General features: G+C 37.3%; 1 protein-coding gene across 1 annotated transcript; it reads right to left on the bottom strand.

Annotated features, from left to right (window-relative positions):
- Positions 1–29914: 29914 nt before the first annotated feature.
- Positions 29915–71581, bottom strand: LOC146003963 (cholinesterase 1-like). The gene is made up of 11 exons (XM_083142486.1): positions 71435–71581; positions 67908–68039; positions 65033–65177; positions 63251–63436; positions 60627–60817; positions 55692–55866; positions 55007–55099; positions 52469–52572; positions 51020–51155; positions 47496–47610; positions 29915–30141 (listed from the first exon to the last, which is right to left on the bottom strand). Exons 2-11 carry the CDS (start codon positions 67962–67964, stop codon positions 29973–29975), a joined length of 1371 nt encoding a protein of 456 aa, XP_082998612.1. The 5' UTR covers positions 67965–68039; positions 71435–71581; the 3' UTR covers positions 29915–29972.
- Positions 71582–72089: the final 508 nt, after the last annotated feature.

Here is a 72089-nt window from a genome sequence, read left to right as displayed (position 1 = left end):
AAATATTGCAAAACGAGCACTAACCTGTGTTATAAGAGTTGTTCAACCTGATATCCACCAAGTGCCAAGTGTGTAGACTTTCGGGGAGAATACCTTGAATAGCCTGAAACTTTCGTGCCTGTAGGTAAAGTCGTTCTGGGTCGGGCCGAGAACTTATCAGCCCTCCTCGTAACGTGAACCTTGCAGCTGGCATTGCAATCCTCTCACTGACACAACACACATACACACTGCAATAACACAAACAACTAACGGCAAGTAACCAATAATAACACTCTTGCGCACAGTACGAAATTAACACGCTCGCCACTATATTCACAGCTCTGTCGCGAAGGAACAAAAAACTCGAGCTCGGAGATTTCGGATTGCAAGAAAGCTCACGAACACTATTGACTTTTAACGGTTTCTTCTACAGCGTAATCTTGATACAGTGTTGCACATTCGAAACCTCCAAACGATCCCCATCGGCACAAAACTCTTTCAAGGATATGAACTTAAGCAGGACGTTACTGGTCAAAACTATGATTAAAATGTTTTATTATCTGTGGCTCTTAACATCGTTTCTAAAGCGTATTTTTTGTGTATATAAGGGCAGAACTTGGATGAATTACAGATGATAAATTATAACACAGGTTAGTGCTCGTTTTGCAATATTTATATCATTGTCTGCATATGTCCATAAACATAAGCGGGCATTACAGGCAGCAAATGTCGGCATCCCCGCCAGCGCCGCCCGCCACGCTTCTCCCGATCTCTCGGCTGCAGATCGAAATGGACGCACGGTATTAGGGACATCTGTTTTGCGCTCCGTGTTAGCAGATATTAAAAGTCGGGAATATTTTGCTATTATGGTTGACGGAACTTGTGACATATCCATCCGTGGACAATTACTATTCTGCATTCGAACTGTGAATAAACATTTTGATATTTTTGAAGAATTCATGGGCTTTTATGAAATTCTGAACACTGAGGCCAAAACTTAAAAAAGGGAGAGAGTGAGTCATTCATTAATTTATTTAATTGATCAGAGCCCCTCCAATAATTTTGACAAGTCGGCGCCCCTGCGAAGGTAGTAAACTCTACTTCGCATTTAGAAATAGATTTTAATCTAATACGTATAATTATATTTTAATCATGTACGTACAATGCAATGTACAAAAGTAAGAAGCTTCTCACAAAGACATATGATTTGGAAAACAGCTCACCTGATTTTGAAGTTCCGCTAAATTTAGGTCAACCAATGATGTATCGTTTTCATACTGAAGCATTTTTGCCATGTTGGAGCTGTCGAGAAAAGCCACATCATAGAAGAATTCCTTGTAGTATAGTTGCTTCTCTTTGGACACTTTTCCAAACGTGCTACAAATAAATATTAAATAAATGAATGTGTGTCTATAAATATATTTACATTAATTATGTTTGTTCAGGTACATATACACGAACTCTCCTTCTCTCTCTCTCTCTCTCTCTCTCACACACACACACACACACACACACACATACTATGGGCCGTAGTGCGCGCGGAGCCGTAATTTTGTTATCTCTCTGTTTCATTTGTGCCAGATTGATGGAATCATTATTTATATATATATAATAAGGAAGCCTCGGTACGGCCTCACAGCCCTTAAGGAAGCGCATTTTGGATTCTGACACAAGGAGAGGAAATTGTTTTCCTCATGGTAGACACTTTGTGAAGGTGTCCGAGGAACCACCATATGGAGAAGAAGGATAAGTAGTTTCCGTAATGTTTTAAGTTCCGATCTTGCACGTACTCACTCCATTATATTTTGTTGATGATCCCTCTCTTCTATCTGTATACTACGTGAAGGAGTGACTTGACAGTAAAAAGACAGAGTTAGTTCATTATTAATAACACATATCCATCAAACTGGCCTAAGTGATAAGACAATATTTTTCTTTCACTGAGTTTATCGTCCAACAAACTTTATTTATGTAGTCTAATTGTCCTTGCACATTATGTAAATAAACTCGCATAATCTGGAACAGTGTTGTATCTGCACATTCGAATAGCATAGCTGCCCCATAGCAAATAAGGCGGAAATCTTCCACTGCGCGCTTACTTCAAGGTTCGTATGCATTAAACAAGCCAGTTTAACGTGCATAACACACACACACACACCTACACACACACACACACACACACACACACACACACACACACACACACACACACACAGCAACAAGCCATTAGTAGGTATACTAAGTTCGAGTATTAGATAGGTCAGTGGCGGCCGGCGGCAACTATGATGGGAAGTGCCAACGTGATCAAGTAAATAGAAAAAAAACCTCCGCAATGCCCCCCGCCCCTCCTTGAGGTTGCGCCACTGGCCAAGATGTTTATCCTCGTTTGGTAACGTGGAAAATAACGTGTGTTTAAGTAATAACTTACTAATCCGATTCATCTTTACTCACTAACCTATCTTTATACACTACAGGACACTTCCCTAAAAATATAACAATTACAAGAGGAAAGGAGAAACATATCCTATCACCTTCTCCTCCCCCATGCACACGTATTCTAACTGGATGTCGAAAATATCTTTGTTATGAAAATAAATTGCCGAAATGCCAAAGGAACCTTTTAAAAAAGAAGTCTGGATGGCCCTCTTGGTGCATCTATCTATTATCAAAAGTGTTCATTAAACTTTGGAAAAATATTAGGTTCGTTTCTTCAAAAGTAGGCAGAAAATGCTTCCCAACGGGTCTTACAAACCAGTCGCATTTAGCGACTTTTTTCTAAAGGTGGCAACTGTGTCGTGTCAACACTGCGAAAGTTCCCTCACCGGGCCAGGCGAAGACGGGCACGGTTTCTTATGGGCTAACCCCGCCCCCTGCCACTTTGTTCTCGGCTCATGGTGGAAATGTTCCTCGCTGAGACTTCTTCAACCCTCTCCACGTGTGTCAACTTGGTTAGGTCCATGGGTTAGGCCAGCTGTTCGGCGGCACGGACTGTTGCCTCACGAGGGTACGAACGAAACAGCTGGCGATGCAGTGAGGAGGTTGGGGCGGTCGTCACGTCAGCTTGGCCGATTGCAAGATTCAATGTATTCATTTAACTTTACTTGGCGACGTATGCGTTTCTTCTTAGGGTAGTGCATGGCACGGCGGCTCTACCCCTTGAGCCGCCGCTGAGATAGGTATAGATGTTTCGCTATGACTGATGTACTTACAGTCACCGGCAAAAAAGGGACGCATAGATCCTGAAATACTCATTTTCCTGCAAGACGTTACGAGTATGTGCGTTGCCCAACTCTACGGTAATAAGTGGATGTTAATAGCAAATTTTCAATGACAAATTCTACCACACCGTAAAGTTAGGCAACACACACAACGTCTTGCAGTCAGGATCTACGTGTCCCATTTTTATTGCTGGTGACTGTACATAAGTTGATTAGGAAGGTTACACTTGGATTAAGAAAAATGAATGGTACTTAGTATAACTTTCATGATTTTCCCCTTTGATTATAAACTCTATTAAGGTTGGCAACTAAGAAGAATCGTTAAAACGATGCTAACTACTTCTCACCTTTTCAGAATCCTCTTATACAATGGGTGAGTTTGTCTTGGCGGACAAATAATAATCGCTGGCATAGGTATTCTCCATTCATCGTAATTTCTTTCAATGATCACAACCACTGGATTGTCTTGAAATTTCCTCCACGACCAATAAATAAGGGATGCGCTGATAGCTATATTTGCCAGAAGAATAATCAGCCATAGAAGTCTGGAAAATTTCAAATTGCTACGTTAAGTACTAAAAAAACTCCTTTTAAAGTAGTTCGAATAAATTTAATGAATTTCCAGCATGGAATTTGATTTGAAAATGTATTTTTCTCACACAAAACATTCACATAAACAGTTCCCATCAGTTGATTTACCCATCCGTATTCGTTTACATGCTTCAAATTTAATCACCAGAATTGTGATTCATCTTACATGCATTTTATAAAATAAATCACTGATAGAATTTGCAGTATGTTAGGTAATATTTAAACAAAATTACGCTCCTTGAAACTTTTGTTCTGATTCATTCCTTTACTTAAGAAAAACTATCCTGCTCTAGTCTTATAGTGAAGCATTAATATGTCAAGAGCAGTTAAATATTCATATGGCTACTTTCAACATACATAACTTTATGTATTGTAGATAGATATTAAAAGTTTGTTAGTGATAATACATGACCTTAGTTTCGAGCCTTAGTTCTGTTCAATGACATGCAATGTGTTGTTTCATGCGTCTAATTTCACAAAGATCCAAGGTCTTATATATAGCTCTTGTCTGGCCTTACGGCGGGCGGCCTTCATGCTGCCAAAGGAAGTGGGGAGCTGCGAAGAGACCAATCCAGCGCGATGAGAAACACGGCAGCTTGTAGAAGGAGGTGCGCGCAGCATGAAGGCCGCCTGCCGTAACACCAGACAAGAGCTGGATAGCGGCGAACATTTAAACGAACGTAGTGTAGTTCCACTTACCATACGGACTATGTAATGTCCGTACTTACTACGTGTGTGCTGTCAACTCTTCAACACAAACAAAATGCGTGGCCTTAACTTAAGCTCAACTATCCAGATAGCTTAAAATTAATTTACTCTTTACCTACCGTTCACCAGTCGAGGAATTCTTCTTGACAATATGCTGAACACCATGTATAGAAGTTTCCGACAACATATTCTGCCCACACACACACTAAAGTATACAGATATTGTTTTAGTTTCGTCTTGTCTTTAGTGCTTTGTTGTTTGTTGTACTTAAACTTTAATTTTAACGTTTGTACGAATTAGTAGCCTATTTTTGCGATTGTTTCTTCCTGTAAATTAAAATTATATTGTTATTAATCGCGTTTGAATAATACATATTGTGGTAGAGTTTCATTTTTAAATGTCAACTTCTAAATAAATTATTGCTTTATCTTATACAAGGGCTGCTGGAAAAGTTTCTGCAAACTACCACCAACAGTGGCGCTAGTGTTCCGCTATTATAAAAATCGGAAGAATAGACCTTTTTTATGTTTAAATTATCTTTGATTGTTTGTTTAAGCCTATTCGTTTATTTTTCACATCAGTTTGAAGAAGTAGTTTCGTGTGAGAAATGGAATTTCTCGCGAACACTTTCGGGCAATGCTTTTTTATGATTTCAAATGTAGTTTAACACCGAGACAATGCATCGAGCGACTTTATTTGGCTTTTGGGGATGAAGCACCGTCCAATAGGACTGTATACAATTGGTTTTCCGAATTCCAGCGTGGTCGCACATTTCACAGTGATGAATTTCGTGAAGGTCGTCCATCCAATTTATATACAAGAAAAGGCAGAGTTTTCAGAAAAATATACTGTATTCAATCTGCATACAAAATCTTTGCACACATGCCTCACACACAGAGGAAACATTTTAAAAAATATCATACGTAGGCATATAAACGAAGAAAATTACACTTCCAACAAATAGGTAAAATGTGGCAGAATAGTAAATGCAACTGAGGATAATTGCGCAATAAGCGCCACGAGTTTTCCAATGTTTCTCCACGCATTCTAAATGAAAAGAGATTCTAATTTCATTTAATACGTCATCCGAACTTTGTTGATATTGCGTGGAAAACCCAGAATTGAATTGTAAATGAAAAAAAGGAAGTTCTGCTTTGCATATATTTGGGATTCACTGTTGTTGTTTTTTTCATTTTTCTGATATATTTTTCAATTTTTAAGAGATATTTTTATTTTTTTCTGACATATATACATACATATTTTACACGTTTATAGGATATAAAGTCCCGGGCGGAACACCCAAGCCCAAGCCGGTATTCAATCTCGGGACACCTGGCGTCGTAGCGCCCTGACAACTTCGACACGGGGCGCGGCGGTTGCCATTACGAGGGCTGCTGGAAAAGTTTCTGCAATCAATATGAAAAAAAAAAGACATGTGACATTCTGGGAATGGCTTTATTGTTTTTCAAAGTATTCACCCTTAAGATCGATACACTTTTGCATACGCTCAAACCAACTTTGAAAGATCTTTTTCCACTCTGAAGCTGATACCTCAGAAACCGCTGTTCGGAATGCGTCAACAGCTGCTTCAGGCGACACAAATCGATCACCACGCATCTTATTTTTCATGTGTGGGAACAAAAGAAGTCTTTAGGTGATAAATCAGGTGAGTACGGACAATGAGTTATTAATTCGACATTTTTACTGGACAAAAAATCAACAGTTTGGTGTGCTCAGTGGGAACTGACGTTGTCGTAGTGAAGAATAATGCGACGATTTGGGTTTGTTTTACGCAATTTATTGGGCAAACAAATTTTCAGAAAAATATACTGTATTCAATCTGCATACAAAATCTTTGCACACATGCCTCACACACAGAGGAAACATTTAAAAAAATTATCATACGTAGGCATATAAACGAAGAAAGTTTACACATTTTTAATTTTACTAACCCCAAGCATTGCAGTGAGAAACGAAAATTCTCTTCAGGTTCTCTACCGTGAAACTTCGCCTGTTATCTACCAGCAGCGCTTTGTAGCGTGCGAATGTACGTTCCACGGAGCACGATGTAACTGGAGCAAACCTAAAAAAACAGTAACTACTTCGGAAACAATGTTAAGATTGGTGCAGTAATACTGAACTGCTGAGAGCCATGTTCCCTACCGCATCACCACCGGCTGTGGTGGCGAAGGAATATCTGGTGCAGCTTCCTTTAGCGCTTGGCGTCGTGGTGGGCACTTCAAGATTTTTTTCGTTTGACACAAATTGATCTACGTTGGGATACCTTGATCGAATTTCTTCGCATAGTCTATGAAGTCCGTGTGCCAGGCAGGTATGTGGACAATTTTCGGATTGTAGAACCCGTAAGGCTTTTCCTGCCTTCAACATATACCTAGCTGCATCGGTTACAAGTAACAGAATCCTATCGCGCGGAATACCTTCAGGAAATAATATCTGCATTGAGTTTTCAATGAAACTAGCGATTGTTGAATGGTTTACCTTCTCCAGCTGATCAACATGCACAAGGAATATTCTCCTGCCTGTTCCGTTTCTAAAACACCCACCACAAGATTTGCCATGTAACGCCCGCAACAGTATGTCCTTTCGTCCACTGATAGCTACAAGTTTTTGTTTTTCACTTTGTCCCGGATGACACGTATAGATAGTGCCACTGTATATATTTTCCACGTAGGCCTTCCTTAGAGTGGATTCGTGAGGAATTTCCCTGTCCCAGTACTTCTGAAGAAACTTACGAAGTGTTGGTTCTTCCAACTTCCACAGAGGAATACCAGATGCGATGAATGCTTTGCACAGTTCCTGGGTGAAAGAAGACTGCCGACTGCCCTGTACTGACACCGCATGTGGAAGCAATGCCTGAGCTACGTTCGTTTTCTTCCTTTGCTAGTTTCTTATGTGCTTCGCCGTGTCTAGATGCTGCAACACTGAAGACCTCTTTGAATATCCAACAGAAATATCACATAGCTTGCAAAACAAAATCTTGTCATCTGTCGAGAAAACATAACTACCAAATTCTTTAACGTAACCTCTCAATTTGACCGAATCTGATTCCTTTAGAGGAGGCATCGTTCTGATACTAATGCGCCTCTCAATCGACCACTGAACTGATTCGAGATTGCCTCGTCAAACCATATTCACTTGGCATGAAAGAGAAGCCGCTGCGTTGACCAACACTCGTTCGAAGCATTGTTCTTACTTCTTATCGAAAAAACCCAAACGTCCAGGTTCTTTTCTTGACGTCTGCCTCTTTTTCGCATTATTGGTAAAATCAGTCTGCCGACTTGAGCGCGTAACTGTCAGTTTTTTAATTGTTGTAAAATGGAGAAAAGAAGGTCATACAACAGTTCAAATTCGTTTCGTTTCTCGCTCGTGAATACGTAGAACAATGAAGGGCAAAGTTCGTTCACATCATGCAAGCTCAGACAATAAATAACGCAGATGCATGGACGCCCGGAGGGGGGCAAGAGGTCGCTTTCCCTCTTCCAGGAAAAAATCCTGCGGGCGTGTCTGCACAGAGGTGTCATGGATGTTTTCAGTTTCAAGTCTCAAAATAAGTGGATAATAAACATCGGGATACATGTTAAATAATTATTTGTATGTAGGGCAATTAGGAAATTATAGATAACTAAATATGTCATCTTGCCTGAAAAGGGAATAAATGTGTTGTAAAAAAAATCGTAGAATATGTCAAATTATGTCCTATCAAATTTGCTAATTTCAGTTTATTATCACCAGATACGTCGAGATCTCACTACGGAATTCGATCCCATGATATATAAAAAATATGAAAAATATGTTGTAACATAAAGTTCCGGGCCCTATGTGTTTTGTCATCAATTTCATCATATTATCACTCATCCTTGTTTTCGCGATTAGCCAAAGGTGGCAGAAATGCGAAGTACTAAAATAAACCAAATCAATCAATCAATTATAATGACAATCCTTTCTTTAATAAATATTGTTTATATCTAAAAATAAATTTGGGAATTACATTCTTCTGTAAGTCGCCTGGACATTAGAACCTGTTTCCGCTAGAACATATTTTAAAATGTTCTCCTATTTCAAATAATTACGTTGATATTTCACATTCTTAGTAATTAGATCTTCCTATTTGCTGATTCAAAATCTGCCCAAGTTTAACTAAAATGTTTCCAGCCATTTACGGCCGTGTCCGAAACTTGCAAGACCCTACTTGCAGTCTTGAAGCCTTAAACTGGAAGTGAAAGTCTTTCAAAATGCACTTCAACTGCAGCGCCAAATAAGATCAATAGATAAAACAGAAAATCTTGTTTTCTCCGCGCTATAAACACTTATTTTTCACCATAGACAATACGACAGAATTTTTAATAGTTATTGTGATTACTGATCACATTTCCACATCAGAAGAACTACAACCAACATCTGGCTCACTTTCGACTTGGATGAACTGAATTGGTCGAAGAGGGCCCACTGAGTGGCCACCCCGTTCTCCGGACCTTCCGCCCCTTGACTTTTACCCTTGATGTCATCTTAAAAATATAGTTTATCAAGACAAAATCACTGATCTCCAACATCTCCAGCACCGGATCCAACAAGCATGTGACTCTGTCGACCCTGCAGTGTTATTGCGTGTCCATGAGAACTGGCTGAAACGTCTTACGTTGTGTGTAGCACAGAACGGGCAACACATAGAGCACATCTTGTAGGATGCCAAATGTGAACTTCAACTGTGAAAATATCCTCACCAAATAAAGTTAGGGGGAAAATAACTGTATATTCTTATTTCTGAGAAAACGCACATGTAAAATGATATGCTACATGACCCCCTTCCCATTTGAAAATCTGGATGTAATTCCAAGATGGCGGCTTTCAAGATGGCCGTCATGATACACACTAGCCCCATCTGGTGTGCTCCTACTCCAATTACCCATATCCGAAATTTCATCGCTCTCCGCCAAGTTGTTTTCATTAAAATGGTGGTGCCGGACTTTTGCCTGACCCTGTATAACACAGAAAACAATTTATCACATCGAAACAATTAATTATAATAAACTTTCATGAACAGAAAGCTCTCATAGGCCGTATACGAAGTTATAAATAATTTAGATATTGTATGTGTGTAGTACAAGAAGAAAGCATTGAAAATTTGGGTTAGGTTAGATTATGTAGTGTATAGTGATAGTAATCAGTGGCGCAAGCACAGGGGGGCAGGGGGCATTGCCGTAGCCAGGGGCGGCGGGAGTCGGCCATGGATGCCGAGCGATCTTAATGAAAATAGTTGAAAAAGAGAGAATGCCATGGCGTCCAGCGAAATTATTTGTGCTCTATTAAATCAATATTGTTTTCAATTGCAAGAATTGGATCTAAAAATTTTCTTTCTCGGTTCGTTCGCAATGTGATTGTTTTCTGTAAGGTAATGTATTTAAATAATATGGGTTGTATATATGTACTGAATACGTACACAATTAATGTTAGCATGTTGCATATGCATTTTCTCATTTTACGTCCCTCCATGTTGCATATGTGTAAAACATATGTTGTAAATGAAAGTTATACATGTTATATGTACAAAAATAATTATCTTCGGAATGCATTTACCATTCAGTTTCTGCCATTCAAAAATACAGTTTGTTTGCCTGTTTTCCATTATTAGCTAATGTGAAATGAACTGTGTTGAAAAAATATTTCAAATACTTTGTTCCAAGCAAATGCTTTAGTACCGACTTGTACCCCGTCTTTAATTTTATGAGGATAATAAGCATCTTTGATACTACTAATACTACCACTAGTAATAGTAGTAGTAGTACCATTACTACTGTTATTATTAGTAGTACCGTTATTATTATTGTTACTATTAGTAGTAGTATTATTGTTGTTGTTGTTGTTGGTACTTTTATTCTGGTACTTGCCCCCCCCAGACAAAAATTCGTGGTTGCACCTCTGATAGTAATCATATTCAAAGCGAGCGCCCGCCATGTCGTTTCTGTATCACATGAATTAACGCACCCGCCAGTTAGTATAAATTATGCATGGATTCGTGACGCATGGATACATAATATTTATGGTTGTTTCGGTAATGAGGCACGCAATGAAAAATAAATATTCAATATACAAGTGGTTATCGCATTTCGCCGAAATAGACAACGCATATTGTACACGGGAAACTTTATTATACTACGTACGTACTTTAAGACGAGATAAGACTCCAGACTCAGAAGCATGAGAAACGTGGGGATTATTTGACCTATGATTCTCTCATTACCTTCTAACCAAGAAGTCCTGGATTTGATTTTCGGTGTAAACCTATTTAAGCGTCTATTAAATCTAGTCCCGATTAACGAATTTGTTCTAAACTATGTCTTATTAGTTTACTATATGGAAAAAGGATTGCTCGAACATATTTTGTTGACTGTAATATATATATTAAATATAATGCTATCAATACTTTTTACAATTCCCGTTTGGAAGGGGAACGTTGGCAGGCAAACACAACCAAGCCGGAGGCACTCATGACTTAACGAACTCTCTAGCCTCCTTAAACCCGAAGGCTTATGGCTGCACCAACACAAGTCTTCCATCTGTCCCTATCCTGAGCAAGATCAATCCATTCTTTTCCATCATTACCGAATTCCTTTAGGTCCACCTTCGTCTTGGCTTCCTGCAGGTCTTTTATAATCAGGTTTCCCGACAAGAATCTTGTCTTTCCTCTCCCATTCGTGCCACATGGCCTGCCCACCTAAATCTTCTTGATTTAATTATTCTGATAATATCTGGACGTGAATACAAATTATGTAGTTCCAAATTATGTAATCTTCTCCATTCACCTGTCTCCTTGTCCCTTTGAGGTTCAAATATTTTTCTAAGGATTTTATTTTCAAATACTCTCAATTTATGTTCCTCTTCTAATTATGACTTACTCATTAAATTATTCCAAACATTTTGGCCAGTGAACCAAGATTTCCAACAGAGCTTGTTAGAAATGATGATGCTGATTCTGAAGCCTGTCTTCCTTTCGATGTCAGAAAAACACTTTTCCACACGCCTGCAACAACTCACAGAAAAATTAATACATTCTCAACAATAGGTCACAGGGTACGCAACTACAATAAGGAACATAGTGGCACTTAAGCAACAATGAGTGAGATCAAAAGAGGCTACATTAGCATTGAACGCAAAACAACTTCAACAACGCTTCCGTGCTGGTAGATATCATAAAAAAAGTAACTTTTCCTTATAAACTTTACATCGAAATTGCTTAGTTTCGTCGCTATAACTGCTTAAAATCTATCCTGTATGTATGCAACCCAACACTGTGATCGAACGCTCCGACAGAACTTCGAGGGGCGCGCGACAGGGTTGCCACTAGTGTCACTTTGCAGTCTTACCTTAGCAAAATACAAGAGAATAATGATACTTACGACGTTGTAAGAAGTATTTACAGTATTTACAAACTTACCAAGGCAATGGATTTTCAGTAAGTGAGGACTGAAATTCAAGAATGCTAATAATAAAAATACTCCTTCTTGTTTCGACTCTCATGCAATATGAATACGCAAGAGAGGCTCGCGACAGATGTCGATAAAATGCTAACATAATGTGCTCGCCTTCTCGTTTCGGACACGCACGCTGTAACAATTTATTGTAAATTATATCTTGGCATGTGGCGTAATCTCTAATGGAGTCTGAGCAAGCGCTGTAGAAAATACAAATTAATGATGATGGCTCTTGCAATAAAATGAATAAACGTCTTTTAAAAATAAATTAATTCAGCATAAAACTAACAAAGGGATCCACACCTTATTACAGTCCAGCAGAATTAACTTGAGACAAATGGCTGCCGGCGCCGCTGCAGGAGTACCAACCTTCAGCGAACGCTTGAGTCGCACGCGATTCACGGTCAATCAGCTGACAACGGGAGATTTGAAAAATAATTACATTATTTAACTGAAATATCACTGTATTAAGAGGAATGCTAAGGAAATTATAAGCATTATAAGTATTCTATCTTACACAATAAATGGATAAACAGTTTATTCTTTACGTTTAATCCGTAATTTGGAAACACTGCCACTTCGCTTGCTTCACCAGTCACTGCACGCGAGTCCTTTCAACAGTTGGTAACATTTCGCGTGCCTGAACATTAGAGTTTCCGTTGGCCCGTTACAGCGGGAAGTCCCCGGCTCTAGCCAATTCGAGCGCAGTTGCATTACTCACAGAGCGGCCATTTCTCTCAAGTTAATTCTGTCCGACTGTAGGAACTTGATTTATTGATTGATTGATTGATATGCTTTATTTTACTTCGCTTTTTGTACCACTTTTAGCTAATTTGCGAAGATGGGGATGAGTAGTGATATGATTAAATCCATGCATGGACACTCACAAACATCCATGCCCAGACCGGGATTCGAACCCGAAACACCTGGTGCCGTACCGCGATGTGCTTATTGAGAACTAATTCCATACCTATGTCAAACACTGAGCTGTATAAGATAATACTATTTAAAGAAAACTAAATTAACATAATTCTTTTGAATGAAACATCTTATTCACATGCAAGTAAAGTATTCTGTGTACATTCAGATAAACATATTTCAGCGAAGCCGGAGGAATTCGTACCCTACTAAGAAACCTCGGGATTTGTATCCACAGCACCCGCGTACACTCGGAGAACAAAATGCATCATATCGATTGATGCACCAGAATGCATCGATTGATGCACTAAAGTGTGTGTTATGCTTCTTCAAAGAATCAGATTCACATTTGATGCATTTGGGTGCATTTTTGTATGTCATGAAAGAAACACCAAAGTGCTTAATTTGATTCAAGTGAGGATTTCTTTCAGTCGAGATGCACTTCAATGCACTTGATGCATTTTGATGCACCAGAATGCATCTTTTTCGATGATGTACTTAAACGTTTCGTCTGAGCTATATAAACTCTGTAGCTCAGATCAGACGTTTAAGTGCATCATCCAAAAAAATGCAGGAAGGTGCATCAAGGAACTTCAACTGATGTATTGAAGTGCATCTCGACTGAAAGGAATCCTCACTTGAATCAAATGATGCACTTTGGTGTTTCTTTCACGACATACAAAAAATGCATCCAAATGCATCAAATGTGAATCTGATTCTTTGGAGAAGCCATAAAACACACTTTGGTGAATCAATCGATATGATGCATTTAGCTTTCTGTGTGTAAGAAACACAAAGCAAAGCGTTATGAGCCCAATGTCACATACGAGATATTTTTCTTTATACATTGTAGTGAAAGGCTGACATTTTCCGAAGGCATCTAATTTTCATCCTTTAGATTCGCCCTTTGCAGAAACGAGCTTCTGACACGGGGATCAGATTCTAGGGTAATCCTCGGGCATTTCTAATTTTCTCATTTTACTTAATCTTTCTGCCCTTCCAGGCAAATACGACAAATTAAGCAGTGACACCTTTGTCTAGGCAGGAACTAGAATCCGAAACCTTTGGTAGCGAGTACGTGTTCCGATATCTAATCGCAATCGGTCCCTGAGGCAGCTCGAGAATATTCCTTTGCGTGGTTTTATGTTGTCTTTCGTTTTCTCATTTTGCATTCCAAGCGCCCTGCTCGGCAATTGACATAAGTATGGATAATTTGGCTTTAGTTCCTAATAAGGATTGATTGATTGATTTGATTTATTTTACTACGCATTTCTGCTACTTTTGGCTAATCGCGAAAATAAGGATGAATGATGAAATTGATGAAGGAACACTCACAAAGAACATCCATGCGAGTAGTGGTATTGGTGGTATTATGAGGACAGAAAAAGTACGAACCCCCTCAAGCAGATTTGGCTACACTTAAAACAGGCTCAACATGCCCATATGAGCTTTTTGCTCAAGTGTGGAATCTTGTCTAATCCAAGATTTTTGTAAAAATGCCCTCGGGAATTTCCCGAGAAAGTACGAACCCCCCTCAGATTGATTTGCCTACACTTAAAACAGGCACTTCTGTGAGATTGTTGTCCATAAATTTGTTAAAAATATGCCCCTCTTCATATTTTTTTGCCCACACCTAAAACTACGCAAACGTATTAACACACACCCACACCCACCCACACCCACCCACACATATTTACTTCCGGTCCACTTCCGGTCCACTTCCGGTCCACTTCCGGTCCACTTCCGGTCCACTTCCGGTCCACTTCCGGTTCACTTCCGGTCCACTTCCGGTTCACTTCCGGTTTAAGTTCAACTGGATACCATTCAATTTGTTTATCTATTATTAAAACAATGCAATATGCAGAGACCCTCTAGAATTGCTCCGTGACTCTCTCATTTCTTACATCATAAACATATGATTTTTCACCTATGAGAATGACACTACATATGGTGTCATCTGGTAATGCCTCCTGGAATTCACAGATAATTTTAATGTTTGTCCTGTCATTAACCACAACTTGTTTCCTTTTTGAAGTGTTGATTACAAACATGGGTCTCTGTGTTTTGAATTCATCTGGTGAGTAATACATATCAGTACTGCCAGTAGTGACACGCTTGAAAGCCGAAAAAGCCTCATATAATTTAAGAAAATCATCCTTGGACTTGTCTAAATTATAATTTTCTCTAGGAAATACCTCATTTCTGCCATTTTTAAGATATATATTCTTGATGTTGCAGCTATCAAATTTACTTGAATTTTTTTCCTGATTGTTGTGTCTTCCAGTCTGAAACAATACCACCACAAAATCAGGCATGTCAAATTGAATGCTGGAGAATGAGTTTGTAGCATCAAACTCATAATATGTGCCAGATGCGGGCTTCTGTACAGATTGATATGTGTAAAATTGCAGAGGAATCTGTGGATTTTTTACTATATCTGCTTTGTGTTTAAGAGCGTAACTGGCCTCATATTCAACAACTGGGATTCTTAGCTCCATAGTCTGAATAATGCATTTGCCTTCATCAGGTAGGGTATTGGGCAGAGCTTCTCCTGTAGGGTTTAATGTGCTGTATCTCATCAAAGCATTATTATCATTGGCAGCTCTTCTAAATGTAATTCTTAACCCGCCTTTCCACATAATTTCTTTGTAATCCGAGAAGAATCCTGGCAACAGGCGCATGGGGAACAGCACAGTGTGGCTCTTGGTTAATATTTTATCACCAGCCTCAAATCCACCGATTCTGTAGTAAGAAGCCTCGGTTTTGGATAATTTTAGAGTGGCCATAGCTGTGGAGGTAATGCCGGGATAATCCACTCTGTTTATAACAACGCCATGTTTTCTGATCTCAATTTCAGAGAACAGATGCGGCACAAAATTATCTACCAATCTTATATTTGAATTTGCCGGATAATCTGTTCCATCGAGCTTTACAACATCAAATTTGATGTATAGATCTGCTCTGTGGGGGTGTATAAATCCATCCCCTACATCAAGATCAACCTCAATTTCTGTGTTGGGTTGATTTAAATTTGCAAATGTCCTCCTGTTTGGGGGGAATGATTGTAGCTCATAACTCTCAATATTTTCCATTGTATGTATTTTTATTTAAATGTTAATCTCTATGATAGCAGTTGTTGTGGCTCCAGCAAAATCAACTAATTCTTCTTTTTCATTAGTGACCATCAATTCAATGTAATCTATTCTATTATGACACACAGGAAAATATAATGTTGGGGATGGATTGTAGATGATGGGCTCCATGAATTCAGAATTAGGTTTGAATGTTGCAATGATGCCAGTTTGTTTGTGAGTGCCTATGCCATTTGATTTGGTGATCATACCCTCCGCCACATTACAGTGAATATTCAGAGTCTCTATGGCTAAGAATTTAGGTATATTAATAGCAGTGTGTTTGATGGCTGGTTCAAGTTTTGTGTTGTTCTCAAAGCCTAACAGCTCTCCTATAGTACCCAGATCCACTGTTTCTGTAGCAGATACAATCTCTACTCTGTGAGTGACAGAATTTTGACTTAACACTACACCTCTGGGTAATTGAGCATTTAGAGTGGACAGATTATATTGCCCTGGAGTGATGACAATTTTTTGATCCCCAACTGCAATTTTGTTGTTGTGGTGTGTAATATTAGGGATCAAGTACATGCCGTAAAATGCTCTGAGAGCTATTGTTTTGGGATACACTATGTCATCATGCAATTTGAGTTTCAATATTGAATTTTGGCTGGTGAGATGGAATACCCCCATGATGTTTCAGATACCACAAGGCCTTTTGAAAATTTTCAATTGATGGTTTATTTATTTGAGACATATATCTGAGAACAGATAAACACAAATGTCCACAATTAACATCTTTGAAGTTTTGAACACGGGCATTATTGTAATAAAGATTAGCTGATTTTAGATATTTTATTAAATTTTCAGGTGGAACACCTCCAAATGAATCAAACACAAATGCCTCATTGTTTAAATATTTATAACAGATCCAGTGAGTGCCCTGATTTTTGTACTCATCCAAATTAACAATGCCACACTCTTTGTTGAGTGGTTGTTCTGGTAAAGAATCAGACATGTACACACCCCTAAAATGTTTGATGCCCAGTGGCTTGATTAAAGCTTCAATATCTTGGTTTGTAAGCGGCTCTTGTTTTTTTTAAACTTACTCATGGCTCTCTTAACACCTTTGCCTTTTTTCTCCATGGCCAGGTTATGGCGCCTCTGCTCATCTAATTCTGCCCTATTTTTCTTGGCATCTATTACTGTTTTTGCTATGGCAGCTGATCCCCCAGCCAAGCTCCCCACAGCCCCCAGTGCTGCTAAGATGGCAGGGATAGTAAATATGAAACTCCCTTTATGCAATTTTTTTCTAGATTGTTGTAATTTTTTTAATTGGGGGGTGCTAAGCAACAATTTCATACCATGTCCCTTTGCAAGACAAGAGCTTTTTTTCTTGCGCTGCTTTTTGGTTAAAAGACTATCAATAGTTTTAAGAGATTTGAGACCTGCATAAGGTATTTGATACATAACACCCTTGGCCTTCATTGTAGGTTTATTATATATATATTCACAGCCCCCACCCCAGTTTTTGTTTGGTGCTCATAGCTATGGTGGTCCCCAATGCTGCTATTTTTTCACTCAAAGAAGCATCTTTGCTTACAAATCTACCAAATGCAGCCTCTTCTAATTTCTTGTCTGCAACATGTCTCTTGTCAAGATCAGAATGTGTGTTGTATGCTATGTCATGGTCTCTACAAGCAGCATCTAAAGGATTAACACCAGGATCACCTCTGTTTAATCTATGGTCCAGTTTTGTGCCTGGACCACAATACTGATAGCCTGGAATGTGTAGTTCAAATGGCAGCTTGTTTATAATGTCATTAACTAGGCCCCGACCCTCAGAAATATTCCAAAATTTAGGTGGTAGAGTATTAATAATTTTTATGAGATATCCAATCCCCTTAGGGTCATTCACTATAAAATTAGACAATTTTGTGCTTATCATGTCCATAATTCCAACCTTTTCATTGTAAAAATTGTGGTTCCCAGCATTTTCCTCCCCAGCTATCACCAATAACCTATCTACAAGTTTCCTGACATCATCAACCCACACAAATTCTTTAGGCAGGGTGTTGTATTGTTTGATTCCACTGCCAGTCTTGATCTGTGACCATATGGGCTTGATTAAATTGTTGTATTTTGCCCCACTGCTAGACTTGACTCTTTTTTGTGTGGGATCATTGTTCTGGTATAGAGCATCTGATTTTATTAATATTTCTTTGTAATCCTCATAATCTTGCTCTGTATAGCTGCCAGGCCTTTTCCTAGTCATCAATTCCCACAATCCAGGTGTGCCGGTGTACTTAACAAAAGCACCTTTTTCTCCGAGACGAGATTCTGAATATACAATTATATCATCTCCCATAAATGTTACTCTGAAATTGCCAATTCTATGAATGATGCTGCCGTCAAGCTCTGTGTCGGCATATAAGCCAAAAACCTCATCTTTGTTGTCTTTAGGTGTGCTTAAATATTTTTGAGCAAGAAGACCCAATTCAATTGGATCCTGTGTAGCTTCAATTCTTCGAGGAGCAATAGGACTAGGTGTATGAATACTGGAAAGTGGGGTGAATGGATAATCTAATATGTTCCTTGCAGCTACAGGTACAAGCTCCGTGATCAAATCTTGATTTTGCTCTGTAACAGTTTTGATATTCTTACCTAAATTATTAATAGCATCAATTACAGGCTGTTCTGTTTGTTTGTGTTTTTCATAAATTCCCCGGTTCTCTGATTTCCATCCCTTGAATCTTTTTACAAGATAATCTCTTAACTTAAGATCATCAATGATTGGCCTTTTCATGGTTATTTATATACGTCTCAACGTCTAGAAAATCGTTGATTTTATTTCTGTATTTGCCACTATTGGGTGTTCTTGTCATATCAATTGTGACAAACCCATAACTGTCCTGGTTCCAGCACCTACTGCAAAACTTGGAAAAATCATTGTAGTTCAAGTCCCCACCTACATATTCATCATGTATGTGTTTGAGGTTGGTATGATCTTGATGAAACACACATATAAAATTGCTGTTGTTTCGGATCAGTTGCTTCGGTATTTTAGAAAAAGTCTGTGCCAGGTAGAAGCAATCAATGTTTTTGTGTCGGCCCTGTGTAAAGAAATTTCTAACCTTGTTTTGATTATCCAGTATAATGTCATCAAACACAACAACAGAATTATCGAGACATTCGTGAAGTGGCTTAACATCTGGTTCAAAAGTAGCAATATCCAATCCATCATATAGCTTCATCAGCTGCTGATATTTTAATTGTTCCAAGCTCTTAGAGAAGACATACAAGTGCCTGTTTTTCCAGTCTAACCAGTTGGGTGCCAATAAAAAATTATCAACCATTAGTGTAGTTTTACCACAAGCAGATGGCCCAACAATAAGACACCTAATATTATCAGGCAGCAAGTTGCCATTTCTCTTATTCTGTTGTTCAGGTTCTGGCAGCCTCTTTATAACATCCCAGGTGCTCATATTATCACTTTGTCTGCATCGATCCAGCTGTTTTCCGGATGACCCAGCCATTTGACAAATAACTTGTTGCCTTTTCTGCGGATGATTTTTTCTATGAGATAAGTGTCAGGCTGTTTAGTTTTGCTGAGCTCTTGTTCATAGAATCTGCCTTTGAGAATTTCTCCTCGATGATCTTTTATTATATATGTGTTAAGGGTCCCGGGTTTAACTTGAACCACTGTAAATAATTCGGTGCTCCAGTTTCTTGTAAAGCCTCTTTTGAATAAGTGCTTATATTTGCTGATTCTTACTTGATCACCCACCCTGTATTTGGCCCTTCTTGTTGTTGGCTGGTATCTAGGATAATAAACAGTCCTGATCAAATTTTGCTCATCAGATGAAGTTACTTCAGAGGGTTTCATGTTGATTGTGGAATGGACCGAGTTGTTATATTTATTTAGAAGTTCTGGAAGAATATTAATCCATTTATAATTACCTTGGAGGGTAAATTGTTTATACATAAGATTTTTTAGGGTTCTGTTGAATCTCTCTACAATTGAGGCCTTGAGATCACTGTAACTCGAGTAATGTTTTATTGCTTGGCTTTTAATAAATTGTTGAAACACTGAATTATAAAATTCTTTGCCATTATCTGTTTGCAAATAGCGTGGTGATCTTCCTGAATGATTGATGATTGTCCTGAGGGCTTCTGTAACACATTTTCCAGTCTTGGATTTGAGTGGCACAGCCCAGGCAAATTTTGAAAATGTGTCTATTACAGTGAGTAGATACTTGTAGCCCTTGTTGATTTTGTCTAAGTTTTTCAACTGTCCACTTGACAACTCAATCAAGTCGCTCTGCCATAAATCATCTATGCCCTTTGTGACTACTGGGAGTCTCTTAAAATTATGTCTGGCCTGTCTGTGTAATTCATCAACTATAATTTATCTAGACATAATATGAAAACAAGAATATTGCAACTATGGGGTGTTCAGCAGCTGATACTGCAGGATTTTCTAAATATAATTTGTCCCCTATTTGTATTTTAAATTCCAGAGATCCATCATCTTCAATATAGGCTGTTTCTAATGTATTGGGATCTGTAAAATCCTCTAACTCTACACTGGTGACCTTTGCTTTGTTCTCAGCATTTGTTATTGATAAGGTAGGGTAGTGGTGTGCCTGTGGCTGATGCCAATATTTGATCTTGATTGGTCTCAATGTGCCCCCAACAAAAAACTGGTAATAAAATTGTGCAGGGGACAGCATATATATTTTGCCACCTGGTGTAAATGGTGAATCATATTCTTTGTTGGGGATGCTGTACAATTCAAGAATTACTGTATGTTTTGGATTCTCGATTATGCCAGTTATTTCTTTTTCTGCTGTAAGCAATCTGCTTGTTACAGATTCAAGATGCTCATTGATGGTCCTAACAACATCATCATGGCCTGGCTTGATTTTTATGTCCACAACAAGTTTCTTGTATTGTTGCACAATCTCTTGAAGCTGGGTGGCAAAAACAGACAGAGCATTTGCTTGATTGGATTCCATGGTCCCTAGCTGTTGCTTGATATTAGCTACAATTTGCTGTAAATTTTCAACAACTGCCAATTTTGAATTTTGAGCAGTAAGATCATGGACCTGTCTTCTGATATCCTCAAACAGGGCATGCAGTTCATTAATATGTTGATTGGTTGGAAGAGTGGCCACTGTCTGAGTGAGTTGTTTGATCTCTGCTTGGACATTCTTGATATCTTCTGATTTCAATATCCTATTCACAGCTCTCTTAATATTTTTAAGTTCCTGTGATGTAGGAAGATTTGATACTGTATTTTGCAAAGATTCAAGTGCCAATTTCACATTATTTAATTCAGATGCATCAGCCACATTTTGCATAGCATTTTGGAGCAGGGCTATATCTGCCTGAGTGGGTGTGGATTGTTGTAAAATTTCAAGCTTTGTTTGAATATCATCGATCAAGTGATGAAAATGAGATAGTTCAGATTCAGTGTTGAGGTTTTCAAGCTTTGTGATTTGTTGCTGGACACTGACAAGTGTATCTACAATCCCAGGCAGGCGAGTTTCTTGTACATTTGCCAAATCACTTTGCACTGCTGCTATTGTACCTTCAAGATGGGTTATGGTACTTTGAATTTTTCCAAAATCTTCATATGTTTCAAGTTGCAGCTTAATATTTGCTACACTCCGAGTTATTGCATTCAAAGCATCAGAAGATGGCAAATTGTTCATAAAATTTTCAAGTGTCTCAATTTTATCTTTAACCTCGGCTATGGCATTGTGCAGAGGATCCAGATTAGGTATTTGGAGTGACTGAATCTGTTCTTTTAGAGTGGAAATCACTAGATCAAAATCTTCTTGTGATTTTATGCTTTTGACAATTGTTTGGAGCTGTGCCTGGACATTATTTATCTGCTCTTCCAATTGCTGTTTCAATTGCTCAGAGTTGGTGGCCTGGGTCTTAAATTTGGCTTGAAGAGCTGCTACAGCTTCTTCTAAACTTTGAAAATTATCTAATGTTGCAAGATCAGTATATTTCTGAAGCAACAATTTGAGTTCAGAATCAATTTTAAGAAGAGGGTCCATGCATTGTGATTGTAAATTTGTAATTTCTAATTGAAGACTGGCATTGAGTGTGGTTTGTAAAGCTTGTAAATCACTTCTTAATTTCTTGACTCTGACATCAAGCATAAGAATCTCATCACTGTGATCTTCATGTCTTGTATGGCCAAATATATCATTAGGCATTTTTGTTTTAATGGTTATTTATTATAGAGTATCTGATTCTTAATTCTATAAAAAAGGGTATAAGCTTGTCATATGATCCAGGGACCTCAATATATAAGCAGTCACCAGCAGAAACAGTATATACAGTGCCAGAAATCATGTTTGAGTGCTTAATTCTATAAATATTTCTCCCTACTGAAATCTTGACATCACCCTCGGGGGTTGTAATAAATTGTAATTGCCCACCTACAGGTAATTGGTAATGATTTAAATTATTGTTAAATATGTACAATGTTTTGCCTGTTTCATCATCAACATCTGTAAGTATGCTGTTCAGATGAATAATTAACAAGCCACTCAGTTTAGACAGCATATCAGAAGAGGCTTGTGGTGTTGGAAGCTCCATAATAGCCTGTTTCTTGAACCCAAATAAGTTCATGGGCATGTTTATTTATTTCAAATCATGCTCTGTCATTGGGCATTGTTTGCCACTTCTCAAATCACAATGACCCCATGGTAAAGTATGTATGCCACATGATAAAATGCATCTCTTATCATCATGTGGGTCCAGGGCCACTTTTCTTACAATATTTGAAGTCAATAAGTGATCCACACTCTGGATTCTGGATTCTGATGTTTTGATTGAATTCTGGGATTTGAGGCAATTTTCATAATCTTCAAATTGAAGATCTTTTTCAACAGTTACTTTGCCAATACCCTTGGCCTTTTTGGCAACAGTGCCACTACATGTCTCAAAAGTGTACATCTTGGCACTTAACCCAGCAAATTTCACAATAACATCACCACATGTCTCATCTTTTAACTTGCCAGGCACCTTTTTGTTGTGGGGTTGAATCTTTGTATGTTCACTGGTATCAAAGTATTGAAACAATTCAGGCTGTGACATATCTTGATAAACATCTTCTGTTTGAATATCAAGAATAAAACTATCCGTGTCCATGTACAATAATTTTACACGATCACCATAAAAAGGTTTCAACACATCATAATAGAGCTCCAGCATGTGTAATTTGGCCAATTCCAATATCACAGCCCCTACATAAATAGGTTTATCAAACTTGATCTTTGTTTTCTTCATGTTGAAAAGTGCCATGTGCTCATCATAAATTTTTCTGTAATTGAAATTAGGCTTTGCAACCAATTTTTTGCTCCGGCTGGGGTCAGTAATTATTTTAACATCGGTATGTTTTCTGACATTTTCAATAGTTTTGCCATAGACAGAATTCACCATCAATTTAAACAAGGCCTTATCAAATTGGCTCTTTGCAGATGTTCGAAGCTCTGTGTTTGTATCAATGTATGGTTTCAACCATTCTGAGTGCCTGAACCTCAAAACTTTGCCAACTTTGGTCACTTGAACACCATGTTTCATCAGGAACTGGAGGTTTTTGTAATATATGACATAATCCTGTTTTGGCTCCAGGGTCATCATGAGCTTCTTCTGTTTAGAGCCAGGTGAGCACTGAACCTCGGGAATTGGGGGCAGATCAGAAAATATGTTGTGCAAATTATCTGGAATTGTCAGATCAACCTCTAAGAACAGGCCGTAGTTACTGTCATCAAAGTCCTGAAGATCTTCAATATTGTAATTTTCAACCCACTCAAGCCCTGCATATGGCAGTTTTTTCATCATGGCATAACCATAGAGGCTGTTTGCATCTACATACAGTATAAAATTTGATGGCCGTGCTGGATCATAATCAGGCAGCATAATATGCTTGTTATTTGCTCTGGCATATCTCTGGGAACATTGCACCATCCCTCCTCTTATACATTGCTCCATAAACAGATACATATCTTGATCGTGGATCAGATCCAATTGCTTTTTGGTATTCAAAAACGTTGCGGCCCATGCTAGGCCCGGGGCACTGTAAAAATACACTGGGTCCAGTTTATAATTTTGCATAGAAGATTTTCTGAATGCCTGCAATATATCAGCTAAGAGGGTCACATCAAGTTTCAAATATGCCATGTGGTAATCACCAAATGTCTTGCAATTTAAATTGTTCCACATCAACTGGGCATGGTGATAATCATCATCAGTGATTCCAGATCCTCTGATTTTGCTGTAAAACTCTTCTTGTGGTGGCAAAGAACACTCATCAAATTTAGAAAAATCTGTAACATAGTCATATGGATATACACCCTTCCGCCTAATTAATTTCAGGTCCTGATTTGGAAACAAAGCACGTGTGATTTTGAATTGATCATCAGATAATTGATTTGCCAGTGTAGCCAGGCTAGCAGATAAAAATCTGTAAGAATCAAGAAATCTTATGTGAATAGGAACACCATCAACTTTAATTATCTTGCTAATAGATATATATTTCTCATCATTTTCAGCTAAAATATTTAAATTCTGCTTGTCAAACCCCTTGTACCTGATCAGATGATGGAAATCATAATTGGATGCTCCATGGCAAAATATGGGGACAAATCTTGGTCTCTTGATCTGAATATTGCAGCTATTACACAGGGCCATTAAGAATTTACCATCTGTATGAGAATGGTGTTTCACCTTGATATTTGTATCTGAAAATTCAGAATCACATACCGGGCATTTTTCTGCATTGTTGAAATCTTCAATCTCTTCCTCTGTTAAAGGCAACATGGGCTTTGATTTTAATAAGATGTTAGATGCTATGTCACGGCACTCATTTTCTATTCTAAGTGCAAATTCTTTGATGGCATCTGGTCCCATGTATAAGTGTGGCTCACTAGCTACACCATCATGTACAACCACATAACAAAAACTGGAAGGTTCATGTAGCTGGTATGGTGTACTTGAAGATTCTTCAGGATCTGGATTGCAGAATTCAAGAGGTTTGACGTTCGATTCAAAATCACAGACAATATATACTGGGTGTTCCAACGAGGCTTCATACTTTTTGAATTTGCAATTTTCACTTGGATTGGGCATCACCATATGAACAGGTTTATGGTTCCCACAGTATTTCAGATGCTCAATTAACTTGTTTTTAGCAATTTCTGCATTCACTTCCCGAACCCCATTTATTATTTTTTTACCATCAAATTCAGTTAAACATCTTCTGCACGACTTGAATATTGTATTGGATTTGCCTTGTTGTTTTCTCACTAAAGCTTCAAGACTGTGTATCAGAGTGTAATGATATGTATTATTCCCTTCAATTAAGAGCAGATCAATCGGAACAGCAGAATCATCATCAAGTGTACTGATTCTGAGAGGTGCTATCAAGCAATTGCCAGTGGAACAAATAAATACATTAATAGATAATTGTTTGCCATTGATGTGCCTGGCCTTTTTTTCAAATTTATCAATATTCTGAACAGACATTGGATATTCCAAACCCTCCATTGCATCGTCAAAAAGATGTTCATGTTGTTTGTAATAAGTTATTCTCTCAGGATGCCTTGAAACTGGATACAAAGCAGCTAAAATACACCACAAAAAGCATTTCTGGTCGGTATTTTCAATATTGACCACGGCTCTTTTGTTTTTGATATTGGCAGGTAATGGCAGATATGTAGAACCTTGTAATGGGTTGAATTCAGAAATATTAACATATAACTTGTGTGATGAACCGCATAGGCTCCATCCTGACTCTCTTGCAGCAAATTCAGAGTGTTTAATATTCAATTGCTCTATCAAACTGCTTATTATTTTGTCTGAATTTGTATTTGAATAAACCGGTACAGTTTCTGTTATGTGGGGTTGTGTAAATTTTGTGCCATTTGGTTTCTTATATTGAGTATACAATTTGAGGGACAGCTTATAAGAGCCATTTTGTGCATTTAGAATTGCCTGTATATCAGGTTTTTTACTGTTCAAAAAATTCTCAATGCCACATCTTGGCTCTGATACAAACCGATAATCCCTAAGTTGGGCATTAAAACTGCTATGGATAGGTGCATGGCGTGGCTGCTTTGCAGGTGAAGCATTAACAGGTGTTTCATGCTTCCTTTTCAGACCAGATGTGGATGGTTGTGAGGGCAATGCTGATGACTGTACATAAGAATTACACTTATGCCATTTGTAATATGCCTTGCTTAATATTTTATGGCATCTTGGACACATTTTTGTGGCTTTTCTGCATTTCTTAGAGTTACAAATACGGCAATGCCTAGCCCAATGAGAACTAGATATATTTTTATTACACCGATTGCAATATTTTTGTTTTGGCATTTTTTCTTGTTGTTTATTATATAAGATTTTCTGGGCTTCAATTCAAAACTTTATACTTAATAAAAAATATCAGTTGGGTTCAGCAGTTAGTGGCTGAGCTGGTGCTTTTATACCCAAACAACAGCAGTAACTAGGTTTTGGTGATAGTTTTGCTGATGTACAACACACTTCACCAGGTTTAAAACCTCATCTCTATATCAACTAAATACAATTCAAAATTGGATTTTGAACTGTGCAATAAATATTCTGTAAGTCTCACTTGTGTTTATATTAACAGAACAATACAAAACCAGAATTGTATTCAGGATTGTATGTGTTCATACAAAAAAGCCATATTTTTGACAAGTTTATAAACAACAATCACACAGATATAGCTTTTACACACATGGCCGAATCTGTCTGAGCAGAGGAGGGAGGGGGGGGTGTTTCAGATTTGGGGGCTATCAACTAGCAGTAATTATTCTCAAAATCTCACTTGTGGACATATTATTTTGCCACATGTATTTCAATCTTAAATATTTTATCAGGACTCGAACCCCGAGCCTTTTGTTTACAAGGCAACAATATTATCATTTTGCCATCAGGGGAGGCTTCATATTTTATGAGGACTTAAACCCGAACCTCCACACCTGAAAAATTAGGGTATAAGCCCCTCTTGCCATTGTCTTAAGTATGGGTAAATCTATCTGTTGAGCCCTCGCCTTTTCTACACTAGAAATTCAGAATTTCTTAAAAATCAGAGCATATCACACCTGAAGAATTGGGGTACAGGCCCCATCTTGGCATTGTTTTAAGTGTAAGCAAATCTGATTGTTCAATCAAATAGCCTCGCCTTTTCTACACTTGTAAGTTGGGTTTATCCTATATACTTTTATACTACTCATGCGCAGGTCGGTAAACGAACCCGGGGCCCCTGGTGCTGCGGGGACCATTCCGCCACTGGGGCCGGCTCTTAAAAAGCAGTCGATTCCTTATATTAATTCAAAATAAAATTAATAATGTTTCAACGACCTTTTTCATTTTATTGCAAGAGACATTAACATTATTTTGTTTTCAGTGAGGGACTTGCTCTCGTGTTAAGTGACGGTCTTGATTAGAGATTACGCTACATCCCAAGATATAATTTCCAAATAAATTATTACAGTGTGCGCGTTCGAGACGAGAAGGCGAGCACATTATGTTAGCATTTTATCGACATCTGTCGCGAGCATCTGTTGCGTATTCATATTGCATGACAGACGAAACACGGAGTATTTTTATAATTAGCATTCTTGAATGTCAGTCCTCACTTATTGACAATCCTTTGCCTTGGTAAGTTTGTAAGTACTGTAAATACATCTTACAACGACGCAAGTATCATTATTCTCTTGTATTTTACTCAGGTAAGACTGCAAAGTGACGCTAGTGGCAACCCTGCCGCGCGCCCCTCGAAGTTCTGTCGGAGCGTTCGTTCAGTGTTGGGTTGCATACATACAGGATAGATTTTAACCGGTTATATTCACGTTAAGGAAAATAGGACAAGAGAGAAAAGTATTATTATTCAGTGCCATTATACAAATTGAGTACGCCTCAATGTAAATCGGACGTTTATATGTTTATGCATTTGGTGTAATAATTACACCAATTGGCCCAAGACCAAATAAATCCAGTGGAATTTTATAGAAAGTAGTATCGAACTTTCGCCTAGATGACGCAACTGTCTAGATGACAATGATTTCAAATAATTGCAGACTATATTAGCAGATAGGCAAGAAAGAACAGCGTAAAATTAAACCCACAGAAATTCAAAATCCTGCAGTTAGGTAAATCCCCAACACACTGGTATCAAGATTCGTCTTTTGTTATGGTAAGGGATGTGATAATATCAAGGTTTTTTTTTTATACGATAAGGATATGATCCAATTGATATGAAGCCTAACACATACAGCATTTTACGACAGGCGGAGAAATACGAGTTTACTGGTGCATTCTTGTAGCAGAAAATATTGTCTTTAGAATAGAAACATCAGAAAAATGGCGCAGTGAACGTCGATTTCGTCCCATTGCCCTATATCAGTCTTTTTATTTATTTTTTATTTATTTATTGCTTCACAGTGTAAACAAAATTAAATTGTGATATGAAATTTTTAAATATTTAAAAGAAAATGATATTTTTTTGTAGACATGCAATTAATTTCTGCTAAGCTGCTATCGCATGTCCCATCTTGTTCTCTCCCCTCGCATCTTCGCCTCTTGTCTCCGCCCCGCTCTTCTCCACTCATCTTAGCTCCTGTCCTGTCTTCTACTACCGACCTCACTGTGCTCTTCTCCTCTCCTCATTCCTTCTTCTCTTCTCTCCCATTTCCTCCTCTTCCCCTCACATCTGCTTTCCTTTCCTCTTCTCTTCTATCCTCTCTTTTCTTCGCTCTATTTTAGTTTTCTCTCCTCTTTTCTTTTCTTTTGTGTACACTTATCAGCGATGAAGTAGTAGAAAATAGATTTTTTATCAGTACTATTTCTTTCATAAAGTATTTTGTCATTTGCGATACCATACTGAATTATTTGTATTGCTAAATACATAATACTTTTTAAAGTTTCCTTTGTGTATTTCATATATATCTATTGTGCATGTGGCATCCCTGAAGTTGAGCCTTACTCTGTACGCCTTGTGTAAGTTGGGTTGCCTAGTATAAAAATGTTCTGAAACTTTTGGCGAATGCTGTACACAGCTTTCAATTGTTTGTTTGTGTGTGTGTTTGTGTGTGTGTGATGGTGTGTGTGTTATGACTAGGGCTCGGAAGTTGACGAAAAATCCTTTTTTTCCAAAGTGTCCGAAGACGAGGCCCAACATAATATATGTTCATTTTGGGTCATTGTAGGCCAGAAAAAGGTGGGTTTTATTTGTCCTCTTTTGACTTTTTCGGCGTTTTGTTGGCTTATTGGTCCTTTTTTATCCGTTTTATTAAGTTCATAACGGCTTTTTTTTTTGCAAGTTCACCTTCTTCTGTAAACCTATTTCTGTAACCCTAGTGTGGTTAGTCCAAAAATGATTCTTCAAATATGATTTTTCAAATTATGTTAATCAAAAAAATATATAATGTCTGAGAGAAGATTCATTTCATTCATATAATTTTTTTCGCACTGTGTGTTCCATACCACCAGAATTTTGTAATTTTTTATTCATTAAATATGTAATTAGAACTGAAGTTATTAATTAATTTGGATCACATTTATACGTCCTTTTTAGGTCTTTTTATAGGTCCTTTTTTGGCAATTTATAGGTTTTCAACTTCCGAGACCTAGTAATGACAGTTTAACCTCATCGCCTTATATTGCACTTGAAGGAAAGAGAGATGAGAAACAAAGTAGAAAGGAAGGTAATAGAGAAAATAAAGAGAAGGAATGCAAACAAAGAACATTAAATAGAGATAACAATGTAAAAGGATAATTGAGAGGTGGTAGAGAATGTGAACAAACAAGACAGAAGAGAATACCCCGATAACCAACTAGGAAATATTTTGTCCACCCAAAAATAAATTCCTGTTCTTCCACTGTTTTTTTTTATTTTTTATTTCATTCAGTTTCTTAGATATATTCTGTAAATTACAATGTAACCGAAATTAGCCTTGGGGCTGAGGTAGACCCTCCTGCGAAGAGATGGTGAATTCCTTCTTGAAGTCGTCGAGGATGACAAACTCCTTGTCCATTCTCAAGTACCGCTCGTCGTCTGCTGTGTAAGGGGGCCACTCGGGGACCCCATCCACTGGGTTGTCCCGAGCTGTGGGATTCCTGCAACACACGCGATTATCGCGATTAAGGAACGTAAACAGAGCCTCAACGACAGTTAGTTCATTTCTTTGGAGGATACCTGAGGGGATGGAGTTCATGAGCTTATCACGCCAAGGGTTCTCGGTTCGAATCCCGTGTAAGACACGTTGTTGAAGTGTCCACCTTACCAAATGGTAGGATATACATAGATTTTGTCCTACCCAGGATTCATAGAACAAATATGTTATACACTTCACATTATATTTTAATGAAATCGATTAAACACACTTGATCGGTTAGCCGCTTCGATTAACCGAATAAATCTACAGTCCTACATATTGTTATTGATGTTGTTGTTATTATTATTATTACCATCATTATTAATATTGTAGTTGTTGTTTTGGTCGGGGGCGTAACTAGGCTGGGGCAGCCGGGGCGGTACCCCTGGGCCCCACTGGGTAAAGGAACCCTGAAAGGTAGGAAAACTGTAATGGATTTTCCTGACTTAAGTTCTTGTTAGATTGAAAATTGTATGTGCGATGTAGGAGGATTTGAAGTGAATTCTCTGAGAAAAGAATAAATAAAGATAAAGAAGCACTTTCACGAACTCCGTCGAAAGATTTGTCAACTGAGAGAGTTGGTTCAACGTATCACTATTTACACGATGATAGACACAATTTTCTTACAACTAGACAATAGTTTTAAAGGCATAAAAGCAGTTGTACACACATAGAATGTGATACAACATTCTTTTTGTAAAGATCTGTAGACACTGAGCTTCTCAAAGAACCTGAAAGAGCTTGCTCATCTTGTGATACAACATAGGCCATTGACTTATTGACTTCCAGTTCTCCTGATTTTTGTTTCATGTACACTCACCGTCAATAAAAGTGAGTCACCTAGATCCTGAAACGCTGGCTTCCCTGCAATGCATTATGTGTGTTGCCCAATTCTACGGCGATCAGCCGACTTTAAAACAACATTTTTAATAGAAAGTTCTGCTAACGCCGTAGAGCTAGGCAATACACACAACATAGGATCTAGGTGTCCCATTTTTATTGCCGGTGACTGTACCTTACCGTTTCTCTCTCAGTAGCAAAGACAGAAAGATCGTTTTCTAAATTTAAAATTATAAAAACCTATTTGCGCAGTACTATGAGTCAGGAATGTCTTTACTTTCAACTGAAAATGACGGAGGCAAAAAAATCAAGTTTAACAAAGTAATCGATGCTTTTACGTAAATGATAATAAATTAATATATAATGTAAACATTGTAATTAATCTAAAGTTGTTAATGGGGAAAGAATATATTTCCAGTATTTTAATAGTTATTTTGTACTATTCGTCTCTAGCATTTATCAAAAACAAACCCATCTTTAATCATTATAAAGATGATAATATTTCCTTACACCTCATGTGGTAAAATTACGCATTTTTTTGTATTCGTAGATCCAGCCAATATAATAGCAGTAACTGGGAGGGAGGGGGGACCCTAGTAATCTGACCCGGGGCCCCCACAAGTCTCGTTACGGCCATGGTTTTGGTAGTGATCATTTGATTGGAGCTATGGCTTACAAGGTTCCCAAATGTAACACTGGAAACAATTTGATTTGTTGTTTTAAGTCCACTTTGTGCATAGAAAGGCAAATCGAGACTGGACCTACAGTTTGAAGTGGGATCCGAACCACTATGTGCCTCCTCCGGGTATCGAACCCGTGACCCTTTGATTACTATTACGCCTTCGGGGTGCAAACACTGAACACAATTCTGTTAATAGTAACAATGATTGTGAAGTGATAAAAGAAAAAAAACTTATAGATAATTTGATTGATTGATTGAATTACAATTTTGTGGGTGCGTCGGGACTTTGGGCCATTTTGCACCCTTCAATATATTCGGGGAAATATCTCCGTATCTAAAATAATTTAAAAGGTGATCTGTTGTAAATTAATATAAGTTTGTGAGTGGTGGTGTATCTGGCCATTGACGTGCTCAGCATGAAGTAACAATAAACAATTATTACTATTAGAAGTAAAGTAGAAGATCTTGTTGAAAACTATAACTGCAAGAGTAAAATGTTGCTCTCACTACATCCTAAATATTTTATTCGTGTAATCATGTACTTTTTTTTACTTTAGCTTATTGCGGCATTAGGTTTTATACTGTGCTTAGCACTTAAAATCAACTATTATTATTATTCGTGCTGAGGCCGTGTGCAATATTAAATAAATATTCAGTAGTAGTATTGATACTACGGACAGCACAACTTTTAAGTGTAGAAAAGGCGAGGCTATTTGATTGAACAATCAGATTTGCTTATACTTAAAACAAAGCCAAGAGAGGCCTGTACCCCAATTTTTCAGGTGTGATATGCTCTGATTTTTAAGAAATTCTGAATTTCTAGTGTAGAAAAGGCGAGGGCTCAACAGATAGATTTACCCGTACTTAAGACAAAGCCAAGAGGGGCCTATACCCCAATTCTTCCAGTGTGATATGCTCTTAATTTTAAGAATTTTGAATTCTAGTGTAGAAAGGGTGAAAGCCTCTCAGACAGATTTGCTTATACTTAAAATTATGCCAAGTTCCCATATGATCTTATTGCTTATAGTGTGTTTTTCTGTCAAAATCCCAGGAATTGAATTTTAGTGTAGCTCAGATTGATTCTGCCATGTATATTAATATAAAGCTTATAGTTACTGGGTTCTGAGGCCCAGTGGAGTGTGGTGCATGGTTTTTATTGCCTTGCAATCAGGAGGCCTCTGGGTTTGAGTCCTGATAAAATGTGAAGCCTCTCCTGATGGCAAAATGTTAATATTGTTGCTTTGTAAGCAAAAAGGCTCGGGTTTGAGTCCTGATAAAATGCAAAGCCTCTCCTGATGGCAAAATGTTAATATTGTTGTCTTGTAAACAAGGGGCTTTGGGTTCGAGTCCTGATAAAATATTTAAGATTGAAAACATGTGGCAAAATAATATGTCCACAAGTGAGATTTTGAATAATTATTGTTAGTTGATAGCCCCCAAATCTGAAATCTTGGTAAAAATGTTTTACAATAATATATTGTATAAAAACTGAATTTCTCAGTTTTCTTATTTTTTCATGTTTTATAACCACTCGCTCAGCCATACAATAGGAGAAGAGCGGGCAAATATAATTAATTGTTTGCATGCCTTGCCGGCACGCAAGAGACGCTAGAAGGGAATAATAATGATTTTTCTGTGTGATTCACTGAAGAGGTCATTAATCTTTCTGTGCGTGTTACATGTCCGTAACAAGGAAAATGTAACAAAGATTGAGACAAAGATACATATTTTCACACAGTGGCAATGAACTGTACCCCCCTCGTGCTGAAAGCAATTCTATTCTGATAATATGAGCCTAGGCAAAGACTTAGAAAATATTATGGCAGTTCAAAATCCAATTTTGTCTGCATAAGGGTCTCAGAACCCAGTAAAATGTGGGCATATTCCATATTGAGAAGTGTTAATATTGTTGCATTGTAAGGGGCTTTGGGTTCGAGTCCTGATAAAAGATTGAAATATGTACAACTGTCCACACATGAGATATTCACTGTTAGCTGATAATACAGTTGAGGTTTCAAAGCTGGTAGAGTGTCTGGGACCTCTCTGACAGCAAAGTGTTGGTATTATTGCTTTGTAATCAAGGGGTTTCTGTGTTTGAATCGGGTCTCTAGAACTGCTCCGTGACCCTCTCATTTCTCACATCATAAACATACGATTTTTCACCTATGAGAATAACACTTCTTTCTCCTCTGCTCAGACAGATTCGGCCATGTGTGTAAAAGTTATATCTGTATGATTGTTGTTTATAAACTTGTCAAAAATATGGCTTTTTTGTATGAAAACATGCAATCCTGAATACAATTCTGGTTTTGTCTTGTTCTGTTAATATAAACACAAGTGAGACTTACAGAATATTTATTGCACAGTTCAAAATCCAATTTTGAATTGTATTTAGTTGATATAGAGATGAGGTTTTAAACCTGGTGAAGTGTGTTGTACATCAGCAAAACTATCACCAAAACCTAGTTACTGCTGTTGTTTGGGTATAAAAGCACCAGCTCAGCCATTAACTGCTGAACCCAACTGATATTTTTATTAAGTATAAAGTTTTGAATTGAAGCCCAGAAAATCTTATATAATAAACAACAAGAAAAAAATGCCAAAACAAAAATATTGCAATCAGTGTAATAAAAATATATCTAGTTCTCATTGGGCTAGGCACCGGCATATTTGTAAGCCTAGGAAATGCAGAAAGGCCATGAAAATATGTCCAAGATGCCATAAAATATTAAGCAAGGCATATTACAAATGGCATAAGTGTAATTCTTATGTACAGTCATCAACATTGCCCTCACAACCATCTACATCTGGTCTGAAAAGAAAGCACGAAGTACCTCTTAATGCCAGAGCAGCAAAGCAGCCACGCCATGAACCTATCCGTAGCAGTTTTAACGGCCAATTAAGGGATCACCGGTTTGTATCAGAGCCAAGATGTGGCATTGAGAATTTCTTGAACAGTATAAATTCTGATCTGCAGGCAATTCTAAATGCACAAAATGGCTCTTATAAGCTCTCCCTCAAATTGTTTGTACAATATAAGAAACCAAACGGCACAAAATTTACACAGCCCCACATAACAGAAACTGTACCTGTATATTCAAATTCAAATTCAGACACAATAATAGGCAATTTGATAGATCAATTAAATATCAAACACTCTGAATTTGCGGCAAAAGAGTCAGGATGGAGCCTATGCGGTTCATCACACAAGCTCTATGTTAATATTTCTGAATTCACTCCATTACAAGGATCTACATATCTGCCATTGCCTGCTAATATCAAAAACAAAAGAGCCGTGGTCAATATTGAAAACACCGACCAGAAATGCTTTTTGTGGTGTATATTAGCTGCTTTGTATCCAGTTTCAAGGAATCCTCAGAGAATAACTTATTACAAACACCATGAACATCTTTTTGACGAAGCAATGGAGGGTTTAGAATATCCAATGTCTATTCCGAATATTGATAAATTTGAAAAAAGGGCCAGGCACATCAACGGCAAACAATTATCTATTAATGTATTTATTTGTTCCACTGGCAATTGCCCGATAGCACCTCTCAGAATCAGTACAATTGATGATGAAGCTGCAATTCCGATTGATCTGCTCTTAATTGAAGAGGATGATACATACCATTACACTCTAATACATAATCTTCAAGCTTTAGTGAGAACACAACTAGACAAATCCAATACAATATTCAAGTTGTGCAGAAGATGTTTAACTGTATTTGATGGTCAAAAAATGGTAAATGGGATTCGTGAAAAAAATGCAGAAATTGCAAAAAACAAGTTAATTGAGCATCTGAAATATTGTGGCAACCATAAACCTGTTCATATGGTGATGCCCAATCCAAGTGAAAATTGCAAATTCAAAAAATATGAGGCCTTATTGGAACACCCTGTATATATTGTCTGTGATTTCGAATCGAACCTCAAATCTCTTGCATTCTGTAGCCCAGATCCAGAAGAATCTTCAAGTACACCATACCAGCTACATGAACCTTCCAGTTTTTGTTATATGGTTGTACAGGATGGTGTTGTTACTAAAGAATATTCATACATGGGACCAGATGCCATCAAAATATTTGCACATAGAATAGAAAATGAGTGCCGTGACATAGCATCTAACATCTTAATAATATCAAAGCCTATGTTGCCTTTAACAGAGGAACAGATTGAAGATTTCAACAATGCAGAAAAATGCCCGGTATGTGATTGTGAATTTTCAGATACAAATATCAAGGTTCATCACCATTCTCATACAGATGGTCGATATAAACAGGCCCTGTGTAATAGCTGTAATATTCAGATCAAGAGACCAAGATTTGTCCCCATATTTTGCCATGGAGCATCCAATTATGATTTCCATCATTTGATCAGGTACGAGGGGTTTGAGAAGCAGAATTTAAATATTTTAGCTGAAAATGATGAGAAATATATATCTATTAGCAAGATAATTAAAGTTGATGGTGTTCCTATTCACATAAGATTTCTTGATTCTTACAGATTTTTATCTGCTAGCCTGGCCACACTGACCACTCAATTATCTGATGATGACTTGAAAATCACACGTGCCTTGTTTCCAGATCAGGACCTGAAATTAATTAGGCGGAAGGGTGTATATCCATACGACCATGTTACAGATTTTTCTAAATTTAATGAGTGTTCCCTGCCACCACAAGAAGCATTTTATAGCAAAATCAGAGGATCTGGAATTACTGATGAAGATTATCACCATGCCAAATTGATGTGGAAAAGTTTAAAATGCAAGACATTTGGTGATTATCACATGGCTTATTTGAAACTTGATGTGACCCTCTTAGCTGATATAATCCAGACATTCAGAAAATCTTCCATGCAAAATTATGGACTGGACCCAGTGTATTTTTTCAGTGCTCCGGGCCTAGCATGGTCTGCAATGTTTTTCAAAACTAAAATGCAATTGGATCTAATCCACGATCAAGATAAGTATCTGTTTATGGAGGAATGTATAAGAGGAGGGATGGTGCAATGTTCCCAGAGATATGCCAGAGCAAATAACAAGCATATGCCTGATTATGATCCAGCACGGCCATCAAATTATATAACGTATGTAGATGCAAACAACCTCTATGGTCACGCCATGATGCAAAAACTGCCATATGCAGGGCTTGAGTGGGTTGATAATTTCAATATTGAAGATCTTAAAGATTTTGATGACAGTGAATATGGCCTCTTCTTAGAAACTAATCAGATATTTCCAGATGATTTACACAATAAATTTTCTGATCTGCCCCCAATTCCCGAGGTTCAGTGTCCACCTGGTTCTAAACAGAAGAAGCTCATGATGACCCTGGAGCCGAAACAAGGCTATGTCATATATTACAAAACCCTCCAGTTCCTGATGAAACATGGTGTTCAAGTAACCAAAGTTGGCAAAGTCTTGAGGTTCAGGCACTCAGAATGGCTGAAACCATACATTGACACAAACACAGAGCTTCGAACATCTGCAAAAAGCGAATTTGATAAGGCCTTGTTTAAATTGATGGTGAATTCTGTCTATGGCAAAACTATTGAAAATGTCAGAAAACATACCGATGTTAAAATAATTACTGACCCCAGCCGGAGCAAAAAATTGGTTGCAAAGCCTAATTTCAATTACAGAAAAATTTATGATGAGCACATGGCACTTTTCAACATGATGAAAACAAAGATTAAGTTTGATAAACCTATTTATGTAGGGGCTGTGATATTGGAATTGTCCAAATTACATATGTTAATATTGTATTATGATGTGCTGAAACCTTTTTACGGTGATCGTGTAAAATTATTGTACATGGACACGGATAGTTTTATTCTTGAAATTCAAACAGAAGATGTTTATCAAGATATGTCACAGCCTGAATTGTTTAAATATTTTGATACTACTGAACATACAAAGATTCAACAACACCACAACAAAAAGGTGCCTGGCAAGTTAAAAGATGAGACACTTGGCGATGTTATTGTGGAATTTGCTGGGTTAAGTGCCAAGATGTACAGTTTTAAAACATGTAGTGCTGTTGTCAAAAAGGCCAAGGGCATTGGCAGAGTTACTGTGGAAAAAGAGCTTGTATTTGAAGATTATAAAAATTGCATCAAATCACAGAATTCAATTAGAACATCAGAAAATAGAATTCAGAGTGAGAATCACTTGCTGACTTCAAATATTGTAACAAAAGTGGCCCTGGACCCACATGATGATAAGAGATGCATTTTATCATGTGGCACACATACTTTGCCTTGGGGGCATTGTGATTTGAAAAGTGGAAATCAATGCCCAATTCCAGAGCATGATTTGAAATAAATAAACATGCCTATGAACTTATTTGGGTTCAAAAAACAGGCTATTATGGACCTGCCCACACCACAACCCTCTCCTGATTTACAATCTGTAATGTCTAAACTGAGTGGCTTGTTAATTATTCATCTGAACAGCATACTTACAGATGTTGATGAAGAAACAGGCAAAACATTGTACATATTTAACAATAATTTAAATCATTACCAATTACCTGTAGGTGGGCAATTGCAATTTATTACAACCCCTGAGGGTGATGTCAAGATTTCAGTAGGGAGAAATATTTATAGAATTAAGCACTCAAACATGGTTTCTGGCACTGTATATACTGTTTCTGCTGGTGACTGCTTATATATTGAGGTCCCTGGATCATATGACAAACTTATACCCTTTTTTATAGAATTAAGAATCAGATACTCTATAATAAATAACCACTAAAACAAAATGCCTAATGATATATTTGGCCATACAAGACATGAAGATCACAGTGATGAGATTCTTATGCTTGATGTCAGAGTCAAGAAATTAAGAAGTGATTTACAAGCTTTACAAACCACACTCAATGCCAGTCTTCAATTAGAAATTACAAATTTGCAATCACAATGCGTGGACCCTCTTCTCAAAATTGATTCTGAACTCAAAGTGCTGCTTCAGAAATATACTGATTTGGCCACATTAGATAATTTTCAAAGTTTAGAAGAGGCTGTAGCAGCTCTTCAAGCCAAATTTAAGACCCAGGCTAACAACTCCGAGCAATTGAAACAGCAATTGGAAGAGCAAATAAATAATGTCCGGACACAGCTCCAAACAATTGTCAAGAGCATAAAATCAGAAGAAGATTTTGATCTAGTCATTTCCACTCTGAAAGAACAGATTCAATCACTCCAGATACCTAACCTGGATCCTCTGCACAATGCCATAGCCGAGGTTAAAGAAAAAATTGAGACGCTTGAAAATTTTATGAACAACTTGCCATCTTCTGATGCTTTGAATGCAATAACTCGGAGTGTAGCAAACATTAAGCTGCAACTCGAAACATATGAAGATTTTGGAAAAATTCAAAGTACCATAACCCATCTTGAGGGTACAATAGCAGCAGTGCAAAGTGATTTGGCAAATGTACAAGAAACTCGCCTGCCTGGGATTGTAGATACACTTGTCAGTGTCCAGCAACAAATCACAAAGCTTGAAAACCTCAACACTGAATCTGAACTATCTCATTTTCATCACTTGATCGATGATATCCAAACAAAGCTTGAAATTTTACAACAATCCACACCCTCTCAGGCAGATATAGCCCTGCTCCAAAATGCTATGCAAAATGTGGCTGATGCATCTGAATTAAATAATGTGAAATTGGCACTTGAATCTTTGCAAAATACAGTATCAAATCTTCCTACATCACAGGAACTTAAAAATATTAAGAGAGCAGTGAATCGCATATTGAAATCAGAAGATATCAAGAATATCCAGACAGAGATCAAACAACTCACTCAGACAGTGGCCACTCTACCAACCAATCAACATATTAATGAATTGCATGCCCTGTTTGAGGATATCAGAAGACAGGTCCATGATCTTACTGCTCAAAATTCAAAATTGGCAGTTGTTGAAAATTTGCAACAAATTGTAGCCAATATCAAGCAACAGCTAGGGACCATGGAATCCAATCAAGCAAATGCTCTGTCTGTTTTTGCCACCCAGCTTCAAGAGATTGTGCAACAATACAAGAAACTTGTTGTGGACATAAAAATCAAGCCAGGCCATGATGATGTTGTTAGGACCATCAATGAGCACCTTGAATCTGTAACAAGCAGATTGCTTACAGCAGAAAAAGAAATAACAGGCATAATCGAGAATCCAAAACATACAGTAATTCTTGAATTGTACAGCATCCCCAACAAAGAATATGATTCACCATTTACACCAGGTGGTAAAATATATATGCTGTCCCCTGCACAATTTTATTATCAGTTTTTTGTTGGGGGCACATTGAGACCAATCAAGATCAAATATTGGCATCAGCCACAGGCACACCACTACCCTACCTTATCAATAACAAATGCTGAGAACAAAGTGAAAATCACCAGTGTAGAGTTAGAGGATTTTACAGACCCCAATACATTAGAAACAGCCTATGCTGAAGATGATGGATCTCTGGAATTTAAAATACAAATAGGGGACAAATTATATTTAGAAAATCCTGTAGTCTCAGCTGCTGAACACCCCATAGTTGCAATATTCTTGTTTACATATTATGTCTAGACAAATTATTGTTGATGAATTACACAGACAGGCCAGACATAATTTTAAGAGACTCCCAGTAGTCACAAAGGGTATAGATGATTTATGGCAGAGCGACTTGATTGAAATGGCAACTGGACAGTTGAAAAACTTAGACAAAATCAACAAGGGTTACAAGTATCTACTCACTGTAATAGACACATTTTCAAAATTTGCCTGGGCTGAGCCACTCAAATCCAAGACTGGAAAATGTGTTACAGAAGCCCTCAGGACAATCATCAATCATTCAGGAAGATCCCCGCGCTATTTGCAAACAGATAATGGCAAAGAATTTTATAATTCAGTGTTTCAACAATTTATTAAAAGCCAGGCAATAAAACATTACTCGAGTTACAGTGATCTCAAAGCCTCAATTGTAGAGAGATTCAACAGAACTCTAAAAAATCTTATGTATAAACAATTTACCCTCCAAGGTAATTATAAATGGATTAATATTCTTCCAGAACTTCTACATAAATATAACAACTCGGTCCATTCCACAATCAACATGAAACCCTCTGAAGTAACTTCATCTGATGAGCAAAAATTGATCAGGACTGTTTATTATCCTAGATACCAGCCAACAACAAGAAGGGCCAAATACAGGGTGGGTGATCAAGTAAGAATCAGCAAATATAAGCACTTATTCAAAAGAGGCTTTACAAGAAACTGGAGCACCGAATTATTTACAGTGGTTCAAGTTAAACCCGGGACCCTTAACACATATATAATAAAAGATCACCGAGGAGAAATTCTCAAAGGCAGATTCTATGAACAAGAACTCAGCAAAACTAAACAGCCTGACACATATCTCATAGAAAAAATCATCCGCAGAAAAGGCAACAAGTTATTTGTCAAATGGCTGGGTCATCCAGAAAACAGCTGGATCGATGCAAACAAAGTGATAATATGAGCACCTGGGATGTTATAAAAAGGCTGCCAGAACCTGAACAGCAGAATAAGAGAAATGGCAACTTGCTGCCTGATAATATTAGGTGTCTTATTGTTGGGCCATCTGCTTGTGGTAAAACTACACTAATGGTTGATAATTTTTTATTGGCACCCAACTGGTTAGACTGGAAAAACAGGCACTTGTATGTTTTCTCTAAGAGCTTGGAACAATTAAAATATCAGCAGCTGATGAAGCTATATGATGGATTGGATATAGCCACTTTTGAACCAGATGTTAAGCCACTCCATGAATGTCTCGATAATTCTGTTGTTGTGTTTGATGACATTATACTGGATAATCAAAACAAGGTTAGAAATTTCTTTACACAGGGGCGACACAAAAACATTGATTGCTTCTACCTGGCACAGACTTTTTCAAAAATACCGAAGCAGCTGATCCGAGACAACAGCAATTTTATATGTGTGTTTCATCAAGATCATACCAACCTCAAACACATACATGATGAATATGTAGGTGGGGACTTGAGCTACAATGACTTTTCCAAGTTTTGCAGCAGGTGCTGGAACCAGGACAGTTATGGGTTTGTCACAATTGATATGACAAGAACACCTAATACTGGAAAATACAGAAATAAAATCAACGATTTTCTAGACGTAGAGACGTATATAAATAACCATGAAACGACCAGTCATTGATGATCTTAAGTTAAGAGATTATCTTGTAAAAAGATTTAAGGGATGGAAATCAGAGAACCGTGGAATTTATGAAAAACACAAACAAACAGAACAGCCTGTTATTGATGCTATTAATAATTTAGGTAAGAATATCAAAACTGTTACAGAGCAAAATCAAGATTTGATCACGGAGCTCGTGCCTGTAGCTGCAAGGAACATATTAGATTATCCATTCACCCCACTTTCCAGTATTCATACACCTAGTCCTGTTGCTCCTAGAAGAATTGAAGCTAGTCAAGATCCTATTGAACTGGGTCTTCTTGCTCAAAAATATTTAACCACACCTAAAGACAACAAAGATGAGGTGTTTGGCTTATATGCTGACACAGAGCTTGATGGTAGCATCATACATAGAATTGGCAATTTCAGAGTAACATTTATGGGAGATGATCTAATTGTATATTCAGAATCTCGTCTCGGAGAAAAAGGTGGTTTTGTTAAGTACCCCGGAACACCTGGATTGTGGGAACTGATGACTAGGAAAAGGCCTGGCAGCTATACAGATCAAGATTATGAACATTACAAAGAAATATTAATAAAATCAGATGCTCTATACCAGAACAATGATCCCACACAAAAAAGAGTCAAGTCTAGCAGTGGAGCAAAATACAATAATTTAATCAAGCCCATATGGTCACAGATCAAGACTGGCAGTGGAATCAAACAATACAACACCCTGCCTAAAGAATTTGTGTGGGTTGATGATGTCAGGAAACTTGTGGATAGGTTGCTGGTGATAGCTGGGGAGGAAAATGCTGGGAACCACAATTTTTACAATGAAAAAGTTGGAATTATGGACATGATAAGCACCAAATTATCTAATTTTATAGTGAATGACCCTAAGGGGATTGGATATCTCATAAAAATTATTAATACTCTACCACCTAAATTTTGGAATATTTCTGAGGGTCGGGGCTTGGTTAATGACATTATAAACAAGTTGCCATTTGAACTACATATTCCAGGCTATCAGTATTGTGGTCCCGGTACAAAACTGGATCATAGATTAAACAGAGGTGATCCTGGTGTAAATCCCCTAGATGCTGCTTGTAGAGACCATGACATAGCATACAACACACATTCTGATCTTGACAAGAGACATGTTGCAGACAAGAAATTAGAAGAGGCTGCATTTGGTAGATTTGTAAGCAAAGATGCTTCTTTAAGTGAAAAAATAGCAGCATTGGGAACCACCATAGCTATGAGCACCAAACAAAAACTGGGGTGGGGGTTGTGAACATGTATATAATAAACCTACAATGAAGGCCAAGGGTGTTATGTATCAAATACCTTATGCAGGTCTCAAATCTCTTAAAACTATTGACAGTCTTTTGACCAAAAAGCAGCGCAAGAAAAAAAGCTCTTGTCTTGCAAAGGGACATGGTATGAAATTGTTGCTTAGTACCCCCCAATTAAAAAAATTACAGCAATCAAGAAAAAAATTGCATACAGGGGGATTTATATTTACCATCCCTGCCATCTTAGCTGCTCTCGGGGCTGTGGGGAGCTTGGCCGGGGGATCAGCTGCCATAGCAAAAACAGTAATAGATGCCAAGAAAAATAGGGCAGAATTAGATGAGCAGAAGCGCCATAACCTGGCAATGGAGAAAAAAGGCAAAGGTGTTAAGAGAGCCATGAATAAGTTTAAAAAAAACAAGAGCCGCTTACAAACCAAGATATTGAAGCTTTAATCAAGCCACTGGGCATCAAACATTTTAGGGGTGTGTACATGTCTGATTCTTTACCAGAACAACCACTCAACAAAGAGTGTGGCATTGTTAATTTGGATGAGTACAAAAATCAGGGCACTCACTGGATCTGTTATCTTAAATATTTAAAAAATAAGGCATTTGTGTTTGATTCATTTGGAGGTGTTCCACCTGAAAATTTAATAAAATATCTAAATTCAGCTAATCTTTATTACAATAATGCCCGTCTTCAAAACTTCAAAGATGTTAATTGCGGACATTTGTGTTTATCTGTTCTTAGATATATGTCTCAAATAAATAAACCATCAATTGAAGATTTTCAAAAGGCCTTGTGGTATCTGAAACATCATGGGGGTATTCCATCTCACCAGCCAAAATTCAATATTGAAACTCAAATTGCATGATGACATAGTGTATCCCAAAACAATAGCTCTCAGAGCATTTTACGGCATGTACCTGATCCCTAATATTACACACCACAACAACACAATTGCAGTAGGGGATCAAAAAATTGTCATCACTCCAGGGCAGTATAATCTGTCCACTCTAAATGCTCAATTACCCAGAGGTATAGTGTTAAGTCAAAATTCTGTCACTCACAGAGTAGAGATTGTATCTGCTACAGAAACAGTGCATCTGGGTACTATAGGAGAGCTGTTAGGCTTTGAGAACAACACAAAACTTGAAGCGGCCATCAAACACACTGCTATGAATATACCCAAATTCTTAGCCATAGAGACTCTGAATATTCACTGTAATGTGGCCGAGGGTATGATCACCAAATCAAATGGCATAGGCACTCACAAACAAACCGGCATCATCGCAACATTCAAACCTAATTCCGAATTCATGGAGCCAATCATCTACAATCCATCCCCAACATTATATTTTCCTGTGTGCCATAATAGAATAGATTACATTGAATTGATGGTCACTAATGAAAAAGAAGAATTAGTTGATTTTGCTGGAGCCACAACAACTGCTATCATAGAGATTAACATTTAAATAAAAATACATACAATGGAAAATATTGAGAGTTATGAGCTACAATCATTCCCTCCAAACAGGAGGACCTTTGCAAATTTAAATCAACCCAATACAGAAATTGAGGTTGATCTTGATGTAGGGGATGGCTTTATACACCCCCACAGAGCAGATCTATACATCAAATTTGATGTTGTGAAGCTCGATGGAACAGATTATCCGGCAAATTCAAACATAAGACTTGTAGACAATTTTGTGCCGCATCTGTTCTCTGAAATTGAGATCAGAAAGCATGGCGTTGTTATAAACAGAGTGGATTATCCCGGCATTACCTCCACAGCTTTGGCTACATTAAAATTATCCAAGACCGAAGCTTCTTACTACCAAATAGGTGGATTTGAGGCTGGTGATAAGATATTATCTAAAAATCACACAGTGCTGTTCCCGATGCGCCTTTTGCCAGGATTCTTCTCGGATTACAAAGACATTATGTGGAAAGGCGGGTTAAGAATTACATTTAGAAGAGCTGCAAATGATAACAATGCTTTGATGAGGTACAGCACATTAAACTCTACAGGGGAAGCTTTGCCTAATACCTTACCTGATGCAGGCAAATGCATTATTCAGACTATGGAGTTAAGAATCCCAGTTGTTGAATATGAGGCCAGTTACGCTCTTAAACACAAAGCAGATATAGTAAAAAATCCACAGATTCCTCTGCAATTTTACACATATCAATGCGTACAGAAGCCCGCATCTGGTACATATTATGAATTTGATGCTACAAATTCATTCTCCAGTATTCAATACGACATGCCTGATTTTGTAGTGGTACTGTTTCAGACTGGGAGACACAATAATCAGGAAAAAAATTCAAGTAGATTTGATAACTGCAACATCAAGAACATATATCTTAAAAATGGCAGAAATGAGGTATTTCCTAGAGAAAATTATAATTTAGACATGTCCAAGGATGATTTTCTTAAATTATATGAGGCATTTTCGGCTTTCAAGAGAGTCACTACAGGCAGTACTGACATGTATTATTCACCAGATGAATTCAAGACACAGAGACCCATGTTTGTAATCAACACTTCAAAAAGAAAACAGGTTGTGGTTAATGACAGGACAAACATTAAAATTATCTGTGAATTCCATGAGGCATTACCTGATGACACCATTTGTAGTGTTATTCTCATAGGTGAAAAATCATATGTTTATGATGTAAGAAATGAGAGAGTCACGGAGCAATTCTAGAAGATATTTGTTCTATTATCCTGTTGTACAACATACAAACCTCAACTGTATTATCAGCTAGCAGTGAATATCTTATGTGTGGGCAGTTGTATATATTTCAATCTATCAGGACTCGAACCCAAAGCCCCTTGTTTACAAGACAACAATATTAACATTTTGCCATCAGGAGAGGCTTTACATTTTATCAGGACTCAAACCCGAGCCTTTTGCTTACAAAGCAACAATATTAACATTTTGCCATCAGGAGAGGCTTCACATTTTATCAGGACTCAAACCCAGAGGCCTCCTGATTGCAAGGCAATAAAAACCATGCACCACACTCCACTGGGCCTCAGAACCCAGTAACTATAAGCTTTATATTAATATACATGGCAGAATCAATCTGAGCTACACTAAAATTCAATTCCTGGGATTTTGACAGAAAAACACACTATAAGCAATAAGATCATATGGGAACTTGGCATAATTTTAAGTATAAGCAAATCTGTCTGAGAGGCTTTCACCCTTTCTACACTAGAATTCAAAATTCTTAAAATTAAGAGCATATCACACTGGAAGAATTGGGGTATAGGCCCCTCTTGGCTTTGTCTTAAGTACGGGTAAATCTATCTGTTGAGCCCTCGCCTTTTCTACACTAGAAATTCAGAATTTCTTAAAAATCAGAGCATATCACACCTGAAAAATTGGGGTACAGGCCTCTCTTGGCTTTGTTTTAAGTATAAGCAAATCTGATTGTTCAATCAAATAGCCTCGCCTTTTCTACACTTAAAAGTTGTGCTGTCCGTAGTATCAATACCACTACTATATTCAAAACGATTCTGACAGATATCAGGAAGTACAAATTGTGTGCACTACAGTGCAAACATTTTATAGCTAGCGGGAAGCACCTATCCTCCAAAGTACAGTAGCGAATTGCGAAATAACTCTTTCCAGTGTCTCAACCACTGGGGCACCTCTTTTGAGAAAAAGAAGTGGGCACATTTGGGCGAAATTTACATCTTCTTTTTGTTGGTTTATTATGAGGTGGATGAATTGATTATGTAATGTATTTAAATAATGTATGTTGTATGAAATGTATTAAAGAGACTTTGAATACATACACAATTTAGTGTTAAGCATGTTGGATATGCACTTTCTTATTTTACTTCGCTCCATGTTGCATATGTGTAAAACATATGTTGCACATGAAAGTTATACATGTTATACGTCCAAAAATAATTATTCGGAATGCATTTATCATGCATTTTCTGCCATTCAAAAATACAGTTTGTGTGCCTGTTTTCCATTATTAGTTAATGTGAAAATTGAACGTCTTGAAAAAAATCAAAACGTCTTTGATACTACTACTACTAATAATAATAATAATAATAATAACAATGTCATTGTTGTTGTTGTTCTTCTTCTTCTTATTATTATTATTATTGGTACGTTTATCCTGTTACTTCCAGCCCCACACAAAAATTCGTGTTTGAGTCTCTGACTGTTTCCCATATTTTTATCACGATGTGAATCATTTATGTTCTTCTTCTCTGCTAGTAAACAATACACTACGGGAAACAATGAAATGTAAATAAAACCAAAACCAAGTATCTTACCCATATATCGCAAAGTTTGCAAATAATTTGGTCATTTTCAGTGAAAGCTGTTCTCCTTCATCATCCAAATCTTCCGTTGGGAACAGATATTTCAAGTCCGCCGCGTGATCGACACCTGCAAAAAAGAAGTATAAATTAACAATATAAAAGTCAGCGGAAGAATTACTGATATTTTAAACAAATTTCTTAGTTTTTTTAAAACAGTTTCTGAACCTGGATATCAATCTCACACCTTCATGTTTAGTCATTTTTATACGAAATTTCAAAGGTTTCAGAAAGAAAAAAAAATGTTTTTTTCAAGGAAGAGATGACATATATATTCCATGGATTTTCAATATAGAAAATTACATGCTAATATTTTCTACTTTCAGGTGGACCTACTATCACCTTTTGGCTAGTTTACAGTTCGTGAGTACTTATATCAATTTGCTACAGATTGAATTAGTGGCGGTGATTAGGGGGGGGCAGTTGCCCCCCACACTTTTCGCCACTTTTGCCCCCGCACTATGATAAACCTTATCTACATAGGTAAATATACTGTCTTCCCCCCATCAATTTTGGCACCTTGAACCCCCGATTATGGAACCCAATCACCGTCCTGGATTGAATGATAAGAACATTTTTGCACTTTTTTGTATCAAAAATATCCATGTCGTCGAGTTATAACAACAATAAACTCATATTTCCATGGTCTATACTTAGTGTTAATTCAAGTGTATATGCCACATAGTGGGTTGTCAGAAGAAGAAGTGGAGGAAAACTATGAGAAGATAGAGGAATTGATGGAAAAAGAGAGAAAGGGATCGTGCATTATCGTAATGGGTGATTGGAATGCTGTAGTAGGAGAAAGGCAAGATGGAAGTACAGTAGGAAGATATAGATTAGGCGAGAGAAATGAGAGAGGGGAAAGCCTGGTAAATTTCTGTAAAAGAAACTCCCTAATTGTTGGAAACACACTGTTCCAGCAACATAAGAGAAGGAGGTACACCTGGATATGTCCAAGAGATTGTAAAAGATACCAGATAGATTACATACTGGTACAAGAAAGATTTCGAAATTGTTTGAAAAATGCGAAGACATTGCCAGGAGCTGACATTAATTCAGACCACATCTTGCTAATAGGAGAAATCAATCTTACATTGAAGAAGATAACCCAAAACCAGGTGAGCAAGAAACCCCACTTAGAGAAGCTAAGGGAAGAAGACGAAAGACAAAAATTTGCAGAGCATTTCCAAGGAAACTATAATAAGTTTAAAGCTAGTTGTAACAATAAGGATGAGATGTGGGATGGAATAAAAAGCTGCTTACAGAAGGCAGTGGATGAAACAATAGGCTACAGGGAAAGGAAAAGTGCAAAGAAACCATGGATTACTGAAAGTATGCTGGAAAAAATGGAGGAACGGAGAAAATGGAAGAATGTAAATACAGAAGAGGGAAGACATAATTACAAGATACTGAATAACCAGCTAAGAAGAGAAACTGACAGGGCAAAAGAACAATGGATGAAACAAAAATGTGAAGAAATTGAAGAACTGGAAAAAAGAGGAAGGTATGACTTGATGTATCGTGAAGTAAACTGCTTGGGCTTCCAAAAGAAGAAATGGAAAACAATGTGGATGATAGAAGACGAGGAAGGATGTGAAATCACAGACAAAAAAGGAATATCGAATGTGTGGGGAAAGTACGTTGAAGAGCTCTACCAGAAAGAGAATCGCCCAGACAGTCTGAATGTAGAAAATGAAGACGACGTGCCTGATGATGAGAAAGGATACTATATCCTGAATGAAGAATTTGAGCAAGCACTCAAAGAAATGAGGAATGGGAAAGCAACGGGCACTGATGAAATTCCTGTTGAACTTATCAAATGCCTGGGAGATGGAAAAAGAGAAATACTGCACTTATGCAATGAAATCTATGAGAAAGGGGATTGGCCACAAGATTTCACGGAGACTGTTTTGATACCTCTGCAGAAGAAAAGCAATGCCAGAAAATGTTCTGAGTACAGGACAATCAGCTTGATATCTCACTCGGCAAAAATTCTTCTAAGAATTCTGAACAGACGCCTATACTCGAAGGTCAGTGGCGAGTTAGAGGAAGAACAGTTTGGTTTCAGGAAAGGAAGAGGTACAAGGGATGCAATTGGTTTACTGAGGACCATTGGGGAAAGATATTTAGAGAAAGGAAAGGAGGTGTTTGTAGTATTTGTAGACCTGGAGAAAGCCTTTGATAGAGTGAATTGGGTTAAACTTTTAGAAATTCTGAAGAAAATTGGTGTAGATTGGAAAGAGAGAAGACTTCTAAGCAACTTATACATGAATCAACGAGTTAAAGTGAGAACAGGAGACGAAATGACAGAAGGCTGTGAAATTGGAAGAGGAGTACGACAAGGATGCTGCCTATCGCCTACTTTGTTTAATATCTATTTAGAAGATATAGTGAAAACTTGTTTCCAGGGTACAGGAGGTGTCAAATTGGGAGGAAGAAGAATAAACTGCATAAGATTTGCTGATGACATGGCATTATTCGCTGAGGATGAAATAACCATAAATAGTATGTTAGAAGAGTTAAACAGCAGCTGTGAGCAGTATGGAATGAAGATTAATGTAAAGAAGACAAAGGCAATGGTTATAGGACGGAAACCAAGGAATATTAATGTGAGAGCAAACAGTGAAAGAATCCAGCAAGTGGATAGCTTCAAGTACCTCGGATGCACTATAAGCAGTGACATGAGCTGCAACCAAGAAGTGAAAATGAGAATCGCAATAGCAAAAGAAGCTTTCAATAGAAGAAAAAATGTTTTTTGTGGACCCATGGACATAGGTCTAAGGAAGAGATTAGTGAAATGTTTTGTGTGGAGTGTAGCACTATATGGTGCAGAAACCTGGACGTTGAGAAGAAATGAAGAGAAACGACTCGAAGCTTTTGAAATGTGGACATGGCGAAAAATGGAGCGTGTAAAATGGACGGACAAGGTAAGAAACGAAGCCGTACTGAAAAGAGTTGGTGAAAAATGATCAATACTGGAGACCATCAAGAAGAGGAAAAGAAACTGGTTAGGACACTGTCTAAGAAGGAACTGCCTGCTAAGAGATGCCTTGGAGGGAATGGTTGAAGGAAGAAAAGTCCGTGGAAGAAAGAGATATCAGCTTATGGATGATATTAAATTAACTGGGTCGTATGCTATTACGAAGCGTAAGGCAGAGAACAGGGAAAGCTGGAGATTGCAGTGAAAAACCTGCCAATTAGGCAGAAAACAATGAATGAATGAATGAATATTGTTACACATTTAAATTAAATCTGCGTATCTGTAAGTTATTTCAGATGGAAATTAAATAGATTTGCTCGTTCTCATATGGATCTCCCTCTTACACAGAGATATTTACCTTCAGACATTCTGTATATTGGCACGTAGATGCAATCATGTACTTTAACTCATGTGTGTTCTGGAAGTTCATGTTTTTGAGATTTAGCTATAGGCATCTTAAAGCATTTTTAAAGCTTATGAATGAAATAAGCAGTCTTACCTGCCACATTGTAGTCATTCGGCATAGAATACTGTGGTTGGTAGTAGTTGAAAGCATACCAATAGCTTCTCTCGTATTTTGAATTGATTTGCATGGCTCTGTAAGTTGGTCCTCTCATGAAAGTCAAACTCATAAACTGAAAAAAAAGGCAATGTTTCTTGTAATAAGATAAAGTGTGAAATAATTCCTCGAATGTAGTGCACGCAATGCAATTATTTCCATCAACGTAAGTTTTTTTTTTCATAATATAATAGCAAATAGCTTATTATAAAACAGGGAAATAAAATTAAACCTTCGTGTAAACTTGTAGGACAAACACCCACCGCCCTTTTCTGTAATTTGACAATGTTTGTTGTGTGTGTATTTTACGTGTATTTTTTTACTTAGTGTGTATGTATTTTTCTGTTTTTATTTTTTATGTTTTTTGAGTCTTTTTTGTGGTATCTTAATGTTCTTAGTTTTTATATATTTCATTTCTTGGTATTTTAATGTTTTTAGTTTTTATATGCTTCACAAACAGTTAGCTATAAAAATCAATTTATAAAATGTAAAGTAGAGATGGTTAAGTGGAAGAAAAGGCTTGTCCCTTAACTTCGCCATCCAAAACAAGGAATAAATAAATAAATAAAAAGATTGAAAACAAAATTATCTAAAACAAAATAATTCGAAAAGTATGGAACAACGGTACGGTAAAGAGATTCAATTTTGTTTGTGTATGTTGAAAATTTTATATACACGTATATATATACACACACACACACATATACATAATTCATAATTTTCATTTTGGGGTGGATGACTGACCCTTCCAGGCACCCAATTGTCAACCTCATTTCCTCGTAGTACCTCTCAGTCTCCTCCTCATCTTCCCAATTAGCCAAAGTTGGCAGAAAAGCTAAGTAAAACAAATCAAATCAGTTTTGTCTTATGATTCTAAGCACAGTAATCACATTCACTAGTTTTTGTTGGTTTATTTAATGTTCTCTAGCTCTCTAGCATCCCCTCGCACACAATCAGTGCTCGATGTGGTATTTTCTAGACATGGGGTTGCTTGGCAGTTTGGAAACAGGGGAGGAGTCTTGTAAGCTTTACATGGTGACAATGAAGAAGAATTAAGAACAATTCTCCCTGTTCTCCCACTGCGGGCAACAACTTACATACGTCGCCTTGCAATCAAGGGGTCCCGGGTTCGATACCCGGTGGAGGCACATAGTGGTTCGGATCCCACTTTAAACTATAGGTCCAGTCCACATTATCCTTACTGTGTAGAAAGTGGACTTAAAACGCCAATTAAATAAATCAAACAAAACAATATTCATGCAATGTTCGATTACAATCAGACTTTTCGGCTACGACCTGCATTTGTGTCGCTATCATCTTCCTACCATCATTAATTATGCCGATATCCACTCTTACTGAATCGGTGTGTTAGCTCCCACAAGTACTTACATCAATAATACCTGGAAGAAGATCCGCAAAATTTTCCATGCTTGCATTTCCAAAATACTTCTCCTGGATTGCATCAACTAGAACATGGCCAGGATCCAATATTGCTGAAAAAATTGAAAAAGTATTGCTATGTTTTTTTTCTAATCCTCTCGTCCACCCGCAAAATCAATATCTAAAGTTATAGCTAGTTTTCTACATTACAATTTAGTTCTGAAAAATCCATTATTCTTGTTCATCTGCACATTTTAAATATGATTGCACAGGTATTGTCGACTTCAATTGTGTCATTTAGCATGCTAATCACAAACATACTGTTTTGCGCCGCGAGATAGGACCCTGTCGGACTGGTAGGAGTTGACAGTTGCTCCTTGGACAGTTGCAGTGCAGTTGATTCTGAATCATGTCGAAGCCGACAGTGTTTCAAAGAGGGCAAATTGTTGGTGTCTGCCTTGCAGGCGCCTCTGTTACCAAAGTAGCCATGCTATATTTGGCGTGTCGGGAGGGACTATCCAAGATCATGATGGCATAATACTGTGTTCGGATTGGATTGGATTGATTTGTTGTTTTAAGTCCACTTGATGCACAGTAAGGCTAATCGGGACTGGACCTACAGTTTAAAGTGGGATCCGAACCACTATGTGCCTCCACCGGGAATCAAACCCGGGACCCCTTGATTACAAGGCGACGACGCTACTACTGCGCCATCGGGGAGGCCCTAATGTGTTCGGAAAGACATAATCAGATAGACACCTGCGTGACAGAGACAGACGGACACTGTTTTGCATGAAGAACGGTGCAAGATCCCATTATCCACCATCCAGGACTTGTATTTGTCCATTCCTCGAAGACTGAAGGCCGTTTTGGAAGCTAAAGGCGGTCCTGCACCTTATTAGCTACAACACTCCGGCTTTTCTTCGCAGGTGTTTCCATATTTTTGTCCATCCCCTGTAGTAGTCATGTGCTATGAGGGTTATTCCTGAGTAAACAAAAAAAAAATGATCGATCGGACAATTCGATTATTGATGGCGGGGTTTGGCAAAATTTCCAATGTAAACAAGTGGAATACAGATCGTCACCGAGCTTATTTTCTTATAAAAGATCGGAAAAATGGATAACTTGAATTTGAGTGATATAGAGAAACAAACGTACCTAGAAAAGATTGGCAATTTCCCGGATCCTTTGGATGCAGATATAAGGGACAATACTAATATTTTCCAAGGCAATGTTGATCTTCTACCATTAGTTTCGTTTTTGAACAGACTTCTCCAGGTTGAAATGAAGCTTACATTAATTATAAACATTGAAATACTTTGATTACAACAGTTAAAGAAATAAAAATAGATACTACGGTTAAAATTATTGTTATACACTAGTACTATATACCTAATTAAATAAATTTTATTCGAATTTTATTATTATTGTTGTTGTTGTTTATTATCATGCTATTCGATCCACAAGCCGAGTGAATATCCAGCACAACTATTTTCCATTAATTATTTTACATTTCATAGTTACTATACTGAAATGCACAGTTATTGTATTTTGTTAATAACTTTTGCAAGTGTCGTTCAAGAAATACTTTAGAAGTTAGAAAAAATACTCACAAAGTATATATTGTATGACGTCATCTAAAAATTATAATTTTTCGAATTCTGAAAACTGTGGAACCATATTTATTCTTTGGATTAAATTGTAGAATATGAAAATATTACCTGGTTCCGGTATTTTTCACTCTCTTTTCGATCTAATGCATATTTTACATTGATTACTCTGTTCGAATACTAACCAACTGAACTTTATTTCTGTTATTAACAATAAAAATAACAAACTTTCTGCTTGTTTGAAACTTGAAATGAAGGATGCCAATTTCCAGGGTGAAGGAGGAGGGGTCGACTGACCTGCCGAAGCCCATTGAGAGATCGCTTATCAACAACCAAAAGGCAAATGCGTTATATTATGATTATAAATAGTTCCAACTTTAAAATTTAGTCAACACATGTGCGTTAGACAATTACAATTTTCGAAACACGTAAAATATCTCCATTTGATTGGATGAAGTGCCGACTGCAGAGTCTATTCCTCGTGTTTGGGTCCAATCTCTTCGATTCATTACCTAATAAATCCACTGATTTTTCAGTATCGGGTCTATCTGAATACGATGCATAGATACCTGAGAACAATGTTTATTCCCTATCTCATGTTGAAACCAATAACCACAGAAATATTGTCGCCTTTTCCGAAGACACTGCCTTTACACCTATGAATTCTATGTTATTGTATTCAAAACCGGAAGTTCAGTTCCCGCCAGCGCCAAGGAAGCAGAGAAATGTAAACATCCGGTGAATAGCGCCCATAAATAAAGCAATGCAAGAGCTTATCATTAAGATGTGCTGCAACTAAATAAGAAAATTAGTTTGTTTCTTAATCAACATAACCTAACTGTATTTCTACAAATTTTATTGAAACCTAAATAGATTTGAAAATAATTTTACAAGTATGAAAGATAATTATGTATAGATATGTAATTTATCTCCATACCATTTTGTCGCAAGAGAGCTTCTACTAGTCCATCTTTCCTGACTTGAACATCGGTGGTGAAATTGTTCGGTTCTAAGTAATTTCGTGCATATTCTGCATTAGAAAACAAAAGCAAAGTTATAATATTGCCATAATTTTATTTATTTGTTTCAAATAATATATCATACACAAGAAGCTTTACTAATTAAAATCCGTAGTACTCATAATCAGAATATTGGAACAGTGATTACGATTGCAAATACTTGTAAATTTACAAAGATGAGGAACAAACGTGAATGGATAACTAACAAAATAAAGACGGCACATGAATTAATTCCATGTATTGGAAAAATATTCTAATAATATTTTCAGAAGATTATACCAAAATTACTACAAACATTTCGTGAAAAATGATTATGAAATTCATAAATTAGGTTATGTTAATTGCATCAATTTTCTTCTTCCCATCGCCTGCATATCAGAAAGATAACTGTAAAATAGTGGAAAATATGCCTTTTGTTATCAGTCTAAGAAATTTACTGTAAATCCATCCTTTTTTATCAGCGTTCTTAATTTTTAAAAAGTTTCGGAAATGATAGAACACATATTTTTTGTTCTTATTCTGTTATGACAATTTTTATATAACTAAAAATGTTATTTTCTGTTTATTGTTATTATACGTATATGACATGCAGAACGAACTCACCTAGAAAACCTCCTATAGCTTCATTTTTAGTAGCTCCAGACATCATAGGAACTTTGTGTAAATTTCCTGACGTGTAAAGTTCTTCAGGATCTTCTTCTAAGAACTTAATGTCTCCAGTTGTTTGGACTACAACGCGTCCAGCCCATGGCCTTATACCCAACCGTTCTTGGTTGCTCTGGAACGAAAATGCAGAGGTATTTTAACAATAAAATTCCCCAAATCGCACCCCTTGAGGTAAAGAAGAATGCTTGCTTCTCCTTCCTCTCTCCCTCTTATTTATAATTCTTCTGTTGTTATTTATTTTCATGTGTTCGTGTTTACTTCCTCTTTTCTTGATCATTTATTTTCTATGCTTTCCCCTCTTTTCTTTATTCTCTCTTTGTATTGATCTTCTACAATTCCTATTCATTCGCGGTCCCTTTCTGCCCGTTTGGCTTCTATATTTCTCTTTCATTCTTTCTCTCTCTGTTCTGTATTTCTTTCTCTCTCTCTCTCTCTCTCTCTCTCTGTTCTGTATTTCTTTCTTTTCTCACTCACTCTTTCTCTCTCTCTCTCTCTCTCTCTCTCTCTCTCTCTCTCTGTTCTGTCTTTCTTTCTTTTTCTCTCTCCCTTTCTCTCTGTTCTCTATTTCTTTCTTTATTCTCTCTCTCTCTCTCTCTCTCTGTGTGTTCTGTATTTCTTTCTCTCTCTCTCCCTCTCTCTCTCTCGCTGTTCTGCATTTCTTTATTTTTCTCTCTCCCTTTCTCTCTGTTCTTTATTTCTTTCTCTTTTCTCTCTCTCTCTCTCTCTCCCTTCTGTATTTCTTTCATTCTCTCTCTGTACTGTATTTCTTTCTCTCTCTCTCTCTCTCTCTCTCTCTCTCTCTCTCTCTCTCTCTCTGTGTCTGTTCTGTATTTCTTTCTTTTCTCTCTCTCTCTCTCTCTCTCTGTTCTGTATTTTTCTTTTTCTCTCTTCCTTTCTCTCTGTTCTTTATTTCTTTCATTTCTCTCTCTCTCTCTCTCTCTCTCTATATCTCTCTCTCTCTATCTCTCTCTCTCTCTCTTTCTCTCTCTCTCTCTCTCTGTGTGTGTGTTCTGTATTTCTTTCTTTCTCTCTCTCTCTCTCTCTCTCTCTGTTCTGTATTTCTTTTTCTCTCTCCCTTTCTCTGTTCATTATTTCTTTCTTTTTTCTCTCTCTCTCTCTCTCTCTCTGTTCTGTATGTCTTTCTCTCTCTCTGTTCTGTATTTCTTTCTCTCTCTCTATCTCTCTCTGTTCTGTATTTCTTTCTTTCTCTTTCTCTCTCTCTCTCTGACTGTTCTGTATTTCTTTCTTTTCTCTCTCTCTCTCACTCTCTGTTCTGTATTTTTCTTTTTCTCTCTTCCTTTCTCTCTGTTCTTTATTTCTTTCATTTCTCTCTCTCTCTCTCTCTCTCTCTGTTCTGTATTTTTCTTTTTCTCTCCCTTTCTCTCTGTTCTTTATTTCTTTCATTTCTCACTCTCTCTCTGTTCTGTATTTCTTTCTTTTCTCTCATTCTTTCTCTCTCTGTTCTGTATTTCTTTATTTCTCTCTCTCTCTCTCTCTCTCTCTCTCTCTCTGTTCTGTATTTCTTTCTTTTCTCTCTCTCTCTCTCTCTCTCTGTGTGTGTTCTGTATTTCTTTCTTTCTTTCTCTCTCTCTCTCTCTCTCTCTCTCTCTCTCACTGTTCTGTATTTCTTTCTTTTCTCTCTCTTTCTCTGTGTTCTGTATTTCTTTCTCTCTCTCTCTCTCTCTGTTTTGTATTTCTTTCTTTTTTTCTCTCTCTCTCTCTCTCTCTCTCTGTGTTCTGTAATTCTTTCTTTCTCTCTCTGTTCTTCTTTATTTCTTTCTTTTCTCTCTCTCTCTCTCTCTCTCTCTCTCTCTCTCTCTGTTCTGTATTTCTTTCTTTCTCTCTCTGTTCTGTATTTCTTTCTTTCTCTCTGTCTCTCTCCCTCTGTTCTGTATTTCTTTCTTTTTTCTGTGTCTCTGTCTCTCTCTCTCTCTGTTCTGTATTTTTCTTTTTCTCTCTTTCATTTCTCTCTCTCTCTCTCTGTTCTGTATTTCTTTCTTTTTCTCTCTCCCTTTCTCTGTTCTTTATTTATTTCTTTTCTCTCTCTCTCTCTCTCTTTCTCTCTCTCTCTCTCACACACACACACCTCTATTTCTTCCTTTCTCCTCTTTCCTTTCTCTACCTTCTCTCCCTTTTTCTTTCATTTATTTATTTCTCTGTCTGGGATTGTACAGTAGCCTGTGGTGATGATGAAACACATACATTGTGCTTGATACCGTTCAGTAAATGATATTTTGTCCGTATCAATCACGCTACTCCTGCATTAGATATTACTTTCGTGTGTCACTTCTAACCTCAATTCAGATAAACAGGAAGACATTTCGGTTTTAGTGAACTTTGGAACCATTGAATTCGTAAGGGTTCGTTACAAGCCAAAAAATATCCTCTCGACTTAGCAAGAAGTTAATAGGGCACAGAATATTAATTCACCCGTGGGAAAATCTTCAACACATTTTTCACACTTACATTATTCTCTGTCCGAATTTAAAAGCAGTTTACTTACAAGTACTGATACTCTAAATTGACACTAACAGTCGAAATAGGCAGTGCAAGGCACAAGAAAATTTACATAATGAACTCTTGCACTGATTGGGTGCAATGGGTGACCTGGTAAAGGCACCCAAAAGACAACTTTGCAAGCCAACGAGGCTCTGGGGCCTGGATCCATGTTGTCCTATGTGTTTTGAGTGTCCCTTTACAGCATCAGCTTTTAATAGGTAAGGTAATTTTTATCATTGGGAACAGTGTAGTTTTAGTGTTCGTTAAGTCATGAATGAATGAATCAATTAGTTGTAACAATTTAATGAGGAAGTTTTCAACATATAGGGTATATATATACAACATACATATATACTTATATATATACATATACATACATATATATATATATATATATATATATATATATATATATATACATACATACAGGGTGACTGGTAGATATATTCCCTGAAAGGGGTTAAAGTAGAGACAATTTGCAATAAATTTGACCATATGATACCCCGTCCGAAAATTAGTACTTTACGAGATAATCGAATTTCAATTGTTTTTTTTAAAAATGACAAATTTTCCACATAAAAAGATGAATTCAGAAAAAACTGCTCATTGTATGGAACTTTTTTCAGCGTTTTCTGATAGCTAACAAATAAGTGGTTCGTTGAAAAAAAAAATTTCCCAAATAACAATCATATGTAAGTACCGGGTGGGTCTAAACTTACAAGTGATGATAAGAAAATGCACTCTTAGTTTACTTGGCAACGAATTAATAACAAAACTGGTATGACACGAAGCGTACAAATTACTTAAATTACTTCCTTGTGACATCTGCTATCCAACAAGATACAAATGTTGCTAACATTCACATTTGTGTACAAGAAATAATACTTCATTCATCTTCATGTGAATGGAATCAATGAACAATACATTTAAAGAACATTACACGTCTTGCTCAAAGTGGGCACCTCCGTTTCGAATACAGGCACGCAGGTTTTTACGAACATTTGGTCTCTTACCTAGTGATGTGATGGTGTCCTTGATGTGCTGACCAGCTGTTAAGATCCTCTCCCTGAGCTCTTCTTGCGAGTTTACCGGTGTCTTGTCATGTGGCTCCAAATGTAGAAGTCGCAAGGCGTGAAATCGATGGGGGGGTCGAGCTGGGCAGTCATCATTCTGATAAATCATGTCACGTTTTGTAACTAGAGGCACATCCTCCAACAACATTGCCATCCCGTTTCTCAAAAAATGTTCATAAGTGATGCCATTTAAAATTTGGGGCAGAAAAAATGGCTCGATCAAAATATTGTTGATGACGCCCATCCATACTTCTGCCAGGGCGTGCGACAGTGGCTGGATGAAAATTACCCATAGGAATGGATTGGCCGAGGCGGCCCGATTCCCTGGCCGGCTTGATCCCCCGATTTCACACTTTGCGACTTCTACATTTGGAGCCACATGACAAGACACCGGTAAACTCGCAAGAAGAGCTCAGGGAGAGGATCTTAACAGCTGGTCAACACATCAAGGACACCATCACATCACGAGTTAAGAGACCAAATGTTCGTAAAAACCTGTGTGCCTGCATTCGAAACGGAGGTGCCCACTTTGAGCAAGACGTGTAATGTTCTTTAAATGTATTGTTCATTGATTCCATTCACATGAAGATGAATGAAGTATTATTTCTTGTACACAAATGTGAATGTTAGCAACATGTGTACCTTGTTGGATAGCAGATGTCACAAGGAAGTAATTTAAGTAATTTGTACGCTTCGTGTCATACCAGTTTTGTTATTAATTCGTTGCCAAGTAAACTAAGAGTGCATTTTCTTATCATCACTTGTAAGTTTAGACCCACCCGGTACTTACATGTGATTGTTATTTGGGAAAAACGTTTTTTTCAACGAACCACTTATTTGTTAGCTATTAGAAAACGCTGAAAAAAGTTCCATACAATGAGCAGTTTTTTCTGAATTCATCTTTTTATGTGGAAAATTGTCATTTTTTAAAACAACAATTGAAATTCGATTATCTCGTAAAGTACTAATTTTCGGACGGGGTATCATATGGTCAAATTTATTGCAAATTGTCTCTACTTTAACCCCTTTCAGGGAATACATCTAATTACCAGTCACCCTGTGTATGTATGTATATATATATATAAATTTTCTTGTTTGGGCTTCTGTCCTTAGTTTTGTTTTAGTTATGCGGCTCATCCCCGTATTGTCTGATGGGCAAGAATAGCCTATGTGCTGATGTACCCATAACATAATCAATCAATCATTTTGCACTGGAAGCCTACGAATCTGTTCACGGGAACAAAAAAATAGGAAAATTAAGGAAAAAAGAAAAATAGGGCAAACGGTGACGAATTCTCACCTGATACTCACTGAGAGCGTCAACGAGACCTTCTGGTGGGGTCGAAATGAAACAAGCAGCCACCGCGGTCAGATTGGCCGATGAACACCCTATACTCTCTGCTATCTCCAGGGCAGTCGCTACAGGATTCCTGTCCATTGCTTCATTGGCAAGAAGGGAACCGCTCTCCAATATTGCTTGCTGGAAAAGATCTATTGGGAAGCGTATGTTTACTCCAGTTCAGTATTTGATCCTATATTACTACTAGTGAACACCTTTGTTGTTTTCAGTGGCGTAGCAAGGAGTGGGCGACCGGGGTCTCGCGTTCCATGGGGTTGATACAAAAAATGTAATAGAAATGAGAAAAAATATGTGCTAATTTTTGTAAACAATAAAATTAAAACATTCGGTTTTATCTGGTTTTCAATTCCTAAGGGGCTGCAAAAAAATTATTTTACGTATTTCTCATGTGAAACATTTACTCAAAAATTCACGGTAACTTACTTGGACATTTTTACCCATTTATTATTTTCTTGAATGAAAAGTACTTTGTCTTGTCTTCTTTATGTTGACCTTGTACACCCGATTTTAATATGTTTATAACTCAAGATAGGCATGGATAATATTAGCAGCTCTACAGCTTCAGATTTCAGCTCCCAGAAAACATGGGAAGACATGTTTAGGGTAAATGAAATTATGATATATAATTTTCTTCAGTAATTTTTATTATTATTTATTTAAATATGAAAATTTGCTGACATATCCCTGAAGGATTTGTATCGATTCACATTGAGATTTCAAGTTTTAAAAAACGCCCAGGGTTCGCGATATGTTGCTACTTCACTGGTTGTTGTTATTATTTTGTTTAGAATAAAAACTAATAAATATACAGAGAAAGGAGTTAGTTTGGAGTAACCAAAAGATAGTTTGTTGTAACCAAATATTTGTTCAAATAGGCGACAAACTAATTATTGTTCACCGGAACCAAATCCCTTTAGTAATCATGCACATCTGTTTAGTTACCAAAACATTTAGGCAGATTTTCTATTTAGTAAAGGGAATTAAATTTTGTCTTTACGGTTATCAAAAAGCTTGACCAATTGTGTTTTGTTAATTCAAAGTAATCCTGTTTTTCTGTGTACCTTATGAACCAGTACAATTCAGGTGGATTATAAAAACTGTAAGGGAGCTTTCAGACCGAAGCGACATGTCATCTAATAAAGAACGGGCAGATTTCTCAATACTGAGCATCGTGTCGCCTCGGTCTGCTGTTCCCGCATCCATGCTTTCTTATAAACTGAAGTGGCCCATGTATCAAGTCGCTTGCCGCTTCGGTCTAAAACCCCGTGTTGCTTGTCACTTTCCGGTGTGCAGCTTCAGTCTGTAAGCTCTTTATATCGTGCATCGTGTCGTTTCGGTCTGGTGGTCGCACGCGCATATATATATATATATATATATTGCACAAACTGGAGGTGCACGTGTCTCCTGTCACTTCGGTGTGAAGTCCTCTTGTCATTTGTCACCTGTCACTTCGGTCTGAAAGCTCCCTCATTGTTAATTTCCAAAATAAATGCATTAAATAAATACGCCGTTTTCGAGCCACTTTTGACTCATCGTTACGATGAGGTTGAAGTAAAATTAGATGAAATTGACGGTGGTACAATCAAAATTGAACATTCATGCCGAGGTCGGGACTCTAACCCGAAACTTCGCAGACCATGAGTCGACAACTCAATTCGTTCGACAACCGATGCAAGAACAAATATATGAAATGGCGTGTTGCGATATCGAAGCTGTGTTCTGTACGTTACATAAAATAAACTACTATTCTTATGATTATATTTAATGTACAATGATTAATGAATGGATGCTTGAACTAAGGTAATACAAATAAGAGAAACTATTTCAATAATTGTATGTCAAACTTGTAAGAGGATAATACGAGACTCCTCACACAAAGTTTGGAATATTGTTATATTAGACAATAGGTGCTAGACACGACCTTGGAATTCAACAACACGTGGTTTCTGTCTGGTGGACGTTTTCGTCTTTTCATATGCCACCGTGAATATCGCCTATTGCCAAACATAATAATATTCCAAACTTTCTGTGAGGAGTGTATAAGGAATATAAATGAACTTTTAATATTTTTGAAGTGAAATGTAAACAAAAAAATATCCTTAAAGACTTTTGTTGTAAATCGAAGAAATAACTTAAAGGAACATAAAGGGGTAAAACAATAAAGCTGAAAGCTCTCTCTAAAATTGATTGATTTGACTTATTTTACTTCGCTTTTTGGCTAATCGCGAAGATGAGGACACTCACAAAGGGCATCCATGCCCAGGTCGGGATTCGAATCCTGGACCCCTGCGCTAACCATTCCGTCACGGAGATCGTCTCAGCACATTCTTGATCCGAGTCCATAACAAGCACTTGAAGTGGCTGAGGGGTGATCATATGTTTTAACAAGAGGATGCTTTGCAAATCTTTTGCTAGCTGGGTGATGCCATCCCCACTTCCTCACTTCGAGTACTGTTCACAACAGAAATATGGAGAAAAGGCAAATAGTCCAAGTATCATCTTTATAGAAGATTTGAAATGCAATTAACAACTGGACTTATAGGATATATCTATAGCGTACGTACTTGCTGACAAAGGGCTGACCAGATGATAATTCACGCTTATGGACCCAGCACTCTGTCCCCAGATTGTCACCCGGTTGGGAAGACCTCCGAAATTCCCAATGTAGCTCTGGACCCACTGGAGAGCCTTCACCTGGTCCAGCATCCCAGCGTTCCCTGGAACATCATCCGTCTGCAGAGACAAGAAACCTGGAATGGCGGAATTCAGGAAGTAAATATGTGGAAGCAGAACTTATCAGTGAGAACACTCAAACATGATCGGTTCAAAAAACGTGAATTTTCAGGCGACATGAAAACGAGTAAGTGCATCAGAATAGTATAGTGTTCTGTGTGCCTTCACCGGGTATCGAACAGAGACAAGGTAAAGTGGCTGTTCTTAGAGGCATCAGAAAGACCATTGCAAAATAAATTGCAGAGCTCTAGATTCAGCTATATTATAACAATTTTCTTAGAACCAGAAGATATTCGAAACGATATAAACTTCATATTTTCACTGGTTTCGCAAAGCAATTCTAAAATAAAAGGCGTAACATTTATACTACATATTTTCATCTAGCCTAAATAATAAGTAACGTTGAGCCGATACCACGTTGAACCGATACTTGAAAATTATAATAATTAAAAGTTATTGAAAATTCATTAACGATAGTGTGTAAGCATGGGCGTCGGGAGGGGGGGTCGAACGGGTGCATGGACCCCTCCTGGAAACTGATATCGTTCATTTAAAGATACAAGAAAGCAGAAAGTATGTTGCTCTTATTGTTAAGAACAGAAAAATAGTTCATGTAGTTAGTATTCGAACAGAAATCAAAGTAAAAATACATTGGATCGAAAACATTGGGTAAAAATTTTGAAACAAGGTTATATTCTACCATTTCATCCTAAGAACAAAATGGTTCCACAGCTTTTAACACACAACAAACTTTATGAAAAAAAAAATCCCCTAACGTTTAAAGCCTTTCCTTGAACGAGATGTGCAAAAGTTAATATCAAAATGCATTTCAGATACTAACTGCATAAAATGCAAAAGAAATAATGGAAAATAATTGTGCTGATATTCACTCGTTTAGTGGATCGAGTCTCCACATTTATTTAACAATAATAACAATAATTTTTAATATTATTTTCTTAATTTCGAATAAAATTTGTTTTTATTAGTTTATAATATTTATTATTGTATAATGACATTTATAACCGTGATAATAATACTCAGTGTTATTTTTTCTGCTATTCAACTTTTATCATTTGCCCCACTCCCCCTGCAAAAATTTCTAGCAACGCCCATGAGCATAAGTATTTCGTTGTAATTATATGCATGAATTGAGGAAGACGTTTGCTTTAAAATATAGAAAAATTACGTTACTCGTAGAATATTAAATTGATTGATTGCTTTGCTTTAATTTACTTCGCATTTTGTGCCACTTTTTGGCTAATTTGGATGAGTGATGATGTGATGAAATTGATGAATGGACACTCACAATAATCCATGCCTAGGCCAGGATTCGAACCCGGGACCCGATGTGTTAACCACTCCGCCACAGGAGGCCGCTATTAAATTACGTTATGTCATCACAAAATAAAGTTTTTTCCACGCAATAACTAGTACGAAATAACGAGAAATTACGAAATTTGCATAATTTCCAGGAGGTATTTTTGCGGAGCCCGTGAATCACGAAAATGCCACAAAGGTACCCGTCGGTATCGGTAAGTAAATTACAAACGATACTTTCCGATACCGATACATTGGTATCGGCTCAGTCCTAAAAAGGAGTGAAACTACATTACCCAGGAGGCCTAGGCGATACTGGATGCTGACTAGCACAATGTCTTCGTCCATGAGAAACTCTGGCCTCGCCATTCTGCTGTTTCCTCCCATAAAAGCTCCACCGTGGATAAACACCAACACAGGATAACCAGCATCCTCTGAAAGCTATCCAGAAAACGCATTGTCTTTAATTGAGAATGGAAAATGAGTCCATCATTCCCTATTTTACACCTTGAAAAAAATTGACAAGTTCAAATAATTGCACGAGATTTTAGTAACATGATTTTTTTTTTGGCCCATATTCTATCCAAAAAGAATTAAAAACAATTCCGGCATATTTTCAATGCAGTGATTTTTGTGCAAGTGGTTGTTTCAAGGCGGTAGAGAACGCCTTCCAAACTCATTTGAAAGTTAAAGAAATGGAAAGTCAACTTAATTGAGAACATCCCCTAACTTCTATTTGTTCCAAGAGTATACCTGCATTGAGGAAAACAGAAATATTCAAAATTTGTATAGTATTTTGTTACTGGAAGCATAGAGATTTTGCTAATTTCGTAAAAATTCGAAGGATTTCAAAAATCTCATGTTTGCTTTTTAGTGAATTTTATACCCTCGCAAACCTCAACTTTAAAAGTCAGTATGGGTTAAATGGAGCGCGGCGTTGCCAGATCTACAAACGGCGGAAGATCGAGTCGCTGTTAATTGCTAATGATTGTGACAAATTTATCCTTAATATCGTATAGGAAATCTTCAAAATCTATGTATTTGATGCATTTTGAAAAGGAGAGCGATAGTTGCCTCAAGATTTACATTTAAATCTTTATATTTCGACGTAACTATTTACTATTTTACATTTGCATTATATGTGTAATACACGCAACTATTGTTACTTCTTTCGTTGAATGTTGTATCTTTTACATAAACAGAATTAAATAAATACAAGAACAAACATTAAGATATATTTTTTTCCGGAAAATAAAGCACACTGCACTTCCTACGAACCGGGGCAAATGCCTGCAACTGATTGTAACCTTGGTGGCGCGCAATGAATTTGATACGCGAGACAGCCCGCATAAACAAACTACGATTGCGGAATAAATAACGGTGCCGTGGAGTAACAATGCATTCTAAAAATAACTTCAACAATTGTCAACACTTTTCTCGCTTGGTCTGCATGTGTATCGCGACAAACCGAAAAGTTTCTCGCTAACCAACTTTTTCGTGTTACGGTCTGATTATTTATACAAAATATCCAAATAAGCAAATTAATTTACTCTTTCGAAGAATATCATATCTACAAACACCATAGATCCCATAGAAAAAAAACTAGCGAAGTTGTTCAAGCGATTTCATATTTATGGCTTTTGAAGTATTTACTAGAAAAAAAATTAAGCGTTTTGCAAAATTGCATAATTATGGAAATTTCAGATCACATGAATTTATGACAGGTTATATAATGACGTCATTAAACAGAGCATAAAAAACTCAACAGGACAATGATTTCACTGTTTGAAATGTATGACTTTTACATTTTGTAACATCTGGCAACGCAGCGGTGGTAGAGAAGGACAGAGCTATTGGCAAAACTCATGTATTAGAGAGAGAGGGAAGTACTCCATTTACTTCCATTCTGATTTTTAAGGTTGAGACACACTATAGAAGTAACGAATTATATGCAACAGGCCTAACTTGTTCGAGTAACCAGTGACGGCGATTAAGGGTGGCGGGGGGGCGGCAGTTGCCCCCTTCACCCCCACACACTTTTTGTCATTTTTGCTCTCGCACTGTGCCAAACCTTATCTACCTTGTCGTTCTAAAGAATGATGGGATCTGAACCAGTCCTTGTGCAATTAATTGCTGGGTGATGTAAATTACTCATCATTCATCCTCTGATGAGAGCACTCGTCATTGGCATGACGAGTTAACGCTTGGCAATGCGAAAAGTACAAATTCACACTAAGGAACTAAACTGCAGAAAAGACAATGGTCACTCGTTGGGTTTTGTGAACCTTTGAACCTGAATCATGGCTGGGTGTTAGGATAATTACCTGTCTATCTGATGAATTAGGCTGAATAGAATATACGAAGTCCTCTGTTGGCTTCTCAATTTGTCGACCAGAGCGTCGTCTCACTTCTGACCTACTGCTCTCCTAACCACTTCTTCCTTCGCAACTCCAATCCCAAAAGTCAGCCCTCTCTCAGCTTGTCTCACCTCTATATCACTAGGCCATCGAGCTCTTCCTCTATGCCGAATCGTGTTTTTTAATTGCCACCATGCAAACCGCCGACTCCATAGGCAGAAGAAACTACCTGTTTCCTGGATGGCTCAGGAGGTTTGCATAGCGCAACACAGTGCATTGTAAACATGCCTCAGAGGCTGGGACAACTGAGAAAAACAAGTGAATGCCCTGGTCAACGTGAAGCATTCAGAGAGACTTTATAAAATAAACATATAATCTTAGGGATTGATACGCTACCAAGGGAATGTAAAATGTCCTTGCCGCCCCCCCCCCCCCCCGCGGCCGTTTTGGAACCCAATCACCGCCACTGCGGAGTAACTGTAACGATATACTGTTTGAAGTAAGTAACTAACCAGTTACTTTTGTCAGGTAAAGGGTAACAAAAATATTACTTTTACAGTTATTCTTCAACGGTAATGAGTTGTCTCATTTGTCCAAATATTCTTCATAATTGAAAATACTCTTTCAGTTGGTTCATTTGTGCCTGGAAGATACAAACCAAACGTTTCTTCACCAAAAATGCTTAAAAATGTCCACCTTGTTGTCGCAGTCAGTAGAAGAAAGACCATACTCTGCTCTTTGAAATCGCATGGAAGACCGCTGGTCATGACCAAAAAAAAAGGACTCTCCTGCGAAAATCAGAATGTAATCATACCTCGTGGGTGTACACATCCAGCGTGAGGCAGTCTTCATCCCCTTCCGCATTTCCCATGAAGTTTTGTGGGCATCCAGTCCCTTCCTGTGAGACATCCAGGACATCTTCCCAAGGATCTACGTCAACCGGTGCCTGGAAGACAACGTGAAGCAGAAGGTAGAAAAACTTGGCGAATTTACCAAAAAATCGTTACATAAATGTAAATATTTATTTACTTATTTTCATCAAAATACGAAATAAGACTTACACTTGTGAAAAATGGCAATTTTCAAAAAGCAAGTAGTTTGCCTACTTAAATAAAATTAATCATGTTTACATGACATTGTGATGCAAATTTCTAATAAAAAATATGATATATTTTCTGTCTCCATAATAATTGATTAGCAAACTTATGTTCCATGACATTAATTGTAATGCACACTGATATTAACCTCATATGAAGATATGGATTTACATGTAAATGCAAACTTCAAGTACACAACGTGCTTTATTTTTGTTGCCAAAGCAAAGAAATGGGCCAGTGGCGTATATAACACCCCCGGGACACCTGCGGTGCGGTGTGAGCCGCAGTACGAATGATAAATTAAGAATGACCAATAGTTTACAAGAGTTTTCCTTTCGACGTTAAAATACATTTTCAATCATACATAATATATTTTTATGCCTCTACAGCTGCAAAGAGAAATGTTAACCACTAGAAAGTGGATTAGCAGATTAGAAGAAACCCTTCATTACCTGAATATTTCAAGTCTTCGAAGGGTAGACGACAGGCAAGAAAATGCACTGGCAACGCTGACTTTCAACTTTGAATCGAGATTTGTAAATAATTTGACATGTAGGCTGAGACAACATCCGATATTACCACTTCCTTTTCAATACTTTGCCTTTCTATCATTTTTCGTATCGTTTTACAGCACATAATGTGATGTGATGTTGTTTTTCACAAACTTTGTTTGTTCCTTGCAACACTGACGTGCACTCTTTCACCGCAAAAATTGATGTCACCGATGCGATTTTGAGTTACCAGTATGTATAGGTGGCATAATGGGCTTTTTTGAACGACTGTAACGCCGAAATGACGTACCAATGATAGAAAAATGTTACTGAGAAAATTTGTTAGTTTTGATGTCCTCTATACTTTTGTGGTCCATGAACACGACTAAAATGACACCCTGTATGTATGTTGTATTAACCTTTCGTACCAGTTATTACATTGGTTCAAATTACATGTAGGCTATGTATTTTCATATTTGTATAAACCTAATATAAATGTAGGATGTAGAAAGGAAAGCTATTTTTTTAATCGAGTAGGGGCCCAAAGCTGAAAGTTGCGGGGGGTGCAAAGCGTGTTAAGGCCGAATCACACGGGACTGGATTACCAGTTAGTTGGCAAACTGGCTACCTGCCCGGATGTGATGGCTGCCTGGCTGGTTTGGAGGAATAGGACATGTTCTAATTGCTACTGACTTTCCTTGACTGGATTCTGTGCAACAGCCAATTAGAGCAAAGTTTGGGCATGTAAAGATAATCTGTGAGTTTGCAAAGGGGAGTTTATTGTCTGTGATTTCCGATTGTTGGCTGTTTTCGTTAGTGTCTCGATAAAAGAAAAAGCAACGAGATGACGTGTAGTGCATTCGTGTTCAGTTCATTAATATTTAGGTATTTATGCAAAGCGCTGAGATGTGTACGTGATAAATAAAACTAGCCGAAAATGAAAATCCTTATTATTACAAGTGTATTAAATTAAATGTTTCACTTTTTTTAAATTTGTGAATGAATCCTGCGAATCTCATGTATGAATATTGAATATGCATACCCCGAGTTAATTAAAAAGCTTGTTCGGTACTATTTTTTTCGAGCCAATCTCCAGTCCATACTTTCCTTTTTTAATTTTTAATAAAAGCACAAAGCAGTAATTCTCCTACAACATTCTTCAAATTGCTCGTCCATCTTTACAGTACAGATTGTCTGCTCTGCGCAATGTCTTATGGGAACAAAAGTCTACCGACAAGTACGCGGTAACAAATATCGTGTAAGGCGAAAACTAGCAAATTGGTAGCCAGTCCAGCGCCAACTAGGGCAGTCCTACAGAAAATCCAGTTCCGCGTGATTCAGACTTTAGTTACGCTACTGCAATGAACTACCAAACTTTCTTTTTAGTGCTGAAACGTGGACCTCCTGTTGTTCCTAAAGACAGATTTATCGCATGAAATAATGAGAGTATATTTAAATAATGCAATAGATTTCATCGCGAAATCTTAAGCTTGCATTCTCTATTGTTGACAAAATGTTAGAATAACAGATGCTCTGTCTATTGTCAAGATTTACAAGACGCAGAGAATAAAAATCAAACAGTAGACTACAGATGAACGGAACAAATTTGATATTTAAAACAAGGAAAAATATAATAACAGCATGTATATGGAATATTAAAATATATACTAAAAGAATATGGAAAATAAAAATAACTTTTTTGAGCTAATGTACTGCAATTCATAAAGATAATACAAAATAACATTGATTTCAGCATCACACGAAGATATGTATTTACACATAAAAATCCGTTCTCTGCTCATAAGAAATAAGAAATCTCCGCTCATCAACCATGCTAACTCTATTTTCCAATATAACCCAGGCCTAATTGGTCCGCGTCGATCGATTGCACTCAAAATGATATGCTGTAGCATTCCTTCTAGGTATCTAGAATTTATATATTTTTTTAAAAAAATCTGTACATTTAAAAATTTTACAACTTTTATTAGAAAATTATAGCTTTGAAGTAAATTCCCAAAATTTCCGAGTTTACGTCGGAAACTCCGAAGAGGCACTCTGGTGGTGAAAAGTTTTTTCAGTAGGGCTAGGATTGTTATGACCTAAAAATCACCAAAATATGCAAAATAAAATATGCTCTTATGACCTAAAATTGTACAAAATATGCACTATAATCTGAAAAATATGCCCTTATAACTGGACTGTTTCAAATATCAACATCTAAATGCTGAGATGTTTTCACATACGTACTATTTTTAGTTCAATTTATGGGCCCTAAGTTGCAATGCAAGATGAATACTTTCTCTAAATTTTCAAATAAAAATGAAAAACATTTTGCTGCAGTCCAAAAAAATAATAAACTCGAGTAAACATGGAAGTAAGAACGAATCCACTGGAATATTTCTTGAAAATGTAAAAATATGCTGAATGTGACCGAAAATCCATCAAAATATGCTCTATCACGCAGAAATGGCCAAATATGCCAAAACATGCCCTTAAAAAGCACCGTAATTTAATTATTTTCTTCATAATATGAATTTCTATATGTTTAGGGAACACATCACCCTTATCAAAAATAAATATGCTAAGTAATAAAAATCAACATTCTCTTTCCCGTGGTCTCCATAGCTTCCATACAAAGTTTCACCGCAATCTGATGCTTCGAACGGGCTCCAGAGCATTCGGAGTAGGGCAACTTTAATTCTGACCACCCGGTATAAACTTTGACTGTGAGAGAGATATGAAAGTTCACTTACCAAAAATCGTCTTTCCCCAGTGGGTGGTTTTGCATAAGGGATTCCAAGGAACGAGTTAATTGTCCTGTTTCCTCTTGTCAATGTAGTCACTCCCCTAAGCGTTCCTAATCCAGGGAGTTCCACAACAGGTGATTCTTGAGCAACTATCGCAACACCTAATAACAACAGCAGGTCCAACGCCATCTTGAAATTTGACAACCAGACGCCTGAGAATAGCCGTCTGCATTCACGGAATCAAGAAGTCATATGAAATGGCCTTGAAAGACGATGGATATCTTTAACATTATCTGGCGATAAAGACTTGTAAGTGGACAAGAAGTGTTAAATGAGACGACCTTATCGCACGTGAAGTCCTTATTTTTCAGACATTTTACTTTTCAGTAGATTACATTGTCCTATAAATTTGCGCATTTTTCTAGTTCTTTTATTTAAAGAGAATGTGATAGTATTTTTATGCTCAATTCGAATATTTTATCTTTCTGCTATCACGTACACTTTCTGAGATATTTTTGCATTGTAATACAAGAGCCACTTCTATGTACACAGTAATATTTTAAGTACCACTGCCACATGTGTATATACAGAAACAATAGGAGAGGGTCAACTTGAATTAGTCTAAGGACAACAAAATCTTAAAAGTTAAATAATTGCCGTT

The sequence above is a fragment of the Lepisma saccharinum genome, chromosome 21 (genome assembly GCF_977018435.1).
Source record: "Lepisma saccharinum chromosome 21, izLepSacc3.1, whole genome shotgun sequence".
Classification (NCBI taxonomy): Eukaryota; Metazoa; Arthropoda; class Insecta; order Zygentoma; family Lepismatidae; genus Lepisma; species Lepisma saccharinum.
The sequence above is the reverse complement of the archived record's forward strand: the minus strand, read 5'-3'. Positions and strand labels throughout refer to the sequence as shown.

Excerpts from the sequence above, each read along its gene's own strand:
- LOC146003963 (XM_083142486.1), bottom strand. The coding sequence starts at position 67,964 with ATGGGAAATGCGGAAGGGGATGAAGACTGCCTCACGCTGGATGTGTAC. Across the intron at positions 63,437-65,032 it reads GTATCGCCTAGGCCTCCTGG|GTTTCTTGTCTCTGCAGACG; the intron begins GTAATGTAGTTT and ends CCGCCATTCCAG. Across the intron at positions 55,100-55,691 it reads AGCTATAGGAGGTTTTCTAG|AATATGCACGAAATTACTTA; the intron begins GTGAGTTCGTTC and ends TTTCTAATGCAG.